The sequence below is a fragment of the Sapajus apella genome, unplaced genomic scaffold, assembly GCF_009761245.1.
Source record: "Sapajus apella isolate SASKATOON/1434 unplaced genomic scaffold, GSC_monkey_1.0 scaffold149, whole genome shotgun sequence".
Classification (NCBI taxonomy): domain Eukaryota; kingdom Metazoa; phylum Chordata; class Mammalia; order Primates; family Cebidae; genus Sapajus; species Sapajus apella.
In genome coordinates this window covers 113,999-174,946 of record NW_022437089.1, presented here as the reverse complement: position 1 = coordinate 174,946, position 60,948 = coordinate 113,999, and the positions used below count along the sequence as shown (strand labels likewise).

Sequence of the window (60,948 nt, the reverse complement as noted above, 5' to 3'; positions counted from 1 at the left end):
GAGAGCCAGCTTGGCCCGCTCGCCCCGCCCGCTTCCCTGTGTCCGCTCCGCCCGCTTCCCAGTGTTCGCCCCGCCTCCTTCCCCGTGGTCCTGCCCCTGGGTGGTGCCGCGGCAGGCGTGGGAGCCCGGGAGCCAGCCTGGCGGAGCCGCGGCCCAATGGGAAGGGTAGGTGGGGGAGGGGGCGGGCCGAAGCTGTGCCCGCCTGCCGGGGGGCCCCGCCCCACTCCGGCGCAGGCAGGTGGGCGGAAGAAAGCTGGAGCATGATTGGCGGCCGCGCCTGCCTGTGAGGCCAGGGCGTGGGCGGGGCGTGGCTCGGAGCGCGAAAGATGGCGGGGTACGACGCTGGCTGTGGCCGCGGCGGCGACGACTACTCAGGGGACGAGGGCGATAGCAGCGTGTTCAGGGCGGCTGTGGAGGTGTTCGGGAAGCTGAAGGTGCTGCGGGCCCAGAAAGCCACTGCGGGCGGGGGACCGGTTAGGGCACTGCCTTAGGCCTGGGCAGGCTTGCTGCGGAAGTCCGCGGCACCACAAGGCCACCGTCGCTGGTTCCGGCTGCGCCCTGTCCCCCGCAGCAGGGGATGCTTGTGGATCATTCATCTTTGCTCTTTGGGGTGCCGCAGGCCTTCGCTCTTGCTGTCTCCATGGCCCGCTCCTGGTAGTTGGGGCCAGCGCCGCGTGTGGAACTGCAGTATCCGGGCTGGGCGCTCGCAAGTGCAGATACGGAGGACGCAGGCCTGGCCTCAGGGATCTTGCGGGTCTCGGGGGAACAGATGGGCAGAGCCCCGGGCCACTCTGTCATATTAGCGAGGCTGGGGCTTGGTGTCACTTGGTGTCAGATTCCAGGTGTCTAGCCTCCAGAAGCCCTCTACAGCGCCGTGGTACAGAGCCCTCACTGCAGCAGTGACAAAAGCTGGCCCACAAGGTCAGGGACCTGTCCCAGGTCCCTTCCACCTGCTCGCTCCTCCCCGCAGCCACTTCCCTCATACTGTCTTCGACTGGCTCAGTGGCCCCTCTCCCTCCCTCCCCTTTCCCTCAGTCCCGAAGCTTGGGGCTCTCTGAAGTCTCAGGTCTCAGTCTCAGGTGTTGCTCCTAGGTCCTGCTGCCACAAAGTGGGAGCACTTGAAGGAGGTGGGGGCCTCATGCTGCGAGAGATGTGGGGTTAAGAATTGGGGGACTTGAACTCTTGGCAAGATGGCAGGACGCGGGTAAAGGAAAAAGGTCCTGGGAGCTTGGCGGCGTACACTGAGGGCTGGCGTGGTGGCTCATGCCTGTAATCCCACCATTTTGGGAGGCTGAGTTGGGCAGATCACCTGAGGTCAGGAGTTTGAGAGCAGATCACCTGAGGTCAGGAGTTTGAGAGCAGCCTGGTCAACATGGTGAAACCCCGTCTGTACTAAAAATACAAAAATTAGCCGGGAGTGGTGGCGCGTGCCTGTAATCCCAGCTACCCGGGAGGCTGAGGCAGGAGAATCTCTGGAACCCGGGAGGTGGAGGCTGCAGTGAGCCGAGATCACACCATTGCACTGCATCCAGTCTGGGCGACAGAGCGAGACTCTGTCTCAAAAACAAAAAACAAACAAAAAACATGTACACTGGAACCTTCAGTGAATGTTGCTTTCCTTTTCCTTGCTTAGGACCTAAACTGCCCCTTCCTCGATGGTCTGTATATCACAGAGCCAAGGACAATTCAGGAACTGCTGTGCAGCCCCTCGAAGTACCGCTTGGAGATCCTGGAGTGGATGTGTACACGGTAATGTGTCGGTTTTTTCCTCTTCCCACCTGGGGTGTGCATGGGTGCCACGCAGCCCCATCTGGGAAGATGGGGTTTGTGGTTACTGTGAGTAGCTGTCCTCCCAGAGGGCTCCACCCGCTAGCCTGCACTCCTGTGAGAATAGCTGTGTAGGTAAGAAGTGCTGGTAACAAAGCATGATTGAACTGGGGATAAAGTGGCCCTGGCAGTGCTGGGCTAGTCCAGCCACCCCTTTGCCGCAGTGCTGAACTTAGCCTCAGTGTTGGCCTTGCTTTAACTACAAGTTCGGAGGTTCAGGACTGGCAGGTGCCTGAGAAATGTCCCACTCCAGTCCTTTCATTCTCAGACCGGGAAGCCAGGGGTCAGGCTGGATGTCTTTGGCCTTGCAGTGGTGGAGTGACAAGCATGGCCAGGGCATAGGCTCCTGCCTGGGTCTCAGCTGGCCAAGTGGCCCTCATACAGTGTCGCCTCTTGTCAGCTTCTGTGCCGTGACCTGTTTCCTGGTCCTCTGGTGCCTTTGGGTCAGGGTGTAGCATGGTGTGTTCCTGGCACCATACGAGGCCCATGGTGACAGGGCACCTTCCTGAGTGATGGCAGAGGAAATGATCCAGAGTGTCCTATGGCCAGGGAAGACATCCTTGCCCTGGTGACGCAGTCCCTGAGCTGAGCATCTGCCTCACAGCTGTGGATGGAGAGCACAGGCTTCTGTGGGATTGAGTGGATGCCCAGGCAGTACTCTGGAAGGGCTGTGGTCTGCTAGTACCGGAGCCTCTTGTGAGGCCAGGCCTGGGCCTCCCCCTCCTCAGCCTGTGGCCTTCCTGCCCATGCTGCTTGAGGAATGGGCCTGGGCGGGGAGGCTGGCAGCAGAGCAGCGAGGTGCTAGCTTGTATCCATCCGGTCTGGCCCGCCAGGACCAGGGACATCAGCAGGACGTCCAGCTGGATACAGGCTCCCAGAGGAAGGAGGAGACGTTTTTACGTTTGAGCCCTTGCCGTTCCAGCAGTGTCTCCTGCCTCTGCCTTCTAGGCCCTTCCTCAGGCCCCTCCCCAAGCCTCAGCACACCAGCTCCTCGCTTCATAACCTTTTGCTCTTGCTCACATTGTTTCCCCTCCTGGAAGTGCCCTTCTGGTTTCTGCATGTCACACATACTCCTATACAGCCCTCAAAGACCCAACTCACAGGTCCCATCTCCTTTTAAAGTGTTTCCTGTTCCCAGGGCAGAATGTATTCCTCTTCCTCTGGATGCCCACAGCTTCTTGAGCACATCCGGCCGCTGCTGGAGCCCTCAGCCTGTGGGTGCTGTCTTGGCCTGCTGTCATTTCTGGCTCTTCAGTGTGGGAGCTGCAGCATGGTGTGGACACGTAGCCAGGGGGTTCTCCAGGCTGCACCTGTGTGCCATACCGGGCGCTGCAGATGTAAGTGGGTATCCTCAGGGAGCCGGGTATTTAGTGGGCATGAGTCCTGGGGTTGGGCAGAAATGATGCACAGCACTTCACTCTGAGCTGGGTGCCGTGGATGTTGGCAGGGAGGAGGTGGCATATGACCAGGAGGGGGATGGATAATGGCGGGTGCTTGTGTGGACAGGAGCAGGAAGCTGAGGCGTGGGAGAGAGCTGGGCAGCCGCAGCCAGATTGGCAGCTCAGGGCAGCTCCCTCAGAGCCTTGCCTGCCGTGCCCAGGTCTTTGAGCTTTATATTCTGGGCAGGGCAGGCATGGGACCTGGGGAGCGACACGTTGAGATTGGTAAGGTGACTCGGGGTGCTCTGGACAGATGGATTTGGAGGGCAGTGGCTGCAGGCAGGGAGACTAATACCCTAGGGAAAGACAGTGGCAGGCGGCTTGTCTGGCAGCCACTGCTGGCCCTGGAGGGACTGGAACCTGGCCCGGGAACCTAGTAGGTGGGGCAGGACTGGAGGTGGCTGGGTAGAGTGTGGCTGTCTTGAGCGAGCTCCCAGGAGGCTCTTGTGGGAGGGGTGCAGATTTGCCCGGCACAGGTGGAAGCTGGGTGCACTCTGGGAACTGGGGTCATCTGCTGGCCAGAGAGAGACAGGTGGGAGGCCAAAGCCACACCCCTCAAATGCTTCTACAGGTTAAGTGTCCCATATCTGAAATGTCGGGGCCAGAAGTGTTTCAGATTTCGATTTCTTTGGATTTTGGAATGTTGCCATTATACTGGTTGGGTGTCCCTAATCTGAAAATCTGAAATCTGAAATGCTCCAATGAGCATTTCCTTTGAGTGTCACATTGGCGATCAAAGAGTTTCGGATTTTGGAGCATTTCCGATTTTCAGATTAGGGATTCTCAAGCTGTAGTGCTTCTGTAAATACCAGAAACAGAATCCTTTTGAAAAGCCACCAGGGAACAGATGACGGCACTGTCTGATTTCAGCTTGGCAAGAGTTCTTAGGCCTTCTGAGGGTCCTCCAGGAGAACTGGGTGGATGGCAGTTTGCCTCCAAATTTCTCATTGCCCTTCTTTGCCCGTGGCCACACCCTGTCAGCCCTGTTCAGGGCCGCCTTTTCATCTCCTCCTGGTAGAGCCTGAAAGCTGCGCCTAGCATTGGCCCTTGGTGTGGGATGGGGCAGAGCTTGGAGCCCCTGGATGGTGGAGGTCAAGGCCCTGTGGGTTTCCTGGGGGCCTCCAGGGCCTCCAGCCCTTTCCGTTCTTGCTCTGCCCCCCTGCGGTGACGGCGCGGTGCCTTAATGACAGCCTTTACTGAGTCAGGCTGCTTGGGCCTCTGCTGCGTGTTCAGGGGATTACTGTGCCCGGCCTTGTGCACTGCTGGGTGAGTGCCCCCTGCTCCACCGAGCCTTGTGCTCAGGGACGTTCCTGGTGACCCCTCTGGCAGAACCAGCCTTCTGGTCACTCTTTTCCTTCCCCAGTCCTGCTTGCGCAGACCCTGCCGTTGTCTTAATAAGCCATGGAGGCGGGTGGTACGGCAGAGGCAGCCAAGCCTGATCTCTGCGGCAGTCCTGGGGTAAGTGTGGCCTCTCCAGGGAACAGCCACCAGCCCTTTTCCCGCCACACGAGTCAACAGGCCCCTAGCGTGACAGCAATGGCAGGGTGTAGCCAGGCTCTGGCAGCCTGGTGGAAAGCACCTCCTTCTTGTTTGTGGAATGCTGCTGTGGTGGCAGGCACCTGGGGCTCCCTGGTCAGAGCCTGTGGCCCCAGTGGCTGGAGTGATGTACCTGGGCCTCAGTGTCATACTGGGCTTGGGGCTTGGGGCTGGTGGTGTAGCGCCTGGGCTGTGCTCCCCTGAAGAAGCAGACCCAGTGGAGGGCTGAGCCTTGTGTCACCTGTGGCGCATGTCTGGGCATTGTGGGACTCCCTCTCTTCCATGCACTGTGCATCTGGACCTGGTTTTGCCCACCAGATGGCTTTTAAGGTGGCATGCTTCTGAGCGGCCCCTGCATGCAGCAGTCCGTGCCCAGGGTGATGAGCCTTCACTGGATTCTGTCACAGTAGGAGCCCCCACATGGCTGAAAGTAGGCCTCACAAGCCTTTTCTGCAAAGGGCTAGGTGGGAGGAAACTGCTGTACCCCGAGGAGCTGATGCCCACCCAGGTGAGGCTAGGGAGGACACCAGGAGCCCGGGGCCAGCCCTCAAAACCCTCCTGTACTGCCGTTTCAACGAGGAGCCTGGGTGCTGGCGGCCTCCCTCTCTGCCTCTGCTGCAGCCATCTTGTTGTTGTTGTTTTGAGAAGAATTTTCATTTCAGTGTTTAGATTCACATTTCTGAGGTAAACTTTCTCGAGTATTCTTTTTCTAATAATTCATGGGAAGGAAATCATGACATGAAAGTAACCATTTGAAAGTGAGCAGGTGCACAAGGAATTCAGTTTTTCGAGCACGTCTAGAGGCCCAGGGGATTCTCCAGCTGTCTGCGGCCTGACCGGCTTTGCTGTTTCCCTGCAGGATCTGCCCCTCGCTGCAGGACAGGCTCAGCTTGCTGAAAGGGGTCCCGACAGAGGTGAAGATCCAAGGTAGGTGCAGTCCTGGTGCATCCTGAGCTTGTCCACAGACTCCTTATTGAGTGGTGCGTGTTCCATCGGACCGGTGTTTTCCTTAAGGCGGTGTGGATGTTGTGAGAGCCTTCTTCAACCCCAGCCTTCCCTAGGCATGACCCGTGGGAGAGCTCCTCTTGCAGAGACCTAGAGCACGTCAGTCCCTGTGGTGCTGGTGGCCAGAGACAGAGATTCTTGCCGATGCCACCATTGGTTTCGTCTCCCTGTGTCAGTGGTGTGTGACCCACTGTCTACAGGTGGCATTTCTGGGGGCATGCCTGTTGCTCTCCAGTGGGGCTTGTCTTGTAACCTCTGTTCCATCACTTCTTGTTAGAAACTGTACTTAACCTGGTAATGAGTGTTAGATAAAGGTGAGCAAAATTGCAGTCCCCAAGTTGGGGGCTGATGTTCCACCTTCATGGTCATCTCTCCAGAAGTTGGTGGAATGTCAAAGGTCAAATTTTTCATGGGCCTGTGTCTGTTCTGGCCACTCCAGGGTAGATAAGCTGGACCCTGGAGTCCTGATCTGGGCCCCAGCTGGTGTAGCCACATGAATTAGCTGGGGCCGATTGTCCTGTGCTGAGGCAGGCCCGGAGAATGCGGTGTTGTCTTGGAGTAGCCAGCGGGCTGGCCTGGACCACACAGGGACATTGCCCTTTTCCCCAGAGCTGCTGTGCCCGGTACATTCCAGATTCTCTGATCCACATCAACACATGTGCCACCCAGCCCAGCCTTAGCCCTGATGCCGCCACTGCCAACCTCAGTTTCCTGTCAAGTGCGGATGAAATCCAGCCTTTACCCATCGTGGGGATATGCTGTCAGACTTGTCAGAGTGCGGGTGGGAAGAGGGTGGGAGAACTCTCCATGCACGTGCTAGCGAGAAGCACCGGGAACAGCTGAGGGCTGAGTGGTCCCGTGGGGGCTGGGGAAGGGTGGTGCTGTCGACATAAGATGGCAGGAGGGGTAGAAACCAGCCCGGCATGTGTGAGAGGAAGAACATGGGCGCAGGGTCCCAGTGGGCTTGTGCCTGGCCGCTTGGAGGCACAGTGAGGAGGCTGGTGTGGCTGAAGTGCAGGGAGAGCAAGGGGTGATGTGGGAAGGGGATGGGCCAGATCAGGCCAGGCCATGTGGGCCATGGAAGGATGTGGGCTTTTACTCCGAGGAAGGCTGCGTTCTGCTGTTGGCTGTAATGAGACCCCCAGCCCGCGGTGCTGGGAACAGGGCACCTGGGGAAGAGGCAGAGAGAACGGGGCTGTTGCAGTGAGTGGCCCAGGTGAAAGTTTGGAGGGCAGTGCTGGCCAGATCTGGATTTCTCGCGCGGGGAGGGTTGGCTGGACTTGCTGCGAGGAAGAGAGGGATCAGGGAGGACTCGATGTAGGGTTAAGGGCAGTGGTGGGGCAGGCTTGCCTGGGTGCGCAGCTGGCATTTGTGGTGGGCCTGGGGTTACTGAGTGCTTCCCCACAGAGTCTCTGCTTACTTCTGGCAACAAACCCTCCAGGACTAGGTGGAGGGACAGGCCTGGCACCAGCCCCAGGCTTTCTGGCTGCAAGTTACTGAGAAAATGCCCTGGGCGCCCTGGCAGATGTGGCTGGATGGTTTGCAGTGTGCAGGGCCCCAGGCTCCCCACACATGAAATGGAACAAGGCCTACCACCCCCAGGGCTGCCAGCAGATGAGAGCAGATGATGGCATGAAGGGCCCTTAGGACATAGCCAGGTGGGAGCGGTGGTTCCATTTGCTTTGGCCTTGGGAGGTCTCAGAGAGGAGGGCACACGGTGCACCCTGGAGGTTTCCTGACCCCTGTCCACTCCTCAGCTGCTGGCTTCTGCTCAAAGCCAGAGTGAGTGACCCCAGACATTGGGAGAGCCTCGGGTACAACCCCTCATTTTCAGGCAAGGAAGCTGATGCCCAGAGATGGGTGGGGCCAGTCAGCAAGAGGCAGCACCAGCATCTGGGTGCCTTCTGTCTGCCTCTTGGTCCATCCTGGTCTCCTGTCCCTGGTCCGGCCTGTGGGTGCTGGGCTTCCTGGGTGTCTGTTGTCCCCTGCCATCTGGGAGGTGCCTGCCGTGATGGGCTCTTTGTGTTTCAACAGAAATGACAAAGCTGGGCTATGAGCTGATGCTGTGTGCACCAGATGACCAGGAGCTCCTCAAGGTAAGAGGGCCCCTGTCTCTCCTGCAGATGACATGCATACTTTCCACCCTGGGCGGGGGACCTTGTGGTGCTGGCTCAGGTGGGAGGCTTTTCCTCCCCTAGTGCCTTTGAGGTTCCTCAGGCCCCAGGGCGGGCTGGGTGCCCAGGCACGCTGCTTCTCCAGGCATCCCTGGGGCCAGGACTGCTGGCATTCCCTTGGGTAAAGCCTGGTTGTTCCTGGGGCACAGTGGGGAGGGCAGCCATGCAGGTAGGGACAGGTCTCTGTCTTCTGATGACCAGTGGGATGGAGAGTGTCTTGTCCTTGGTTGATGACGTCATTCTTGCCTGGTACTGTACGTGCCAGTCATTGTCACAGCCACCCTCGGCAGCAAGGAGGAGGACAGGCAGCTCACCTGAGGTCACACGGTGGCAGAGCCAGGCCTCACATCCCGGCGCCTGGCTCCCATGCCCTTGGGGCCTGTCTGGGAGTTTCTCCTGAGGCCCCTTATCTACCCCAAGATTGGTCAAAGAAACCCCAGCCCCCACCTTAATGTTTCTAAATTTTGAAATAATTGTTTTCACTCCATGATTATGAGTAATGCTGCTGTGAACATTCTTGCATATGGTTTTTGACTGAACATATATATATATATTTTTAATATCTGAAGAGATTTATTCATGTGACTGATGGCCTGTGACACAGTCCCTGGAGTTCCTGCAAACATGTGCCCAAGGTGGTGGGGCTACAGCTGGGTTTTATACAATTTAGGGAGACATAAGACATCAGTCGATACATGTGAGATGTGCATTGGCTGGTTGGACACGTGTTTTCAGTCCTCTAGGAGTGGGATTGCTGGGTCACAGGGTCACTCTGTGCTTAGGCTTTTCCGGTGCAGTGGCACCAGCAGTGCGGGAGAGCTTCAGTTCATCCTTGTCCTCACTGGCACTCGTAGCGTCCATCTTCTTGATTTTGGCCACACTGCTCGGTGTGGGGTGGTATCTCATGGTTTTTATTTGTATTTCCCTATGACCAATGATATGGAGTATCTTTTTGTGAGTTTCTTGGCCATTTCTGTATCCGCTCTGGAAAAATGTCCACACTCATGTCCTTTGCCCACTTTTTAATTGGGTCACTTGTCCAGTGAGTTTTTTTTTTTTTTTTTGTTTTTTGTTTTTTGTTTTTTTTGTTAGTAGACAATATTTTAGGGCAGTTTTAGGTTCACAGCAAAACTGAGCAGAAAACACAGAGGTTTCCCACAGGCCCGCTGCCCCACACATGCACAGCCTGTCCCGCCGTGGACACCCTGCACCCGGTGGCTCCATTGTCACAGTCCCTGAAGTAGCATGGACATATCGTCACCCAAAGTGCATATCCAGGGAGTCTTTTCTCCTGTGGCTGAGAGTCCATGGCTTTTCAAGACCAAGTAGTTCTCTGTATATTTTGGCTATTACCTTGGCTCTGGGTCTTGCTAAATTCTATGGAGAATGTATTCTCCATACAATTTATATTTGTATAAATCTTTGTGCTGTAGCAGGCACTTGACCTGCTTAGGTTTAAGCAGCAAGTCCAGCCGCCTCCTGCCGCCTGCCTCCCGCCTCCTTCCAGCATCGGCTCTGTTTCCACAGCCTTCGCACGGCTCTTTGGATCCCCCCCCCCGTGTGTGCGCCACCCAGTGGTCAGTCTGGGAGTTTTTGCTGGGTTCACCAAGATTAGATCCACCCATGCACAGGTGGGCCTGACCAAGGTGTTATAAACAGATTTCTGGGGTCACTTTCTTAAGCTGTTTACTCTCCACTCTCTCTTCAATACTTTCTAGTTCCCTGGGGCTCCACTTTTTCTGTCCTCCAGACATAAAGCCCCCGCTTCTGTGATTGTGGCGGCACGGTCAGCTCCTAGTGTTCCTCCCTGACCCACCTGCCCTGCCGCGGCGCTCTGCACTTGCTTTGTATTTCCACATTTGCATTGAGGCAAAATGTACTTTACATAAAATCCACCATGTCAGCTATGAAAATCAATTTCCCAGCAGGCCTGCGGGAGCTTGTTTCTTTAAAAAAAGTTTTTTAGAAAAATGATGGTGAAATACGCATCACTTATATTGTACCGCATTCACCATTTTCAAGCGTGTGCTCAGGGGCATGAGCACACTCTGGTGCTGTGCAGCCATCACCGCCATCCAGCCATAGAACCTGTTGATCTTCCCTAACTGAAGCTTCGTCCTCAATTAAGCCGCATTAATGCATGTCATTTAGTGGTCTTTAGTGCATTCACAGTGTTGTACGACCACCACCTCTATCTAGTTCCAAAATATTGTCATCATCACCCCGAAAAGACATCCTGGACCACTGTGTAGCCACCGCTATTCCCCACAGGCCCTGGCAAGCCCTGAATTACCATCTGTCTCATCAAAGGTGAATGCGGGAATATGTGGCCTTTGGTGACTGGCTTCCTCACTGAGCACATGGTTTTCAGGGTTTGCCCATGTTACAGCAGCACGTAGCATTCCTTGTTATGGATAAACAGTCAAAGGAATTGGAGAATTCCATTGGCGTTATTGAGGCCTGGGAGGTGAAGGAGGGAGAAAGGAGCTACAGATTTAAGATCATTAGGTAGGGTCATACCTTGTAGTCCTGAGTTTTAATTGGGAGTATCAGTGTGAGCTCCTGGGCTTCAAGCGATCCTCCCACCTCAGCCTCCTGAGTAGCTGGGGTCACAGGCATGTGCTACCACACTCAGCTAATTTTTAAAATTTTTGTAGAGACGGGTTTTACCATGTTGCCTGAGCTTGTCTGGAACTCCTGGGCTCAGGCGATCCTCCCACTTTAGCCTCCCAAAGTGCTGGGATGACAGGTGTGAGCCACTGTGTCCATCCTCCTAATATATTTTTAACTTAAGAAATATGCATTTCCTTATCCTGTGCCCTGAACATGTCTAGAACAATGGCGCCCAGCTGTAATACAGGCAGGAACACAGAGAGCAGTACTCATCCAAGACTTAGAGTCACGTCTGATGGACTCAGGAGCCAACTAGCAGTGGTTAAGAGAGGGGCCAGTGCAAGCCTCCTAAGCATGGTGGCTGCAGTAGACAGGCACCCTTCACTTACACCCAGATTCAGGTGTTCAGTCATGTTTGATGAAGTCAGAAATTTGACACTAAAAGCATAAGCGACAAAAGAACACACAGATCAATTGTACTTTGTTAAAATGAAACACTTTGGTGCACCAAAGGATACCATCAAGAAACTAAAGAGACAGAAAAACCTACAAAATGGGGGAAAAATGGTTGTAAATCACATGACTGATGAGGGACTTGTATCCTGAATCTATTAGGAACCCTTACAACTCAATATGAAAAACAGAGAACCCAGTTCGAAATGACAAAGTATCTGAATAGACATTTCTCCAAAGAAGATGAAGAAATGGCTGAAGAGCACATGCAGAGATTCCCAGCATCACCGATCATTAGAGCAGCATACACTCACCATTATGAGATACAATTTACACACACTAGGAAGGTTAGACTCAAAAAAGGAAAGGAGGCCAGGCCCAGAGGCTCATGCCTTTAATCCCAGCACTTTGGGAGGCTGAGGCAGGAGGGTCACTTGGCCTCAGGAGTTGAAGACCAGTGTGGACAACATAGCAAGACCCTGTCTCTACAACAAGTAAAAAATTAGCCGGTCGTGATGGCACACCCATGTAGTCCCAGCTACTTGGGAAGCTGAGGCGGCAGGACTGTGTAGAGCCCAGGAGTGCAAGGCTTCAGTAAGCTCTGATGGTGCCACTGCACTCCCGCCTGAGCCACAGAGCAAGACCCTGTTGCTTAAGAAAAGAAAGGAAAATAACAATGTTGGCCAGGATGAGGAAAATTGGAACCTCCTGCGTGGCTGGTAGGAATGTAAAATGGTGCAAGTGCTGTGGAAAAGTCTGGCAGTTCCTCAGAGATGTCAACACACAGTTACCCTGTAACCTAGCAGTTCTACTCGTAGCTGCACACCCAGGAGAAGCGAAAACATACTTGCACACGGAATCCCGTACCTGAGTGTCTGTAGGAGTATTATTCTTAATGGCGCACAAGTGGAAAGAACACAAATGTCCATCAAGTGGTGAATGTATAAACTAACTAGCAATACTAAGGAAATCAACTGCTGATCTGCACTATGACACAGGTGATCCTTGCCAGCCTTGTGCTGTGTAGTAGTCCAGATAGGCCAGGTCAGTGCTGCGGGGATGTGGCGTCCCCAGATCGCCTTGGAGCGCATGATTGTGGACAGCACCGCCATGCAGGCAGTTAGGCCGCCCAGCACCGTCACCCCTGTCCTGGGTGCCCTGAGCTTCTCACACTCGTCCTCCTGAATCTGCCTCAGTTGGATGTCATGATGATGCTCAGTCTCTATGCTATTGACAGTGTTGCCACACACGGTTCTAAGGAGCACACCGGAACGAACTGGCTCAGCCGGCTGTTCCAACCGCTTCGTTCACCAAGCCCCGCAAGGAGCATTTGCATGGCAAGTTGGCGCTGAAGGCACAGGCCACAGCGAAAGGGCTGAGGTGCTTCCAGTGGCATTTCACACCCCGTGGAGTTGGCCCTTTTGACGTGGTTAGGCTGTTCAGAGCTTGAGAGGCGGGCCTGGCTGGGGGCCTTTCTGGAGCAGGCATAGCCTCTCAGGTCCTGGGGCTCATCAGCGAGCCCCTTCCTTTTTCTGGAAGGAGGAAAGAGCTGTGCTTCTTGAAGCCTTGAGCTCCTGGCCAGGTGGCTTCTGTGAGAATCCCACTCACCTTTCTGGCAAGTTGGGGACTAAGTCAGCGCCTCAGGAGCTGCTGCTCCAGGAGCCTGGGCCTTCCGGGCTGGAACGCCAGTCCCCTGGCTGGAAAGCAGACCACCTCCCAGCCCCCTCCTGTTGGCTTCATCTGTTCCCAGCTGGGTGGGTGATCCATGGAGGAGAACAGGCCTTGTCCTGGAGGTGCCTCTGCGGGCTGTGGGCTGTGGGCTGTCACAGCTGGCCCTGCTGTGTGCTGCCCACCCGCCCAGCAAGCCATGCTGTCAGCTACACGACAGACACACGCTCCCATCTGTTTCTGTAGCACTCAGCCCTTTCCGGCATGTGGGGCCAGCGTCATTACAGGCCAAGGCAGGGACCGGACAGGGAGCACTCGCTAGTCCAAGACATTGCCGGCCAGGCACAGGGGCATCGATGGGCCAGGCCCCTCCTTTCCACTGGCTCCTGGCTGGGGTGGCATGTGGGGGCAGGGGCACCAGGGACAGCTGGCATTGACCTGGCTTAGGTGGAGCCAGTGAATGCCTGTGGCCCTCCCTGCCAGGGCTGTGCCTGCGCCCAGAAGCAGCTGCACTTCATGGACCAGTTGCTCAACGTCATCCGGAGCCTGACTGTTGGGTGCTCCAGTTGCTCGAGGTAAAGGCTCAGGTTGGCCTTGGTGGGTTCGTCTTAGTCCTAGTTCTGGAGCAGGTAGGGGCTGGGTTGTCACCCCCTCTCTGGTGCTGGGTCAGGCGGGACACCCTCCTTGGGGATCTGGCCAGCCAGTCAGGTGCCAGGCAGTGTTAGGGCAAGGAGTGGCTGTATCCCAAGGGTTCTGACTGCTGCCCAAGGCCTCGGGGGTGAGTGTAAAGGTGGGGTATGGGACTCAGAGCATATGGGCCAGGCACAGAGGAGAGTGAGCACCAAGGTGCCCCGTGGGTGGGTGGATAGGTGGACTTTTTGGAGGAGCCAGAACAGACAGGTGGGGCAGGATTGTGAGCAGTGCGGCTCTGTGCCTAGCCCCATGTGCCTCTGGGGTCTTCCCTGTGGGGCTGAGGGTCTGCTGGGCCAGTGCTCTGGCCTGTGACAGTGTGGCCCTGGGGCTGCCTTTGCAGCCTGATGGAGCACTTCGAGGACACCAGGGAGAAGAACGAGGCCTTGCTGGGGGAGCTCTTCTCCAGCCCCCACCTGCAGTTGCTCCTGAATCCAGAGTACGACCCGTGGCCCCTGGACATGCAGCCGCTCCTCAACAAGCAGAGTGAGAACTGGCAGTGGTACGTGCTCCTGGAGGCCTCAGCAGCCCTGGCCCCTCGGCTCTGTCACTGCAGACACTGCTGGCAGCGGGAAACTGCGAGTGTCCCCTTTCTCCCTGCAGGACCAGCACCTCTGCCAAGTCCGAGGAGGAGGAGAAGCTGGCGGAGCTGGCCAGACAGCTGCAGGAGAGTGCCACCAAGTTGCAGGCGCTTAGAATGGAGGTGAGGGTGCTGGCTCCTGGGAGAGGGGGCTTGAAGGCAAGGCCTTGCTTTGTCACTTCCTCCAGCATGTGAGGCTTAAGCAAGGTTGCTTGTGCTCTGGGCCTGGCACGTTCTAGAATGCTGTGGTGCTCAGTTCACGTGGAGGTAAGAGGCAGGTGCTGTGGCTCTGGGAAGGGATCGGCCTCGGGTACTCGGCGATGCCCACTCCTGAGCACGTTGCCTTGTGCCTTGCCTCATGTGACCCTCCTGGTCGGGCCTTTGTTTGATCCCAGAGGAGACCAGGACCCACAGGAGAGTGAGTGACGGGGCTGAGGCTGGGAGCCAGAAGGTCTTGTTCTGGCCTGAGTTGCTCCGTACAGCTCCCCTGTCTCCCTGTTTCTGGAAGCTTTCTTCCTTGCCCTGACCGTGCGGTGTCTGGGGTAAGGGCTGGTGGTAGCCTGGCTGGCAGGCAGGGCAGCTTGGAGGGACTCTGCCTCTGACTTTGCAGTACTTTGCACAGCACGAGCAAGGGGCCGCTGCGGGTGTGGCCAGTGTCGGCACCCTAGACCAGAAGCTGCGTCTGGTCACCTCCGACTTTCACCAGCTCATCTTGGCTTTCCTCCAAGTCTACGATGACGAGCTGGGCGAGTGCTGCCAGCGTCCCGGCCCTGACCTCCACCCCTGCGGCCCCATCATCCAGGCCACGCACCAGAATCTGACTTCCTACAGACAAGTAAGGGTCCCCTTCCTTTCCCACCCCCCTCCCCTGTTCACTCAGACTGAGAGCTCATACCCTGCTTGTCCTCAGGGGCCTCAGCAGCCCCTGACAAGGGACCACAGGGCCAGACCAGGGGCTGGGTGGGGCTAGGCTGGGCCCCCTTTGGACCAGTGGCGTGGCAGGGCTCTGGGCCATCAGTGGGCTGGGGCACGTGCTGCTTCTGGTCTTTGGACCCGCCCATCTCAGCGGGCAGTAGCTAGGCCTAGATCTGGCGTGGGATCCGGCGTGTCCTTGCCTTCAGCTGCTGTCCCTGTGTTTTCCTCACTGTTTTCACATCATGCTCCAACATAGCAAGGTCCATTCATTCTTGTGTATGACCAAGAACTGTGCCAGACAGGCAGACAAATGCTCAGACAGGATGGGAAGAAGCGGGCTCGTCAAAATGTTTGCTTGTTTCGTTGTTCTGCATGCGGGATCCCCAGAGGCCAGCCTAAGAAGCCAGCTTTAGTTACGATGACTACAGTTGCCGTAGGTGCGACTGTGCCCTTGCCTCAAGGGTTCTGTGATGTTTATTTTGATTTTTAAACTGAGAGGCTCCAAGCCTTCCAACCTCTGACTGGCTGGTCCTGTGAGACTCCCTGATCAGGGATGGCGAGGCCACAGACCTCTCCTTTCCGTTTTTCTTGGAACATTTATTTTCCCACCCTGCGAATTGCTCAGGCTGGGAGGACACACAGTGCTGGCTGGCATATCACTAGGCACCGAGGGTTACCAGAGTGACATGATAGTGTGGCATCCCCACTGGGCCAGAAAGAGGGGACTCAGTTTGAGAATTCTGGTTGGTGACTTTCCAGCTGGGAGTTATGTCCCTCACCCGTGGCTATCTTTTGGGTAAGTGGTACCTGACTAGTGTAAACATGGGTGGGAAGCAGGAGACGCCATCGCTAGGTCAGACGAGCGGCATTTAGTGCCTGCTCGCTCGCTGGCTTCCTCCCTCCCTCCCTCCCCAGCTGCTGCAAGTGATCGTGGCAGTCGCTGACACGTCTGCGAAAGCTGTGGAGACTGTGAAGAAGCAGCAGGGTGAGCAGATCTGCTGGGGCAGCAGCAGCTCCGTTGTGAGTCTAGGTACGTGGCCACCCACTTGCTCCTCCGCCTGGGGCTGCCTCATGTGCGGGCTCCCTTTTCTGTGCTCCACTAACCCTGGGGGAGCATTTGGGGACTGGCCCCTTCTTTCGTTTTTCATTTTCGAATGCATGTTTTCCTTCCCTTGAAAACATGCTTTCAGTGGATTATCAAAAACACTCATCGTAGAAAATTGAGATAACCCAGTAATAGAAAATGTGAAGCAAACGATAGCAAATGTCGGAATGGAATAGTATTTGGCAATGAGAAACATTACTTGGGCCAGGCATGGTGGCTCATACCTATAATCCCAGCACTTTGGGAAGCCGAGGAGGATGGATCACTTTGAGCCCAGGAGTTTGAGACCATCCTGGGCAACATGGCAAAACCCCATCTCTACTAAAATATAAAAACTAGCCGGGCATGGTGGCATGCACCTGCAGTTTCAGCTACTTGGGAGGCTGAGGTTGGAGGGTTGTTTGAGCCCACAAGAGGGAAGTTGCAGTGAGCTGAGATCATGCCGCTGTGCTCCAGCCTGGGTGACAGAGCCAGACCCGGTCTCAAAAAAAAAAAAGTTCCTTAAGGAAAATGGGAAAATGCTTATAATGAGGGCCATCGTCCCAGAGTTGATTTTTGCATATGGAGTGAGGTAGGGGTCCAGTTTCCTTGTATCATATATGGATACACATTTGTTGCAGCACCATTTAATGGGAATCACTCTTTCCCTCATTGATCTACAATCCCATCTATCTTGTTAATTATTAAGTGTCCATACATTATCTGTGGGTTTCTGGGTTCTCCTCTGTTCTGTGCCCTTTTTTTAAAAAACTATCCCTCCACTAATATCACATTTCAGTGGCTAAAAAATAAACAGCAAAATAAACCCACAGAAAGAAGATAAAGCCACTTTTCTACCTCTTCTAATTTATGTTTTAAATAACAACTCTATTGAATTATAACTCATATAAAATGTACCCTTTTAAAAGTGTACAGTGTCACGGTCTTTAAGATATTCACAAAGTTATGTAAGCATCCCTTCATCACTATCTAAGTCCAGAAGAAACCCCATGTGATTAGCAGCCACTCCCCATCCCTCCCTAGCCTCAACTCCTGGCAACCATGTCATAGAGATGCTGTCTGTCTCTATGGATTTGCCTGTGCTGGGCATTTCCTGGAAATGGAATAACAATATGTAGCCTTTTGTGTCTGGTGTCTTACACTGAGCATAAAGTTTGGTAAGCGTTATCCATGCTGTTCATTCCTTTCCATTGCTGAACAATATTTGATTGTATGGATATTCTACATTTTGTTGTAGTTGGTAGATATGTGGGTTGTTTCTACTTTTTGGCTATGTACATTGTAAGTCTTGTGTGAACATATTTTTCTTTTCTTTTTTTTGAGACAGAGTCTTGCTCTGTTGCCCCTGCTGGAGTGCAGTGGTGCGATCTTGGCTCACTGCAACCTCCACCTCCTGAGTTCAAGCGATTCTCCCGTCTCAGCCTCCCGAGTAGCTGGGATTACAGATACCTACCACCGTACCTGACTAATTTTTTGTACTTTTAAGTAGAGATGGGGTTTCGCCATGTTGGTCAGGCTGGTCTTGAATCCTAACTTCAGGTGATCCATCCCCCTTCACGTCCCAAAGTGCTGGAATTATAGGCGTGAACCACCACACCCAGCCTCTTTAACTCTGTTTTTTAAAGTTATTTTTTGTGGTTGCCCTTAGAATTACAGTTAGTATCCTAACTGAAAACAGCCTAGGACCAGATTAATTTCAGTAGTATACAAAAACTTTCTCCTATTAAAGCAAAATATGTTAGTGTTAGATATTTTTGGGTACACTGTTTTAATTCCCTTGTTTCTTTACCACTTTTTCTTAAAGTTATTTTTAAGTGGTTGCCCTTATAATTGCATTTAGCATCCTAACTGAAGACAGTGTATTACCAAATTAATTTCAATTGTATACAAAAACTGCTCATTAGAATGAAGCTGTATTAAGCTTCATTCCTTTTTACCTCCTTTGTCCTATTCTTTTACACAAAATACAACTTTAGATATTATATGCCCATCAAGACAGATTTATAGTTATTGCTTTATGCAGTAGCCTTATAAATTAGGAGAAAATCACAAACATACATTTGTACACATTTTTGTATTTATCGATGTTGCGTTTATTAGAGTTCTTTATTTCTTCATGTGGATTTATGTTACTGTCTAGTGTTCTTTCATTTCAGTCGGGGGGGCCTACCTTTAGTATCTCCTGTAGGGAAGTCTCACTAGTGACGAACTTCCTCATTTTTTGTTTATCTTGGAATGTCTTCATTTCTCCTTCATCTTTAAAGGCTAGTTTTGCTGGATATAGAATTCTTTTGACTTTGAATGTGTAATTCCAATGTCCCCTGGCTGCCACAGCTTCTGATGTGAAGCCAGCTGATGTATGAGTCTCTTTACTTTTCAAAATTCTGTTGGTTCCTGGCTTTGGACAGTTTGATTCCAGTGTGTCTTTGTGTGAATCACTGTGAATTTATTCCACTGGGAGCTTTTTGAACTTTGTAGATGTGTACATTCTTGTTTTTCATCAACACTCAGCCAGGCGGTTGACAGCTCTTTCTCCTTCACATCTTGCTTGCTCAGAGCCTCAAGGTCAGTCAGAGGTGAGAGCTCAGGGCCTTCTCCGGTCTCTCTCAGGCATTTTCACAGCCCTGTGCATGCACATGGTCTTCCAGGTTCCCAGGACTGTGCCAGAGCTTTCCAGAGCCTCTGTGGACATCTGATTCTCCAGCCCCTCCTCCTGAGCTTGTCTAGTCTCTTGTTGGCCCAGCTGTGACGCACTGCCTCAGCCAGCCACAGCTAAAGCATTTGCTGTCAGTGTTTTCCATGGCTGTGCCTCCAAGCAGTGGCTTCAGGTCCCCAAACTGTCCTTTTGGAGACTGTCTTTGGATGAAACCTCCAGCCAGCTGTCTCCCTGGAGAGCGAGGCTTCTCACTGCTCTTGGCCTCGTCACATATCTGCCCTGTGTATACTGGGCACTGAGAAGTCTCTTCTTGCTGATGGAACTTTAACACAACCCTCCACTTAAAAATGTATCAGCATGGATCCTAATCACCACTGTCACTATGACTCTCTCCCCACTTTTTATAATTGCTGTTAATAAACTGCTTATAATCCATGCCATCATTCCCATAATGCTGGTCAGTGGTACTCTTAACAGTGTGCCATCTCACCTGTGACTGTGGCACCATAGGACTGGTGGCAGGTCTTGCCACCTTAAGCAGAAGGGCCCCTTATTGCTTCCGGGCTAAGATCAGAGTGGTATCTGTCTGTACGTCCAGGCTGTGTGAACTGGGCAGTGCGCCGTGTACAGGGAAGTGTCTGTTCAGCCTTGAGCCCCAGCTGCCTCGGGGGTCTGGAGAGATGTGAGGGGAGCAGGCCCAGGGCGGGCATTGGCCTTTCTTGGGGTTCTTGACTCAGCTTTCATCAATGCAGCATCCTGATGTGGCTTGAGATAAATTATTAGGCTCTAGACACACCAGAGAAAGGGTCAGCATCAAATCCATGCCAAAGGCCACTGGGATGGTTCTTTACTTGTTCCATTTCCTCTGTGGCCCCTTGAGGGCCCTGGTCTCGATGTCCCTCCTCCTGCTGTGGAAGGCCTGTGTTTCTGTGCTGTTTCCCCTCCCTGCAATCTTCATGCCCGCAGCCAGGCTCTGTTGGAGGTGTGGCATCAGCTCTGAAGTGAGGAGCGACCAGTGTGCCTGCTGGGCTCATGCCAGCGTGTGGTCTCGTGTGGGTTGGCAGGGCGTTGGCACTGTGGGTCAGCACCACACACTGGGAGTCACCATCTCGATCTGATGGGCCTGAAGTCCCATTTGGCCCCCGGGGCATGAAAACATTAATGTATTTAGAGACCGAAGCAGTGCTGTCAGCGCAAGAATGGGGCAGGAGAGTTGAGGGCAGCAACATTGGAGAGGTGCCATCAACCCTGGGAGGTAGACAGGGAACGGGCGGGGAAAGCGGCAGCCGAGGGGACTGCGCAAGGGGCAGTGGGGTGCCGAGGACGGGGCAGTGGAGCAGATGGAAGCAGAGGGCTCGGGTGAAGCAGGTCTGGAGAGGGCCACCTGCACGGGGTGGTGACCCCAGTGAGACCCTAGCTTGCTCTTCTTTGAAGAAAATGATGGAAATGAATAAGCAAACCCAGCTCCCAGCCTCATGAAGAGCCAGCCCCCACAGAGCCTGAGCGGCTCCCAGTTTCGCTCTTGATGAGGCTGATGTGGCTGGCAGCAGCCTGGATGAAGCCTACCTTTTCCCTTTTCCTGGCCTCTGAGGGTCCATGGGGCAAGAGCTGATCCATGCCTCGCCTCCATGGAACTCCTCCAAACTGTCCTCTGGAGAGAGGCCCCATGGGCAGTGGGCCACTCCACCGCAGCAGAGCAGGGCAGTGCGGCAGCTACCCAGGTCCTCTCCCCGATGCCGGTGGCTTGAGAAACAGCCTTGTGCAGGAGAGGAGGAAGCCTGGGATGAGCAGGAAATCGGCCCTGACGGACTTTCTGACACCACTGAATTCACTCACTGTGACATGCGGACATGCCTGGACAGCTGTTAGAACCCAGCAATGAGCAGACTAAAAACGAACTGAGGCTGGGGTCTTAAGAAGAGAGAGAAAAGAGACAGAAAAAGCGCAGAGATCAGCGTCGTGCAGGCCCCAGCCAGCCACAGTGTCTCCAGGGCAGGGGGTGGGGGAGATGGAGGGCAGGGCTCTGGAGGAGGTGGCAGGTCCACAGGACAAGCCAGGCGAGTACAGGTGCTGAGCACGGACGGATGGGACCCACCTCCTGCCATCCAGAGTACAGGGGCCAAGGGCTGGGGCCAAAGCTTTGAGAGAGCCTGTGGCCTCAGAGGAGCAGCCGGGGCCCGCTGGTGATTCCTGACAAGCACCAAGAGCGAGGGCAGAGCAGGAGGCTGGGGTGGAGGCCACATGAGGGAAAACAGGCTAAAGTGTGCGCATTGTGGCAGGGAGCCCCTCAACTGGGACGCCGCTGGAAGCTGATGCAAGCGGGCAGGGTCCCAGGATGCCATTCCGGGTGGGCTGAGCACAGTCAGCTCTGTCACCCTGAGGCACACACATGATTCCTGACCTTCAGAGTCATCCTCAGGATGGGCGGAGGATGACAAATGTAGGCTTTACAGCACTTAATGTCAATGCTAATGACCTCAACATGTGAAAGGCAAAGCATAGCTGACAGTGGGGTCACGGACGGGGCAGACAGGCAGGGCAGGTGAGGGGCTGTGTCCTCCTCCTCCTCCGCCTGCTGGAGGGGGATGATGGCCATGCTCTGGGGTTGGCTCCTGAGAGGTGGATGTGGTTTCAGCAGATAAGGTACAGTGCAGCCACCATGGTCGCCACTGGCCTGGGGAGCCCAGCCCTGAGGGCTGTCTGTGTGATGGGGTTTGTTGTTCTGTGTGCAGTGTTATCTATCTGGTTAATACTGAATGTGCAGCTGAAGTCAGGATAGGCTCTGCCTCCTCACTGTGTGCCATGTGATGCCCCTGGGGCTCAGGTGGCAGGGGGCAGGTGGGCGGGGGGCACAGCCACACAGCTGGGTCAGCAGACCCTGGCCTGGGCCTCGGAAACCGTGCTTCGGTTGGTGTGACCCAGCCCAGGGTTCCCAAGCTGCCGATCTGACCCCCACAGAACCCGAGCAGCTGCCAGCTCGGCAGTGCCTGTCCCTTCTCTGTCGTCCTGGTGGTGCCTGGGGCCCAGGGAAGACCAGCTGAGGAGGACATGTAGCCTGGGTGGCGGGCAGGAGGCACCTCACCTCTCTGGCAGGCTCACTTTCCTGTTGGCATCTTTTCTTTCCTCTGCAGCTGCCAAGATGAATGAACTACTGGAGAAATACAAAGTCTTCAGTGATGGCCCACGCAAACGCACAGGATAGTGGGGGCAGGAAGCCCTCTCCTGAGACTGGCTTGGCTGGGGAGTGATGAGCGTGGCAGCAGAAGCCCTTGCAGCCCCACGTTGTGCTCTCGGCAGCGACCTTTGGCCCCGTTGGGGAGGGAGAGACAGATGGGCAGTTTGATTCAGACACAAAGAAAGCCTGTTTCTAAGCAGGGGCCTCCAGCCTGCTTTCTGCTTCTATAGCTCTGCGTCTGTTTCCTAAGCTGCTCAGGTGACCCAGGTCTGGGCAGGGTGGCTGTGGCCCTCACATCACCGTGGTGGGCCTGGGCTGCACCCTTTTCCCATCGCTTCACTCCTCCCTGCTGCTGCCCGCTGCGTGTGAGCAGAGACCCACCGCTGCCTCCCCCGACTGGCCTCAGGGTCCCGCGCAGGACTCACCCCCCTGCCGCCCTCATGACTGCCCTCGCATCCCTCGCGGGGTACCCATTTCCTCCTCCTCCCTCCCCGGCGCTCAGCTCTGGGTGGGGGAATTCAGCCTGACTGGTTGTCCAGGAAGCTGCTGTCTGGGCTTCCCAGGGTGACCCAGTATCTCTCTGAGCAGTGTGCCTGTCACGGCTGCCTCCCTCCCTCCGAGCACTGGAACAGGCACGACTGGTGGGGCCTCTGCCTCCTTGGGCCCATTGTCCCACCTGCTGCTGCCCGCCCCACCCTGCTCCCTCCTGGCACCGACTCTGCTTCCCAAGGTCCCCGTGTGCCAGATCCCCTGCAGCCCTGTGACTTGAGGCACCTCCAGCCACCACTGAGATGGGAGGCCAGGCACGCCTGTGGTCACCATGGTCAGGCACTACCAGCTTTACAGGCCAAGGGACTCCTCTTGGTTACCTCTTGGTGCCCCCAGGAGGGGCTGGTCCTGCAGTGCACCCACCACCAAGGGCTGGAGTGTCTTGCTCTAGAACGAGGTACTCAGGGTGCCTCTGCTCCCTGGACCAGGAAGATCTTGGTGTCCTTTCCCTGGAATGGTGTGGGTAGGGCAGGTCCCCAAGCCTGGGGAATCAGGGGCTGGGCTTCACTCCTCCTGTAGTCCTGGCCCTCCCTGCCCACCCCCTAATGTTGCTCGTCCCTGGCAGGGGAAGCATCAGCTCAGCTCCCAGGCCAGGCCCACCTCCCTTCGCAGCAGCCTCTGCTGGGTACACGGTAGATAGGATGGATCATGAAGTCCTTAAAGCAGATAGCATCTCCCCCTTTCGGTGGGAAGTCAGCCTGCAAGGTGTGTGAGGAGGCTGCCCCAAGGCTGCCACATCCCTAGGTTTTTGGGGAGCACGGCATGTGTGGGCACCTCGTTCACACTGCAGAGCTTGCTTCATCCCCATGAGAGGCACACAGTCTCCAGTGATGGGAGACTGAGGGCTGGCAAAGAGGACCTGTTGCCTTTGTGTGACTGGCCCCAGCATGGGGGAGCCACAGCCTGGCTGGGTGGAGGATACGGCCTTCCACACTGCTCCAGCTTCCTGCCTCTGGAGCCTGCATGCAGCCCAGGGCCTGCTCCTAATCTAAACATGGGGCGTGTGTCCCAGTGACTGTGAGCTATCAAGGGGGCGGCGAGGGGGTGGCGAGCCAGCCGGCTGCGCAGGTCCTGTGGCCCCAGGCCTCATTGTTGGCAAACAGGCAGCTGGGGGCGGGCCGTGGCTGCTTATTAAAGGCTGCCTGGAGTAGCCTGTGCAGCGACAGGTGCCCAGAAGCCCAGGAAGCCGGTCAGTGCCTGCCCCAGGTAAGCTGGTGCGGTGGGGTTTGCATGGACAGTCACCCCGGGAGCCTGGGGGCAGGCATGCAGAGGCCAGCTCGGGGTCAGCACTTGTGCCAGGGACAAGGCCGGGGAGGTGGAGCGTGGGGGAGCTGGGGCACTGCATGGGCACTTTCAGGACGCTGCTTGCCTGCTCCCTGGCGGCTGCTTCCAGAGCTGGAGACCCATCATTGCTATGCCCTAGGTTCCCTGCCAAAGTGTCCCTGGGCTGCAGCTGCCTCTCCCAATCCCTGCTGGGGACTGGCTGGGGGCAGGCAGTAGAGTGCTCTGAGGCCTGCTTTTTTTTTTTTTTTAGAGGTGGCAAGAGTGGGGCTGATGCTTCCAGAGCCAAAGGTCACAGGTGCTGGGGTCGGGGGTGGCAGGAAGTAAACCCCAGAGGGCTCGGAGCTTTGGCTAGGGAGGGTGGTACGCAGCAGGGCCCCACTCACCTCAGGGTTTGTGCCTCTTGCGCTGGCAGTTTGAGACCTTGCTATCCCCATAGGAACATCACCATGTCAGAGGCACCCCGGGCCGAGACTTTTGTTTTCCTGGACCTGGAAGCCACTGGGCTCCCCAGTGTGGAGCCTGAGATTGCCGAGCTGTCTCTCTTTGCTGTCCACCGCTCCTCCCTGGAGAACCCGGAGCGTGATGAGTCTGGTGCCCCAGTACTGCCTCGGGTCCTTGACAAGCTCACGCTGTGCATGTGTCCAGAGCGCCCCTTCACTGCCAAGGCCAGCGAGATCACTGGCCTGAGCAGCGAGGGCCTGGTGCAGTGCCGGAAGGCTGGCTTCGATGGCGCCGTGGTTCGGACACTGCAGGCCTTCCTGAGCCGCCAGGCAGGTCCTATCTGCCTTGTGGCCCACAATGGCTTTGATTACGACTTCCCCCTGCTGTGTGCTGAACTGCGGCGCCTGGGTGCCCACCTCCCCCGGGACACTGTCTGCCTGGACACACTGCCAGCCCTGCGGGGCCTGGACCGCACCCACAGCCATGGCACCCGGGCCCGGGGCCGCCAGGGTTACAGCCTGGGCAGCCTCTTCCACCGCTACTTCCAGGCTGAGCCGAGTGCGGCGCACTCAGCCGAGGGTGACGTGCACACCCTGCTCCTGATCTTCCTGCACCGCGCCACAGAGCTGCTCACCTGGGCAGATGAGCAGGCCCGCCGGTGGACCCACGTTGAGCCTATGTACTCGCTGCCCAATGACCCCAGCCTGGAGGCCTAAGCACCAGGGCCACTCCCTGTGCCTAGGGCAGTGCCAGTGTCCACTGTTCAGCCAGCCCCTACCACCCCCGGCTCCTTCTATCTGGGCAGCCCCAGGTGTGTGCACCTGCGAGGCCTTCCCTGGCTGCCTGACCAGCCACACACCCCCGGAGTCCTCTCCAGGCCCTGCCTCTGGGGCTGTGCTCCCCCAGCCAGCCTTCGTGCCCAGCAGAGTTTGCTGTTTCTCAATAAACATTGCCAACTACTTACCCTCTTGACTCGATGGCCAGATACTCGGGGCTGGACTCTCCCAACCCCCTGCTGAGAGGTGCCAGGCGGGAAGCCATGCCAGGGGCCAGCACAAGACCTCCAGGACCGCCCCACTATGGCCTCTCCGCACAGTGAGGTCCATGGGTAGCTGGGTGGGAGATGTCAGGGCTCTTGGGCTGTCTGAGGGGCTGATGGGTTGTGGCCGTGGGCCCTGAGTGCTGGCTCTCTGCATTGTCGCCCCAGAGGCCCAAAGAAGCCATGAATAGGGCCTTAAGCCCGCAGAGCCAGCCAGCTGCTGGGTGCAAAGCCCAGCTGAAGCATTAGCCCGCTGTGGGACCTCGAGTCTCTCCCTGCTCTGTGAAGTGGTAACGGTGAAATGCTAAGAAACTGGGTGCTGGGGAAAAGGGAGGTGCCCCCACATGTGGGTCTGCACATGTACAGGCTGAAGGCTCTGGCTCTGAGGGGGCATAGAGAAGGGGTGGGTGGCTGGCGCTGTGAGGGTGACACTAGAAGGAGCCTATCCTGCACCATGAGTCTTCTCTAGGGCCAGGAGGCCGCTTGGTGGGAGGGCAGCTTCTGGCCACCACGCTGCACTTCAGGTTCCCTGCTAACCTGTCCCAGGGGCCCCACCCTGAGGCACTCCCAATCTTGTGGGGAGTCCTCATGGGTGGGGAGAGACCTGTCACCAATGCTGGGGCAGGTAAGAAGGGGTGGGGTGGCCACACCTTAGAGTGACTCACATGAGCAAAGCCGGAGCCTCCAGCTAGCCGGGCCATCCAGGACGCCCTAAGTAGGTCAGAATGACTGGAGCCACTGCAGTTTGCACGGTGGTAGGTTGGTGAGGCCAGAGCACAGGTGGCCACCTCGGTCCTTCCACCTGGGCCAGACCTGATCCTGAGGGCAGCGGGGAGCCACAGAGGGTCTGAGCAAGAGAGGGCGAAGTCTGTGTGCGGAGCTCTTCTCCTGTTGCTGTGAAGTACCTGAGGCCAGGTCATTTACAAAGACAGCAGGTTTATTTTGGCTCAAAGGCGCCAGCATCTGATACTGGTGGGGCCTCAGGAAGCTTCCACTTAAGGCAGAAGGCAAAGGGCAAGCCAGAGAGAGGCGGGGCGGTGCCATACTCTTTAATCACCAGATCTTGAGTGAACTCAGAGTGAGAATTCACTCCCTGCGGAGGTGAGGACGGCGCCAAGCCATTCATGAGGGATCCAACCCCATGACCCAAACGCCTCCCACCAAGGCCCCACCTCCAACACTGGGGGGCTCATTTCAACCTGAGATTTGGAGGGGACAGACGTCCAAATCACATCAGGCTGCTGCATGAACGGGCCGGAGAGGAGAGCAATGCAAGACGGGCAGAAGCAGAGCGTGGGGGCCTTTGGCGGACGAGGGGAGAGCCATGGGCCTGGCCAAGGACAGTGGCAGTGGGGGAGGGGAGTGGCACGGTCTGGGGAAGCCCCACAGGGACTAGTTTGGGAAAGTGGTTAGTAACCAGAAGATCTTGTTACAGCCAAGCTTCCAGAGGAGAGCATCACCTGGGAGAGTGTCACAAAGCCTGGGCTGGCCCCACAGGAGCTGGAGTAGGGCACATTAAACCTTCAGATCCCCTGGTGCCCAGATAGGGCCTGCTTCCCTTTATCTGACTGGCCAGGTTCCAGCTGGGCAGCTGGAACCAGCAGGTGGCACCCTTAAAATCCTGGCCTTGGTTGGGCGTGGTGGCTCACGCCTATAATCCCAGCACTTTGGGGGGCCGAGGCAGATGGATCGCTTGAATCCAGGAGTTTGAGACAGACCTGAGCAACATAGCAAGATCCTGTCTCTACAAAAATTAAAAAGAAAAATTAGGAGTGCAAGCACACATCTGTAGTCCCAGCTACTCAGGAAGTTGAGGGCCGGGGGATCATTTGAGCTTGGGAAGTTGAGGCTGCAGTGAGCCCTGATGGCACCACTGTACTCCAGCCTGGGCGACAGAGCGAGACCCTATCTCAACCCCACCCCCGCAAACCAAAAAACAACAAAAAACCCTGGCCTTGTCACTGACTTCCTGGGTAGGTGACAGCAAGTGGGTCTCTTCTCATTGGCTGTGCTAGAAGGGCCTCAACCATAGGATGGGACAGACAGGCAGGTGACAGCCTGATTTTGGCTGTTGCCACCTCTGTGGACGGGTCTCTGGTCTTGGGCTGAGGTGCCTCTCTCATCACTCTGGGCTCCCCTGGCCTCACGGTGGCCTAGCCTTAGGCGCCCTCCCTGAGTCCATGTTGCATACCATGCTGCACAGACAGGCTGTGACCTGCCACTCTGCTGCCTCAAAGCAGAAATGTGCTTATAAATGGTTAACAATCAGCTTTCCAGGAAAGGAAATGTACACGCATATGTGTAGGCATGGATCGTTCTCCCTTCCTCCCCCGTCTCTCTCTCTATATACACACAGGCACATGCATACATATACATGAACACACAATTTACAAATAATAAAACCAACAATATACGTAAAATAAGCCACAAAATATACAATATACTCTTCATTGCAAATTCCACCTGGACAATCGATACTCACAAAATAACTTGATTGACTTTTACTGAGTTCTTGCAATGGATGGACAGGTGTGGTTCCCACATAAATGTTGGCTGATGTTTTCATTTATTTTAATGAATAAGATAAATATGAAGCAGCAGAGATGAGCAACTTCTTTCCTCAATTGGATGATAGTTTTCAAATACCGGAAGTGAGTGTGTGTGTGTGTGTGTGTGTGCGCGTGTGTGTTTGCTATTCATAATGTAATGGCCACAGACCCAACATTCTTCAGTTTAATCTGCAATATTAACATTTTGTTCATCACTTTCTAAAGTCTAGACAATCAACAAAACAGTAATACATCAAGCCCTGGCATGCCGTGGCATGCCGAGCTCTGGGGTATAATACTTTCAGTCTCAAACTACCAACATGGAGTCACTGAAGGTGACCTTGGGAAGAGATTCCAGAATTTCCACCACACACATCTGACAGATGTCAACACACAGTAACAGTAAAGCATGCTTGAATAATTAAGACGTGAGTTTTGAGTATCTCCTTTGTTTTTAATATGATTTTTCAAATAATGATAGGGTTTTTTTAGCTCTAAAAATTCCCGAACGTTCAACATCTATTAGAACGGCTAAAACAAAACCACTGACCACACCAAGTGTTGGTGTAATATGGAGGAGATGTGGAGCACTGGGAATGCCCTCTGTTTCTGGTGGGAAAATGGGGCAGTCATTTGGGAAAACACTTTGGCAGTGTCTGAAAATGTTAAACATGCACCTGCCATATGAGACAACAGTTCCACTCCCAGGCATTTACCAAGACAAAGGATTAAGTAACCATACAAAGACTCATACTCAAATGTTCACGGTGGCTTTGGCATGGTAGCCCCAAACAGGAAACAGCCCCAATGTTCATCATCAGGTGAGTAGTTGGACAAGCCGCAGTGCGCCCACAGCACGGACTACTCAGCAGGAAGAAGTGAGTTCCCAATGTGCGAGCTCGTTTCCATGGGACTCAAGGTGGTGCTGCAGAGCCAACAGAGCTAGACCAGCGAACAACTCCATTGCTCCAGCTTGCCCTGGCCAGCTGCCTGCCCCTCGCCAAGCTGCATCACTGACTGATGAACCACATCAGGCTACCAGGGGTGTCCACCAGTGGGGACACAGTGGTGATCACAGGAGTGTACCTGGGGGACATGTGACATAAATTGAAAACTGGAATTCACCATGGAGAGGGATGAATACTAAAATCAAAGGCCATAGCATTTAAGCTTGTCTTTGTGCAGAAGACAATGTGGGGAGCGCAGAGAGTCTGAAAGCCACAGCAGAAGGCTGGGGAGGGCCACGGGAGCACAGTGGGACATGTGCACTTCTTGTAAATGATGCCTGCACCCTGCCTGACGGTCAGCTGCAGAGGTTTCACATAGGGGAACCCCAGAAACAGTATTAACATTGTGGGGATGCTGGTTTTTTGCAGCTCAGCTTGTGAAAGTGTACCTCCCACTCACAGACGTGCACACTCTTGCACGTGTGAAGACACACACACACACCCAGCACACACCACAAACACGTGCACACACACCACACACACGTGCACGCACACGTGCACACACCCACACTTGTCCACATCTGTACATTTGCACACATGTGCACACATTACCACATGCGTGCACACTTGCACACACACTTGCACACCTCCATACACATGCTTACAATTGCACACACCCACATACTTGTCCACATATATTCACACACAAAACCACACACTCAAGTATTCATTTGCACACCTGAGCAGACACAGCTGCACATGCACACAACCACACACTTGTGCACACACCTGCACACACCAGTATACCTGCACACACTTGTACACACTTTCACACACCCACACACACATGCACACTTGTGCACACACATATGTATACTCACACAAGCACACTCACACACAACCACAAATGCAGAAACACTTGCACATACATTCATTCTTGCACACACACTTGTACACACTGTTTCCATCCATTCTAGAGTTGTATTTGCCATTTAATGTCTGTTGAGCATCAACTTCCTCTAAGGGATTCACCTGGGACAAGGACCTGGGAAGTGTTACTTGCATTTGGACTTAGTCCCTATGGGTTCCTATAACGATAATACTGTAGACTGGGTGGCTTATAAACAGCAAACAGTTATTGCTCACAGTTCTGGACTCTAGAAAGGCCATGATCAAGGCAGCAGTAGGTTCAGAGTCTGGCAAGGGCTGGTTCCTCGCATTGTGGAAAGGACTAGCTGGCTCACAGGGTCTCCTGTGAGGGCACTAATGTCATTCACGTGGTGTGGCCCTCGTGACCTATTCACCTTCTAAATGCCCCACCTCCTACTGCTGTCACCTTGGCGATTCAGTTTTAACATTCATTTTGGGGGGAGACATGCAAGTCCCCACTCCCCCACCACACACACATGCAACCCCCCACATCACATACCCCACCCTCAACCTATACATGCACACACACAATTACACGTGTGCCACACACACTCCCGTGACACATACATGTAACACTCCCACACACACACTTGTGATTTGGCATAAGTGGGATCTCACTAGGTGATGCTTTCAAAAAATCATAAACACCTTGGTCGTTTAGGAGTCTTTTCATAGTTGGTTCTGTCTAGGGTTTTAAGTGGATTGACATAATACTTTCCATTTGTTCAGTCTCTGTAGTGATGTCTCGTCTCTCATTCCTCGTCATGCATAGTTTTCTTGGTCCTCAACAAGGATTGCAAGAGATTTATACATTTCATTGGTCTTTTCAAAGAAAAAAAATGGATTGTGACTTATCTTTTCCTCCCTTTAAAATTTTCTGCTTCATTAATATTAGTTTTTTCTTTATTAATTCCATTTGTCTATTTTCTTTTGGTTTAGTTTTTGTTTTTTTAAAAATTTCCTAAGATAAAAACCAAACTTTGCCATCTTCCATCTTGAACAACTAAGGCAGTCAAAGACTGCAATTTCCCTCTAAATGTAGACTTTTTTGGAATCAAAATCATGTTCTTTAATTGTCTTTTATACTTGACATCATGCTGAACATAAATTATTTTAAGTTGCAGCTCTGTAGAAATTTACAGCTGAATAGCAACATAGACACGAATCCATTTATAGCACGGCATTTCAATCAAAATACTGAGGAAGGCAGCATATGTGTGTCTGTGTATATATTTTGTACATGGACATTTTTCTAATCTTTAAGATTTATCCAATATATCTTTTGAGTTTTTGGAGTAAAATTGTTGTGTTATTATTGGTATCAGCAATATTTTCCAAGATAGAAAAGTTAAGATTTCACGAGGTTTTGAAAACGTTTGAAAAATAAATTTAATGGTTTCCGATAATTTCTTTAAGATTTCAGGAAGCCAAGAGTCTATAGATGTTGATTCTCAGGAATGTTCACTTACCTGAGCCATTGCTGGAGAAGAGGAAATGGAAGACCAGGCTGAGGGAGACTGGAAAGAGCGGTATCTGGAGGGTGAAGAGGGAAGACGATGAAGAAGATGCTGAAGAAGAACGAGAACCTGAGGTGGCGGGAGCTGGCAGTGAGTGTGGGCTTCTTACTTTACAGACATACCCTGTGGCATTCTTTTTGATGGGGGAACTGACTTGCAAGAGAAACGCCAAGTTTCTCTATAGTTTTTCTAAAAGGATCGGATGTTCTACCAGTGATCTCAACCTGCATGGGCTGCCACTTGAGGGAGCTCTTACAAAAGGGTTAGATCCGCTTTTATGCTTTTGGAGTGCACACTCCGGGCTGAAAAGCTCTGGAAGCAGGCATGTCACTTCCTGCTCCACGGAGCTTCAAGCATTAAATGACACCCACGGGTCACTGGATAAGGTCATTCAAAATATATCCTCTGGGGGTATCCAGTTGTCCATTAGCCTGGCAGACTTCCATGTGGTGAGAAAGAGAGCCACTTTCTATGCCTGTTAGAAGGGCCAAATTGTTTTCTATGTGTAGAACTTTAAAAATTACAGATATCACACCGTAGCTACATTCCTATTTCAGTAGGGAGCAGCAGTATATGTGGGCATACCATTGGCTGACTGAATAGGACTTTATATATTTTCATATTCCAAAGCTACAGATAGATAGTTTTTAAAGGTAATTATATGTTTAAAGAGAAGTGTCCAATCTTTCATTTTTTTTTTTTTTTTTTTTAGATAGAGTTTTGCTCTCTTCACCCAGGCTGGAGTGCAGTTGTGTGATCTTGGCTCACTGCAACCTCCGCCTCCCAGATTCAAATGATTCTCTTGCCTCAGCCTCTCGAGTAGCTGGGATTACAAGTGCATGCCACCAAGCCCAACTAATTTTTGTAGTTTTAGTAGAGATGGCGTTTTGCCATGTTAGCCAGGCTGGTCTTGAACTCCTGACCTCAGGTGATCCACCAGCCTTGGCCTCCCAAAGTCCTGGGATTACAGGCATGAGCCACCATGCCTGGCTGAATCTTTTATAACTTCGATTTTGAGTGATTTGGGTATTTCAAGTTGAAGTGTGTATTCAATCTGTAGGCTAAGGCATTATGGCCAGTGATGCATTTGGTGTTAACATTGCATCTATCAATAAGCTGGACACTTTGTTCTAGCTACATGTAGATTTTACCATGTCCTATAGATTTGCCATGAAACATTCTTCTTTGCTTTGCTTTCGAGATTGCTTGTAATTTTGCTTTCCATTCCCTTCTTGATTTCATGCTTACATAGTACAGTTTATTTTTATTTCTGAGTAATTAAGATTTCAGGATCATCTTTTCTTTCTTTCTTTTTTTGAAATAGCATCTCACTGTCACCGAGGCTGGAGTGCACTGTTGCGATCTTGACTCACTGCAACCTCCACCTCCCAGGCTCAAAGGATCCTTCCACCTCAGCCTCCCAAGTAGCTCGGACTACAGGTGTGCACCACCACAGTCGACTAACACTTGTATTTATTGTAGACATGGGGTTTTTCCATATTACCATGGCTGGTCAAGCGACCAACCCTCCTCGGCCTCCCAAAGGGCTGGGATTACAGGCATGAACTACTGTACCCAGTCAATCTTTTATTGTGTATTTTAGTTGTATTGCATAATAATTTGAGGATGTGCTGCTTAAAATATCACCTTTTCGATTTAGGGTAGTTTGGGGGCTCCCTGAGTTCTCCAGGGAGGCCATGACAAAATACTATAAGCTAGAGGGCTTCAACAGCAGAGACGGGCTGTTTTCTGTTCTGAAAGCCAGCAGTTGGAGATCGAGGTGTGGGCAGGGCAGGGTTCCTCCTGGGGGCTGTGAGGGAGAATCTGTTCCAGGCCTCCCCAGCTTCCGGGACTTTGCTGGCATCTTTGGTGTTCTTTGATTTGTGGCAGCATCTCCGTATCTCTGCCTTCATCTTCACGCAGCCCTCTTTCTCCCGGTGCACAAGGTTCTGTGTTCACATTTCTTTTTTTTTTATAATGACACAGTCATATTGGATCACAGCCCACCCTATGACCTCATTTTAGTTTGATTACCTCTGTGAAGATCCCCAAATAAGGTTCCATTCTGAGGTACTGGGGGTCAGGGCTGTAATATATCTTCTTTTAGGGGGAGGAGGGAGGCAGACACAATTCAATGGATCACAGAAGCTGAATACATAAACAACTGTAAAAAATGCTACAGACTCTGAAGAATGCATTTCCTTCAGAGATGCGGGCTTTTCTACATATCTCTAAAATCCAGCTGACAATTGTACTATTCCATTTCCTTTATATTTCCATTTGTGTTTTTGTTGACTTTATCTGTCTGATTCAGTGGCAATATATTAGAACATTCCATTGTAATTGCATTTTCTTGGAGTCTTCCTTCATGTCTAGTTGCTTTTCTTTATGCATTTAGTTGCTGTGTGTTTGTGACTAATACATATGTACACACGACACATACATACTAACGCGTAATACATATTATAGCCAGACACTGTGGCTCACATCTGTAATCCCAGCACTCTGAGAGGCTGAGGCAGGCAGATCACTTGAGGCTAGGAGTTCGAGACCAGCCTGGTCAACATGGTGAAACCCCATCTCTACTAGAAACAACAAAATGAGCCGGGTGTGGTGGTGTGCACCTGTAATCCCAGCTATTTGGGAAGCTGAGGCAGGAGAATTGCTTGAACCCAGGAGGCAGAGGTTGCAGTGAGCAGACATCACTACTGCACTCCAGCCTGGGTGACAGAGCAAGACTCAGTCTCAAAAAAAAAAAAAAAAATCCAAAAGAAACCACACCAAAAATACATATTATATCAACACTATGTATACAATATATATCATACCGTGTGTGTGTGTGTGTGTGTGTGTGTGTGTGTATAGAGATTTTAAGGAATTAGGTCACATGCCATGGAGGTTGGCAAGTCCCTGGAGACTCAGGGAAGAGTTGCAGTTTGGGTCCAAAGGCTGGAATTGCAGGCAGACTTCCTTCCTCTTTGGGTGACCTCAGTCATTTTCTCTGAAGGCCTTCAACTGATTGGATGAGGCCTGCCGACAGCACGGTGCGCAATGTGCTGTACGCACGCTTCTCATTTAAATACTAATTTCATCTCAAAACATCCTCACAGCCACGTCTAGACTGGTGTTTGACCAAACCTGGGTACTGTAAACTGGCCAAGTTGACGCATAAACTTTACCTTCCCTGTGACTATTGCACAGTCTGGTCTTTGTTCTCTGGAATTTTCTTTGTGCATAACACCCACGAGTCTGTACTTGATCCTTACAGAGAGCCCAGCCAGCCCCTCTCTCGTCGCCCATTTCCATTGAAGTGCACACTTTGCATCTTCCTCTCCAGGGTCTCTGTTCTGTTGCAGCTTTGCGGCCAGCAGATGTTTGCAGAATATGACCGGCTCAAGCCTGGCTGCTTGCTGCTCGGAGGCCAGAAAGGAAAGCAGCTTTTGTTTTCTTTTGTTTTGTTTTGATTGTTTGTTTGTTTTTTGAGACAGAGCCTGTCACCCAGGCTGGAGTGCAGTGGCATTATCTCGGCTCACTGCAACCTCCGCCTCCTGGGTTCAGGCGATTCTCCTGCCTCGGCCTCCTGAGTAGCTGGGATTACAGGTACGTGCTATCACGCCTGGCTAATTTTTGTATTTTTTGTACAGACGGGGTTTGCCATGTTGGACAGGCTGGCCTTGGACTCTTGACCTCAAGTGACCCATCCACCTTGGCGTTCCAAAGTGCTGCAATTACAGGCGTGAGCCACCGTTCCTGGCGGAAAGCAGCTTTTACTCAAGGCTGGCTGGGCTCAAGCCTCAAAGGAACCATCTCGAGCTTTAGGCGGAGGAGAGGGGGAAAGAGGAGCTTGGAATGGGAGGCAGGCAGGTGGGGTGCCTTGTTCCCTTGGCTATCTCGAGTCATGGTCCACCGGGAGTGCAGGCTGGTGTCACCTCTACAATGGCCAGGTTGTAGACTGACCGCCTGGAATTTTGCAGCTGGATCTTCGTGCTTGGTTTGTCTCAAGAGTAACCCCCTAGAACTTCTAAGTAAGCACAAAATTAGGTAAGTGAGGAGTGCAAGGGAGTGCGTGGTGAGAAGAGAGGGAAACAGGGAGTTTCCAGGTATGTTAAGGCTGAAAGCAAGAAAGCAGAGACAAAATTTCAAAACGCATTTTGAAGCTAAGCTGCTCCGTCACAAGGATCCTTGCTTTCCTTTCCTGCTGGGGGAGTGGTGCTTGGCTGGGATGAGGACTCACGGGCTGCCACAGCTGCAGGGAAGCTGGCCCACTGATTCGTTTCTGCTATTGCTGGTTCTTTCTATTTGGAAGCTTCTGAGATGCTCCTGTTGTCCTGGGAGTTTGGGAATGTTTGTGAGGCAAAGCCCAGGTCCATGACAATCTGGTTTGCCTGCTCCGGGAGGCCCTCCTCAGTCAGGGGCTGGCCCGTCTGTCCTCTGCCCCTCTCCTCACTTCTTGTCTGCTGGCCAGCATCCTCCCAATTTCCATCTTTTTGATTCTACCTGGGTTTATTGAAGTGGCAGCAACTCCTTAGGTGGCGTGAGGTGTGACAGTCGCCACAGTGCCAGCTGAAGCTCCAGCTTCCTGGGCTGCCAGTCACCCAGGTACCTCCACGAGCCCACTCATCCCAGGTAGCTGGATGCTGATCCTCGCCCTGAGCCCCAGATCCATGACCTCTGCTCGGCCCCTCCTGCCTCTAGGCCCCGCTCCCATCTCTGGGCGCTCCACCCCTGCAGGTACTGGGAAGACTAGAGGTCCTGTCAGCCCAGGAAGCCTGCTGCACCATGTGGGAAAGAAGGCAAATGGTGAGCTGAGCTGTGAAGGAAACCTCATTCCTGGTGCAGTGCATGCCAGCTACCCTTCGTTCTACTCAGGCAAATGCCAGCTCAAGATGACCTGCTGCATGTCCTCGTCCATCGTGAGTGCAGCTGGTCAGCCACGTGGCCGTTCTGCGCTAGTGAGCTGCCTGTATCCAAAGGAAAATGAAAGCTTTCTCTTGGTGGTTAGGGCTTGGAGCCAGGACCTAGGCTAAGCTCGCAGGAAGGGAGGGAGCTAGGGGTGCTAGCTTCCTTATGTTTGCATTTCAAAGAGATGTCCGGGCCCTGTAGGCAAACCTCCCTGGACCCCAAGCCTGGCGAGAGCTGTATTGAAAAGGTTTACAAAGTCTCCTTCCAACCTAGAAATCCCACACATGCAGCATTCCCCCTCCCGCCAGGGAAGCCAGAAGCCCTGCAGAAGAACCCTTGGCCTTTCCCAGATCCCGGGGGGTGGAGAGGAGGACGTAGCAATTGTGGTCCCCTCCCTTGAGGTCCAGGGCTGAAAGGGACCCAAGCCATTGGGAGGGGACCTCAGCTAGTGGTGACAGCCTGGGTGTCAGGCCTCACCCCCCAACTGCCCAACTCTGTGGCTGGCAGAAATGACCTCACAGCCTGGCCTCAGTTTCCTCATCTGTAAAATGGAAACAATCCAGTGTTCCTGGGAGGACGGGTCATGTGTAGTGCATGCAGCTGCGGTGACAGCTCCTGTATGTCTGAGCTCTTGCATCGGATGCGAGGGGTATGCTCTTCTTGTTGTGCCCGCCGAGTCCTGTATGGCTGTCCATCGCCCTGCCACCCTTATCCCTCCCCACTGCCCCTGGGAGGCCCACTGGGCTCCAGACTCACATGTCTCAAACACACCAAGCCTGTTCCTGCCTGTGCTGGGTTGAAGACAGCCCCCAAAAGGTGTGTTCATGTCCTAATCCCTGCCCTCTGTGAGTGTGACCTTTTTTGGAGAAAGGGTCCTTGCAGATGTCATTACATTAAAGATCTGCAGCCAGGCTCACCCTGAATATTCACAAGTGCCTTTAAATCCATTGACAAATATTGTTAGGAGAGACGCAGAGTAGAGGCACACAGCGGGAGGACGAGGCCACTCAAAGACGGGGGCCAGGATTGCAGCGACGCAGCCACAACCAGGGAAGTCCAGGGCCAGCAGCAACAAGAAGAGAGGACATTGTTTTAAGCCACCTAGTTTCGGTACTTTTTTTTTTTTTTTGAGATGGAGTCTTGCTCTGCTGCCTAGGCTGGAGTACAGTGATGCAATCTCAGCTCACTGAAGCCTCTGTCTCCTGAGTTCAAGCAGTTCTCCTGCCTCAGTCTCCCATGTAGCTGGGACTACAGGCGTGTGCCACCACACCTGGCTAATTTTTGCATTTTTAGTAGAGACGGGGTTTCACCATGTTGGCCAGGCTGGTCTTGAACTCCTGACCTCAGGTGATCCGCCCACCTTGGTCTCCCAAAGTGCTGGGATTACAGATGTGAGTCACTGCGCCCGGCCCCCTTGGTCTTACAGAAAGGAAGCAAAGGTGCATGGCATCCCGAGTGACCAGTTGTCAGTAAGGGATGGAAGAAAGCATGGTGGCAGGGCTCCAAGGCCCGCAACCTCCAAGCTCCTGAAAGTCTCACCTGGTGAGAACCTACATGATGCGGGGTGGGAAGGGGGTGACCAAACGCTTTCCCAATTCCAAGGATTTAACCTCTGGCTTCTTTTCCTTTTGTAGAATTTTCTTTTTTTTTTGAGACGGAGTTTCGCTCTTGTTACCCAGGCTGGAGTGCAATGGCGCGATCTCGGCTCACCGCAACCTTCGCCTCCTGGGTTCAGGCAATTCTCCTGCCTCAGCCTCCTGAGTAGCTGGGACTACAGGCGCACGCCACCATGCCCAGCTAATGTTTTCTATTTTTAGCAGAGACGGGGTTTCACCATGTTGACCAGGATGGTCTCGATCTCTTGACCTCGTGATCCACCCGCCTCGGCCTCCCAAAGTGCTGGGATTACAGGCGGGAGCCACCGTGCCCTGCCTCCTTTTGTAGAATCTTTTCCAGAAAAGCAAATGATTTTATCTTTGGTTATGGTCAACTTATGGAATCATCCCCCTACATGGGCAAAGTTAGGAAAATGGTAAAGGCAACTGGATTCCCTCTAGTTTGAGGGCAGAGTTCACACAGCTGCTTTCCCTGGTTGGCTGGAGTGAGCAGCAATGCTGGAATCCCAGAACTTGGTCATGAATCCATCACCGCCTGGTGGTGAGTCCCCAGACAACTCCTTCCCATCTCTAAGCCTCAGTTTCCACGTCTGTAAAAGGCAGTAAGGATGCTGGCCGGTGGGAGGGGCTTGAGCAAGGCTGGCCTCCTTCCCCTCGCCTCCAGCCTCTCAGCGTTCAGGCATAAAGAGCTGAGGGCCCTCAGGTTGATATCTAGGTGTGGGCAGGGCTCCGGTCCCTCCAGAGGCTCTAGGGGAGGGTCCTTCTGCCTCTTCCAGCTTCTGGTGGCCCCAGGCGTTCCTTGGCTCATGGCCTCATCACTTCTATCCCTGTCTTCACATGGCCTTCTCCCTGTGTGTCTGTTCCTTTCATGGCATTCTCCTCTCTTTGTAAGGGCAGAAGCCATATTGGATTAAGGGCACGCCCTACACTGGTATGACCTCATCTTAAATCTTTACATTGCAAATGACCCTATTTCCAAATATGGTCACATTCTGAGGTACTGGGGGTTAGGACTTCAACCCTAACACCACCCAATCTGCATCCCAACCTTTTTCTCTGGGGATAACCCAACTTTGTTCAAGGCATCAGTGGGCTCAGCCCCAGGTGATAGGCCATGACAATCCATCCCATCTCCAACTTTCTCAGCCTCTCTTGAGGCTATGGATGGCCACATGATCCAGTTCTGGCTCATGAGACCTAAGTGGAAGTCTGCCAGGCAAGTTTCTGGGAAAATTGTTGCTTCCTTGATATAAGGAGACAGAGTGTCTGTCTCTGCCCTTTCCTCCTTCTGCCCAATCCATAGGTAATGGCTGGAGCTTCAGCAGCCATTTTGTGATCATGCAGCAAAGCCAAGCAAATCAGAAAGGTGCTAGATAATACCAAAAGTTCTGCTGCTAAACCAATGCCAGAAAGCTACCCCAGAGTCCCTAGGTGAGAAAATAAAGGTTATAATTCTTTAGTTCACCATAGTCAGGTTTTCTACTACTTGTGGCCACTTTCCTAACTGATACTGTGTTGGTTTCTTCCCCCATCCCATTCCCATAACCAACGGAGACCCTGTGGTCTGAGTGCTCCGTCACTACAAGGCTGCTCTCCTTCTCCTCACCTGTGCTCTTCTCCTCACCCGTGCTCTCCTTCTCACCCGTGCTCTCCTTCTCCTCACCTGTGCTCTCCTTCTCCTCACCCGTGCTCTCCTTCTCCTCACCCGTGCTCTCCTTCTCCTCACCCGTGCTCTCCTTCTCCTCACCCGTGCTCTCCTTCTCCTCACCCGTGCTCTCCTTCTCCTCACCCGTGCTCTCCTTCTCCTCACCCGTGCTCTCCTTCTCCTCACCCGTGCTCTCCTTCTCCTCACCCGTGCTCTCCTTCTCCTCACCTGTGCTCTCCTTCTCCTCACCTGGGCTCTCCTTCTCACCCGTGCTCTCCTTCTCCTCACCTGTGCTCTCCTTCTCGTCACCTGTGCTCTCCTTCTCCTCACCTGTGCTCTCCTTCTCACCTGTGCTTTCCTCCTTCCTGTTTTGTCTTTCTCTACCTCCTCTCACCTCATGTAGCTAGTTGGAATATGGAAGGAAAATACATTATATAGTAGGTGAGGAATATTTTCATTGAAATTAACAAAAAAATCAATTTGATTCTAACTTTCTTATTTTGATTTGATTTGCATTCTCACAGTTCTGGAGGCTAAAAGTTTAAGGCCAAGGTGCCAGCAGATCTGATTCTTGATGAGGTTCTGTTAGAAGCCTTTTCCAGAAAATAGTATTTAAAAAATCTTGGAGTCTGGACAACATAGTGAGACCCCATGTCTACAAAAAATAATTTAAAAATTAGCCAGGTGGCCAGGTAAGGTGTCTCAAGTCTATAATTAGAGCTTTGGGAGGCTGAGGCAGGCAGATCACCTGAGGTCAGGAGTTTGAGACCAGCCTGATCAATATGGTGAAACCCTGTTTCTACTTAAAACACAAAATTAGCCGGCTGTGGCTACTTGGGAGGCCGAGGCAGGAGAAGTGCTTGAACTCAGGAGGCAGAGGTTGCAGTGAGCCAAGATTGTGCCACTGTACTCCAGCCTGGGCAACAGAGTGAGACTCGTCTCAACAACAAAACAAAACAAAACAAAACAAAAAACGGCTCTGTTTTATATTGTGATCAAGGCTGCTGTCAAATATGGGCTGGGTTAAACAAAAACATCATAGAAACAAACAAGAAACAAACAGAAACAAACAAGCTCACCTGATTCTGTCATCCTCATCCTCACATCACAGCACACAGTTAAATGTTCAGTATATATCTGTTAGATAAATGAATACTAAATGCACATGCAGGGTTACTAGGAAGGGTTGAAAAAAAAAACCCTTAAAATCAATAACCATATGTAGGGATCTACTAATTATTTAATCCACTACAGTAAGCTCTCTAGCAACCCATATCCAAGGTCTAGACATTGAAACTACAACCCATTGTTGAGAGAAATTAAAGAAGGCTCCCAACATGGAGAGATATACCATGCTTATAGATTGAAAGGGTCAGTATTGTTAAATATATTAATCCTCCCTCAAATGATTTATAGACTCAATGCAATCCAATAAAAACCCCAGTAGGGTTTCTTTCCCCCATAGAAATTGGCAAGGTATTCTAAAACTCGTGTGAAAGTGTGACAAACTTTGAATAGACAAAACAATTTTGAAAATGAAAAACACATGGCCTGATTTCAAGACGTGTTGTAAAGCTGCAGTAGGCAAGAGAGTGTGGCATTGGCATCAAGATAGTCATTGTCTCGGTTTGCTTGGGCTGCCATAACAAAATACCACAGCCTGGGTGGCTTAAACAACAGGCATTTATTTCTCACTGTTCTGCAGGCTAAAAGTCTAATGTCCAGGTGCCAACAGATTTGGTTCTTGGTGATGGTTCTCTTTGGCTTGGATACAGCTGCCTTCTTGCTGTATCCTCACACACAGTGGAGAAAGGAAGCTCTGATGTCTCTTCCTCTTGTTGTTACAGAACTAATCCCATCATGAGGATCCCACCCTCATGACCTCATCTAAACCTAATCAGCTCCAAAAGGCCCCACCTCCTAATGCCATGTGATTTGGTTTGGCTGTGTCCCCACCCAAAGCTCATCTTGAATTGTAGCTCCCCCAATTCTCATATGTCGTAGGAGGGACCTAGTGGGAGGTTATTGAATCATGGGGGTGGGTCTTTCCTGTGCTGTTCTCTAGATCGTGAATAAGTCTCATAAGATCTGATGGTTTTACAATGGGCAGTTCCCCTGCACAAGTTCTCTCTTCCCTGACACTATGTAAGGTGTGACTTTGCTCCTCCTTGCCTCCCACCATGATTGTGAGACCTCCCTAGCCATATGGAACTGTGAGTCAATTAAACTTCTTTTTCTTTATAAATTACCCAGTCTCAGTATGTCTTTATTAGTGGCATGAAAATGGACTAATCCACCATTGGGGATCAGGGCTTCCACAGATGAATTTTCGGGAGGCATAAACATTTGGTCCATAGTGCTGACTGATGGGGCACCATGAAGAGTCCAGAAGTAGACTCGCACACGTGTGACAAGGGGCCAAGGCAACTCAACTGTCACTAGAAAAACTGGGTATCCATATAGGAAAAAATGAATTGTGAATTCGCCTTACACCATATGCCAAATGGATTATAGACCTAAACATTAGAGCTAAGATTACACAACTTCAATAAGGAAACATATCTATGTTTTTATAAGAAGACACTGGATGTAGTCTTAGTGACTTGAGTTTTGCAAAGCTTTCTTAACTATGACACAAAAAGCACAAACTATAAAATTTAAAATTCCATACCTTAGACTCCATCAAGATAACACAACTTCTCTTCTTTAAAATGCACTGTTATGAAAATAGAAAGGCAAGCCAGAGTCTGGAAGAAAAATATGGCAAAACACATATCTGACAAAGAACTTGTGTCTAGAGCTCTTACAACCTAATAAGACAAACAACCTCATTTAAAAATGGGGAAAAGACTTGGACAGACACTTCCTCAAAGAAGACATATGCATGGCCAATGGACACATGAAAAGATGCTCAACATCATTTGTTATCAGGGAAATGCAAATCAAAACCACAATGAATACCACCTCATACCTACTGGAATGGCTATAATGAAAAGACAGACAATAACAAGTGTTGATGTATTAGTCAGTTCTTGCATTGCTATGAAGAAGTACCTGAGACTGGGTAATTTATAAAGAAAAGAGGTTCAATTCACTCACAGTTTTGTAGGCTGTTCAGGAAGCATGGCAACATCTGCTTCTGGGGAAGCCTCAGGGGGCTTTTACTCATAGTGGAAGTCAAAGCAGAAGCAGGCAAGTCACACTGCCAGAGCAGGAGCAAGAGAGAGAAGGGAGAGGTGCCATACATTTTTAAAGGCCCAGATCTAGCGAGAACTCAATCACTATCACGAGGACACCACCAAGAGGATGGTACTAAACCATTCGTAAGAGCCCTGCCCCCATGATCCAGTAACCTCCCACCAGGCTCCACCTCCAACATGAGATCTGGGCAGGGGCCCGGATCCAAACTGTATCAGTCGGTGCGATGTGGAGAAATGGGAACGCTTGTACACTGCTGTTGGGAACATAAAATGGTGCAGCTGCTGTGGAATAGCTTGGCAGTTCGTCACACAGTTCGAATTACCACATGATCCAGCAATTCCACTCCTAGCAGTATATCCAGGAGAAATGAAAACATATGTCCATGCAGAAACTGGTACACAAATGTTCACAGTAGCTTTATTTGTCATGGCCAAAACCTGGTAACAACCCAAATGTCCATCAACAGGCATTCAACAGGTATTGTGGTCCACCCATAAAATGGGATCCTACCAAGAATAAAAAAAATGAAGTATTGATATGCACAAAAACACCTGATGAAAAAATAATTGTGCTGAATGAAAGAGGCCAGACATACACTATGAGTCCATTTCTATGGAACTCTAGAAAATGAAAATTAGTCTACAGAGACAGCAAGCCAAGCAGTGGCGGTGGGGAAGGGGGACAGTGAGGGGCAGGAAAGAGGGGTTGCTGGGGGCACGAGGCCACTTTTGGGAGTGGTGGATAAATTCACTGTGTCGATTGTGGGGGAGGTTTCATGGGTGTACACACATGCCAAAAACCCTCCAAATGTACACTTTAAAGATGTGCGGTTTCTCGTATGCCTATTATACCTTCATAAAGCTGTCAAAGGAAGATTAAACAATCACCGACCTTCATGTCTGCGGCAGGCCTCCATTTCCCACATGAATACGGCCCGGTGGTGGAGAAGGACCTAGTTTGGCCTTCCTGAACACAAAAGGAGGGCACTGTGCTCCTTTCAAAAGTTCAAGGCCTTGAATTGAAGGTACTTCCAATGCAATATAAGAATCTGCAGAGCAGCTGTCCAGAACTCCTGGAGAACCCCCGTTTTCTGAAGACAGTGACAGATGCACTGGCGCTGGCATTAGATGGAACCAGCTGCAAGTCCCATGGCAAGTACGAGCCCCTGAGATGCATGGCTGGCGGCCTTGTGTCAAAGCTGTCCCCTCTCATGCTGCCTCATTCTCATCATGCCCCCTGCCCAACACCTCATGGGCATCACAACCATAGAGATGAGTATAGTCACAAAATTTGCGGTGGTCAGTGTGTAAATTCAAACCCTGTGGTAGTTATAATTTACATTAACTTCCCTTTGTCAATCTTACAATAATTCTTTCATGTTTTTGGAAAGTTGCTCCTCATCAGGAACCCGTTAGAGCCCAAACTTTTGCATATGGCATCCCAGAGTCTCCACACTCTGGTTCTAACTGACCCTTTAGCACATACCTGTCCTACCACAATCTCTCTGCCCTTCTAGGCTTCCCCGAACACACCTCATCCTTTCCGTTCTTCCCCTACCTGTCCTAACCCAAGCACTTCCTTTCCCTTGTAGGAAGTCCCTCTGCCTCCACTTCCTGTCTGGCAAGTGTGGGAGCTGCCGTGTTGCCTGAAGTCTGGGAACAGGAAGGACTGGAAAAAAACACGTCTGTGTTCTCAGGAGACTGATATGGCACTTTGCTGGGGAACACATGGGACCAGGTGCAGCCTCCCTTCCCTCTGGTCTCAGAGTCACGGTGTCTGAGCGGCCTCCGGTGGCTGCCTGTGATCCCACAAGGCCTTTCTGTCTCACTTTCACAAGGACCCCCTGAAGAACACCCAAGCACCAGCTCTGGCCATTTCCCACAATCCCAGCCTTACAGCCTTTCCTGTAACCTTGAACCTAATCCATATAGTTTAAACCCTCAGAATAGCCACTCTGCACTAGAGGGCTCATTTCCAGGCCAATGCTCATAGACCTTCCTTATTTGCAACCAGAATAAATGGGAACAATTCCATTTCACAATGAATCCATCCAAGACAAGTTACTAGTTATAGGGAGACACTGCCAGAGCATTTACGTGGCTCTTGAAGTGTTCACAGTTTCAAAGGGCAGAAGCCCAAAGGCAAAGGGGTCCCAGGTTGTTATCCAAGAAAATTCTTGGGTGGTGGGGTGGAGGCTTTCCCCACTTTCCCCATAGCTTAAGCTTTTACATTTTAGCTGTGTCCATCACAAAGTAGGCGTAGACTACCCTCCGAGTTCCCCACACAGCAAGAGGGAGGGAGCCCAACTTAAAGGCACCTTTGAAGGAAAAACACAAATGTCCTTTTCGGACATTCTGACTTTGATTCCATGGGATACCTGTTCAGTTCACGAGGCATACCTAATTGCCACACCCAAAGAAAATGATAGCAATGATGACTTTGCAGTGAGAATGCCATTAAGAGGAGCTAAATTAGACCAAGCAGTGACAAAAGGCTACACTATTTTAAATGCCATTTATCTAAGAAAGCACTGGGGACCCTGGAGCTTTTCCGGGCAGTCTGCCCAGCCTCTCTCTTGGCAACTCCACTTTGTGCCGACAACTCATGTACCTTGTCCTGCCTGTGTCTAGTCAGTCTTGGGCGTAGGTCTCAAGGCAAGAAAAAGGAACTTCCTTTAAAAATAGAGTTCGCTTATGCATCAGAACCAATGGCATGACATGTTACTAAGGAGTCAACTCTCCTTTAGTGAAAGTAGCTACTGTCTGGCTTGTAGGAATGGAATCATTTACTTCCTAGAGTGACGGAAATGGGCATCAGACTGCATGGATATGTTTCTTTTCTGGTTCAGTTGAATGAACAATGGGCACCTGCTCCACATGAGGACTGCGTTTCTGGACCCATGCCAGCCCTTGCAAAGACTGCATGTCAGAAAAACCCAGACTTCCCAATGGCGTCACCAGGGACTTCAAATACACCATTCCTAATACTTCTTTTTCCGGAAAACCCAAAGTTGTAGATGCTTCGGATTGCCTCAAGGCAAGGCTGGAGCCGATGATGGTCCCAGGCCTGAGTCTGAGGTGCTAGGACTACAAGACCCATTTCATTCACGCTTACTGATTAACAGCACTGGGCTTGGCATGGAGGGCATGGCGACAGGCGTGACACACACTTGCAGGCTTATGAGGCAGGCTCGTAGACAAGAACACAATCATAGGACGGAGATAGGGACCCACTGAGGGAGGCAACGGAACAAGAGCAGCTTATAAGAACTCTAGAAGTTTGCACCAAAGAATTCATATATTTATATATATATAAAACATATGTGCTTGTGCGCTGACGTGTGTGTGTGTGTGTGTGTGTGTGTAATATTTCTGGAGTTGCACTCCAAGCAGCATTCTCTGAGGGAATCCTGTGTTTTCAGGTCTTCCCGCACTCTCCTGATTGGAGGCAGCTGTCTCTGAACAGCACCCTCCACCGCACCTACCAACCGCCTGCCCTTGGTCCTTGTAGATGACAAATCCCCTCTTCCCTGGGAGGGGACAGGGCTGGAAGGGGGTGGCCGATGACCAGGACACTGGGCTGAGAGCACCAAGGGGCAGAGTTCCTGGGCCCAGATTTGGGGACAGGGCTGGGGGGCTAGGACAAGGTCTGCCAGCAGCTACGTCTGCCAGCCCTGAGTCTTTTCCTTGAGAATTCCCCTTGGCTTTCAGTAAAGTGACATTTGAAGGGTCTGCCCTGTCTCTGCAGGGCTAAGGGGAAGAAGGGCGGACTGCATTGTTGTAGGGAGAAGAGGGGCCAGGCTTGCCACCATACTCATCGGGGCCCCCTTTCTCCTGCCTGAGGTCTTCCTTCTCAGAGGGTTGGGGGGACTCTTATTTAGGGAGTGATTCCCTGACACTCTGATATGGCAAAATCTCTATTTTCAATGTACATTACCCCTGAATACAAAAAACATTCAAAGCAACAGAACGTCCAATATTCTACAAAATGTCACCCAAAAGACATTCAATCAAAGATCCGTTCCTGGGCTTGCTCTGTTGCCTAAGTGCAAATTCCTAACCCATCTGGCTTTTCTCCTAATCATCACCAGCCAAAAGAGAGGCTGCCTGATGGGGAGGAACAGGTAAGTGTGAAGATTTAGGCACTGGTGGTGGGGCACGGCAGGGAACAAGGGACAGAGAGGCCAGGGTGGCCTTTGCTGGTGGGGTCTGGGGGGCAGAAGGCAGTGGGTGGGCAGGGGGGGAAACCGAAGCCAGCAGGGTGGCTAGCTGCAAATGTCCAAATGTGAGTGACCAGAAGGGAAGGGCTCCTCTCCCAGAGAGGGGATGCTGAGAGTCCCCGGGTCTTATCCTTTCTGCGGGTCCTGGGCCAGCCATTCCTAGAGTCACGGTGCTCAGGGATGACGGGGCCTAGGCACTGCTCCTACTCCCAGAAGCAGCTGGGGGCACCCAGACAAGGTATGAGTTTTCCGGCACAGTCCTCCATCTGTGCCCACATTCAGGGAGCCTCTTGCTTCTGTGCCAACTTTAGAGTCTCCCCCACCCACAATATAAGCTCTTAAAGGATTAAAGTGCTTTCAGTATCTTCTACCTGGGAACACTAACAACTTTTAGGGCGAGGGGAACGACCCCCAGGAAGGAAATGGACCACTCCCCTTAACCCAAAGCCAGTGTGCCCCGGCTGGCTGGCTTCACTGGCCTCACGCGGCCTTGTCCTTACCCGCAGCAGGCGATGCTGATGCAAATCCGAGAGACGGCTTGAGCATCCCCTCCACGCACGCCTGTGCACACACCATAGTGCCTGTGGCTCGGGGACGAGTGCCCCAGGTGCCGCCTCTGTGCCTGAGTTGCAAGGCTCAGGAGTCTGGAGGGAGTAGAGGGCCTCTGTCGGCGGTCCGCACTGTCCTCGGCGGAGGAGCCAGTGCAGGCGGCCCCGGGGGAAGGGTGCGTTCCTCTGTTCTGAGTTCCTCCCGCGTTTCTCAGCCTCAGGGTGAGGCTCTGCCTGGGGTTTTCTGATGGCCAAAGAGGTCAGGGCTGTGGCTGCTGTCGCGGCCCTGGGAGAGCGCTCTTCCCGCCTGAAGGGGGCTGAGTCTCTACGTCCCCTGGAAGGCCCCCCACGGCGGCCTGCCGCGCCCTGGGTGCGCTGGCGGGGAGTCAGCGGCGGCTGGGCCTGGAAGGCTTGGAAGCCGCGCTCACCCTGGGGGGGCTACTGGCCGCTACTGCTCTCCCAGGACTGGCGCTCCTGGAGCCCGCTCGCCGCCGCGCCGCCTCTGCTTTTGCCTTCGCTGGGCGCCTGGCGCCGTGCACTGCCTGGTGCTTGAAGAGGTTGGCGCGCCGGCCGAAGGCCTTGCCGCAGTCACTGCACTCATAGGGCTTCTCCCCGCTGTGCACGCGCCGGTGCTGGCTGAGGCCCGAGCGGCCGCGGAAGGCCTTGCCGCACTCGCCGCACTCGAAGGGCCGCTCGCCGCTGTGGCTGCGCTGGTGGTGGATGAGCTGCGAGACGCCCTTGAAGGCCTTGGCGCACTGGCCGCAGGAGTAGGGCTTCTCGCCGCGGTGGGTGCGCTGGTGCTCGATGAGGTTGGAGCTGCGGCTGAAGGCCTTGCCGCACTCGGGGCACGCGTAGGGCCGCTCGCCGCTGTGCACGCGCTCGTGCTCCAGGAGTGCGAAGCTGCGGCGGAACAGTTTGCCGCAATCGCCGCAGGAGAAGGGCCACTCGCCGCTGTGGATGACCTGGTGCTTGATGAGGTTGGAGCTGCGCGTGAAGGTCTTGCTGCACTCGGGGCAGGCGTAGGGCTTCTCGCCGCTGTGGATGCGCTGGTGCTCCAGGAGCGCGAAGCTGCGGCGGAAGAGCTTGCCGCACTCGGGGCACGCGTAGGGCTTCTCGCCACTGTGGATGATGAGGTGCTTGATGAGGTTGGAGCTGCGGCTGAAGGCCTTCCCGCACTGCTGGCACAGGTACCGCTTCTCTGCACCTTTGTGGCCTTGCGACCCTGTGGCTGAGCTCGGTCTCAACCCTTGGGCACCTCTCTGCAGAGAAGACGACCTTGCTGCCTGCCCCTCCTTGCCACCTTGTGGATCGGCCCCAGGGAGCTGTCGTCCAGAATGCTTCTGCGTTGAAGTTGATGTCGTGCTGTGTGTCCTGTCACCTGGAAAGGCAGAGCACCAGGCAGTGTCACCCTCATGCCAAGGCGGAGAGATGAACGAGCAGGAGGTGAGGACGCAGTGGGACGGAACAAGGTGACCACAGAGCAGAAAGTGATCACACAGGCAGACGGGAGAGATGAAGGGGTGGGAGAATGGGCTGCAGACAGCCGGGCTGCTGTGACACCTGGAGACTGATGTCTGCCTCCAAAGAGAAGTTTCCATCCAAAATGGCAGCGCCCCCCACCTCTTTGCCACTGCTATTTCTTTTCCCCAGATGGGGAGCCGGTTGAGCACCTCTCACTCACCTATGAGCAATCCTTTGGTGGCCCAGGTTCTGGGGATGTCTGCTACCCAGGGTCCTTCCCCTCGCTCCAATTGGGAGATCAGGTGAGGCTTGGAGAAGGAAAACCCTGGGCAGGGAATACAAAGCGGGTCAGGACCACTATGGCTAAGGACATGGCCGCTCCTGAACTCAGGTCATTCTCAATATCTTCATGTAACAGAGAATAAAGAACTCTCTAAAAAGCACCACCGGGAAGGTCCAGAGAAAGGGCAGAGTCCCTCTATGAAGGCAAGGGCTCCTGTGAGTCCAGGGCCAGGTGGGCGTGGAGAGCTTGTGTCTGGCAATTTGGGCCATGAGGACAACTGTGTTTGTCACCTGGCCTGCAGGGAGGCTGAGAAACTCATGAGAACTTGGACATGTGTGTGGGGACCCTGAGGGACAGAAGCAGGGAGTGTTGGGAGGCCGACAGCCATGTGGCCCAAAAGCTGAAGTGCCCTGTTTCATCATCAAACTCCACTGAGGATCCCAGACACCTCCCTGGAACCCCAGGTCTGCCTGGTGAGGGTCAGAAGGAAGCAGGGGATGAAGCTGCTTCCCCTGTATGGGGTAGATTACAAAGGCAAAATCTGTGGAGTCAGACCCCCACAACCCCGAAGGCAGTAGGGTACAATATTGAAGCCCCTCTGGATTTCCCCTCTGGCAGCGAGGGGAAATGGAGTGTTTCCATCTCCACTGGAAAGTGGAGTGTCCAAGCTAAGCTGCAGCAGCCAACCTTGCTGGGTGCACTGGGGGAAATGCCAGAGGCTGGGTCCCGCTCTGTCTCACACATGCATTTTTCATCAGCTGTGTGAGGCGGGGCAAGTCACTGGCACCCTCAGAGGTTCTGCGCCTCACCTGAAAGCTCCTGAGTGCTCTGGCCCTCATCTATCTAGCCTGTGAATCCTGCGTTTGTCCTTTAATTGGCAAAGTTGTTGCCCCTTCTGGCAGTGGGGGTGCACGGTCAGGGAAGGGGGAGAGCAGCCTGCTCCAAGCTGCCCCAGCTCCTTCCAAGACTTCTCAAGGCTTGAAATCCAAGTGTACAATTTGTCCTTACGTGGGACCTCCCTGGTTGATGGAAGCAAAAGATGTTGCTAAATTTTATAAAGTGGAACAGATGCAAAATGCAGCCATCATAGAAATGAATTAAGTCTAAAATAGTTCACATAAATATTCCAGTATAATTTGCATCTCTTTTTAATAGAAAGACATTTAGTCGATTCATGATTTTATACACAAGATAAGTCTGACACTGAAACTCACAGGCCAATGCATTTACCTAAAACATTTATGGGTCCAGGCCACTTAGCTAAAAACTATCCTACTGAGATGGCAGAGCTGGCCTGCAATGGATTAGTGGTATTCTTGGGCTCGTTGCAACCAACGAACAGGACAGTCAGAAACAAATTTAGCCCAGAGACAGAGTAGGTGGACTGAGTGCGTGTATGTCATGGGGGGTCACTTACCCAGTGACACCAAATGGCTATAGTTTTCCAGCATCACCCGCTTGTAGAGGACCCTTTGTCTGAGGTCCAGAAGCTTCCATTCTGTCTTTGTGAAGTACACAGACACGTCCTCAAAAGATACTGGCACCTAAAACAAGCCATTCTTGTGGCCACAGGGGACTTCAACCCCCTGGGCCCCTGGAAGAGCTACAGAAATAAAATGTGAGGTGGGGGGAGCCCTGGAGGGTGGAAAGGCTTGGAGCTGCATGAGTTGTAAGACAGAAAAACAGGAGGCACAGCCAACAGAGGCAGGAAGCCCAGATTGTGGACCTCAGGAAAGGAGAACAATGGTAAGGGCAGCCTAAGCTCAGCCCAGCTGGAGAGGTCTGGGCCTGAGGAGGTAGCACATGGGGGCTGGCGGGGGGAGAGGCCAGGGAGAGGTCCCCCACTCACCTTGGGTCTCGTGGTCAGGAGAATGGCTGCCATCTCCAGGGCATGGAGGAGCTGAGGGAAATGCAAAGAGCCCCTGTGAGCTCAGGTCAGCCTGGAGCAGCCAACCTGCGACCCGCTTCAACACCCTGCTTAGTTTTTCTTGTGAAATAAGCAGCGCAGTGCCCACCTGTGGTGTTCTCACTCCTGCAGCTTCACCAAGGGCCCCTGACCATCAGACCGTCTGTATGGCTTCCATAGCAAGTACTACAAATTGGGGCCTTCAAGCAACATGCATTTTTCTCCCCCAGTTCTGGAGGCCAGAAATCTGAGATCCAGGTGCCGGCGGGCCCCCACTCTGTCAAACCCCTTCCTTGCCTCTTCCGACTTCTGATGGCTGCCAGCAATCCTTCTCTGCCTCTGTCTTTGTGCGGCCACCCTCTCTGTGTCTGTGTCTGCGTTCACATGTCCCTGGTCTGCTGAGGATGCCAGTCACTAGTCCCTGGTCTGACACCAGTCACTGGATTAGGGCCCACCTGCTCCTACAGCGATGACTCCATCTTACCTTGATCACAGCTGCAAAGCTCTCTTTCCAAATGAGGTCACAGTCACAGATACCAGGAGTTGAGACTTCAATATGTCTTTTTGGGGGACACAATTCAAACCCAGGACACTTTCTGCAACTGAGCTGCCATGCTTCCTCCCCTGTGCAGTGGGCCATGAGCTAGGGCTGTCAAGGGAGCCCATTTCTTCTTTCCTTTCTTTTCTTCTTTTGCTGTTTTCTTAGCTCTCTCCCCATGTGGCCAGCACCCCCTGACCCCAGCTTTCCAGCCGTTCCTGGAAGCTCCACTGCAAATCCCCTTCCCTCAGGTCAGGATTCTTAAGGAAACTCCAAATACACATGTACAACCTCCCCTTGCGACATGAGGACTTGCTCTCAAGGAAGAGAAGAGAGGTGAGGGTAGTTCAGAATCAAGGAGACCTACAGTAGCAGGGGTGCTCTCTGAAGGGGTGACATTCAGGCAGAGAGCTAGAGGCTGCAAGCGGCAAAGAGAGCAGCCAATGGCACACCTTGGCCCTCGAATGGTCATGAGCTTGGCATTTGTGGTGCTGAAAATTAGGGAACAGGTGCAGAGGATGACACCATGTGGGACCCTGGGGGGACAGCAGGAAGCTAGTTTCAGGCTAAGAGTGGGGAACATGAAATTGACCAAGTGGACAAAATGCACCTTGGCCTCAGGACTTCTTCTCCACATCAGTTCTCAGTGCTAGAAGACAGCCAGCGCTGTGGTTTGGGTATCTGAGCCTCCAAACGTGGCGTTGCAATTTGGTCCCCAATGTTGGAGGTGGGGCCTCATGGGAGGTGTTTGGGTCACGGGGGTGAGTCCCTCACGAACAGATTAATGCTCTCCCTGAGGAGTGAGTGAGTCCTTGCTCTGTGAGAGCTGGTTGTTAAAAGGCCTTTCCCCCCATCTTGTGTCCCCTCTGGCCACCAGCTCCCCTTGGACTCCCACCCTGAGTGGAAGCAGCTTGAGGCTCTCATTAGATGCAGGTCCCCAGTCTTGAACTTTCTAGCCAGCAAAATCCTGAACTAAAGAAACATTTTCTCTTTATGAATTTCCCAGCAACACAGGCTGTCTAGCACAGGCAGGTCAAAGGCTGCTCCTTTCTCAGCACACCGGCCACTGCCTGCTTTCTCTGCTTCTCTGCCTGGGACTTCCATTTTGTTGGTCTCCAAGCTTTTATTGATGTTCCAATAGGTGACTACGGTTTGTCTGTGGCAACAACAAGGCCGCAGGAGAGAGGGAGAGGGAGCATAGAGAAAGACAGCCATAGTATTTGCCTAGCATTTAACTTGCCCCAAAGTCCCTTATCATCTATGATGACCTGCCAGCCAACATTGGTCCACAATACATAAGCTCATGTTCTGAATCCCTGAGGGTGGAATGGGTGCTAGAACCATTAGGTTAAAGACTGAGGGAGAAAGGGATATCACATATGTGATTATTTGCTGGCTGCATGAGAGTAATCTAACCTAGCAGTGGGACACAGGGGAGGGGACAGTCCTGCTGCCAGGATGCAGTAGGAAGGTATCCTACCAAAGCCATATGACTGGATTTGAATGCAGCCTTGGCACTCAATGTCCAGTGTCCTGAGGCCCTCAGGAACAGATGACACCACAAGAAAGCAACCTGCCCGACCCAGGAAGTGGGCCGTTCCATAGAGCCGGTCCAGTGTCCTCTGCAAATCCGTGTCATGAGGGGAAAAGGAGACTGGGCGTAGAGACTGTTCTAGATGAAAAGAGATTTAAGGGGCCCAACACCCAAGTGCAAGAGGGGTCGTTGATGAGATGCTGGCATAAATGAGAGTTGTCAAAGGGATTGGGGATTATGTGAGGGGGTGACTATGGGGTGGCCCTCAGAAGACAGGAGGGGATCATTACTGCTCAGGTGTTGGATGGATAGTGGCACTGGGTCATGAAAGAAAATGTCCCCATTTAAATAAATGCACATTGCAGCCTTTGGGGGAGGAAATGGCATGCAAGTTAGTTTAAAACCTTTCAGAACGAGAAAGAGAGAAAAGCTGATGCAAATAAGGCAAGATGGTGATCACTGCCAAACCTGCACAGTGGGTGACCTGTGTGTCCTCAGACCAGTCCCTCTTTTTTGTCTGTGCACAAAATTAAAAAGAAAAGAAAATAGAACTATGGAAAACAGACTGGTGGCTTGTCAATAAGTTAAACATAGGTACCGTATGATTTGGCAATTCCACTTCTGGAATTATACCCCCAAAGAATTGCAGACAAGTGGTTCACACAAACCCTTGCACACCTGCGTTCACAACAGCGTTAATCATACAGCCAAAGGTGGAAGCAGCCCAAATGTCCATCGATAGATGGGTGGACCAACGCCGTAAATCTATGTATACAACGGAATAGTATTTGGCCATAGAAAGAAAGGAAATTCTGCCACGTGCTACCATGTGGATGAACCCCGAGGACACTGTTCAGTGAGAGAAGCCAGACACAGACTTGAAAGGCCACATATTGTCTGATTCCATTTTGTGATGTAACATCACATTTCCCAAGAGCTGTCTTGACCTCGTTTTGAAACAGCGGCTAAAATCTCTCATCTCTCTGCCCTTCGAGGGCAGTTTGATAGGTCCCCACTCCCACCACTTTTCTTACAAGGTCCCTTTCTCTGGGGTCACCAAACACACACCCCAACTGCCCCTGCCTCATTGAGCCCCCACACTCTGGGGCCAGGCACCAGACAACTGGGGACAGCCCCTATGCTCTGGAGCCTGAAACCTTATGCAACTCAATCAATCCACAGGAAGCCCGAGAAACCAAGCCACCCGCCTCTACTGGCCCCTCACCCCAGGTGCTGTTTCCCTGTCCCTGCCGGGTCTAACCCCCGTGTGGCCCTGCCGGGCAGTCTTCTCTTGTTCAGAGCGATACAGAACAAAAAGCTGTGCCTTTCATCTATCCCAGGGTCCTGCCATCCAAAGAACCTTTAACTCTCATAAAACATGTCTGTCCAGAACAGGCCAATCCATTGTGTCAGAAGGCAGATTGGTGGGTGCCAGGGGCTGAGGGGATGGGGAGGGACTGCTAATGGGTCTGGAGGTTTCCTTATGGAGTGATGAGAATGTTCTGTAACTAAACAGAGGTGGTGACTGCACAACATGGTGACTATACTAAATGACCTGTGAATTGTTCTCTTTAAAATAGTTAATTTCGCTGGCTGTGGTGGCTCACACCTGTAATCCCGGCACTTCGGGAGGCCAAGGTGGGTGGACTACTTGAGGTCAGGAGTTCGAGACCAGCCTGGCCAACATAGTGAGACCCCATCTCTACAAAAATACAAAAAATTAGCTGGGCATGGGGGCATGTGTCTGTAGTCCCAGATACTTGGGAGGCTGAGGCAGGACGATGGCTTGAGCTGGGAAGGTCGAAGCGGCAGCAAGCCGTCATTGCGCCACTGCACTGCAGCCTGGGTGACAGAGCGAGATTCTGTCTCAAAAAAATTAAGTTTTATGTTGTGTGAGTCTCACTTCAATCAAAAAGGAGGGGAAAAGAAGTGATCCTGTAAGGTAATCACCTGATGTCCGCAGGCCTCACCTGACTTCATTAGCACACACTGTCAGTGACTGGGAGCCCTGCAAAACTAAAGGTGAGTGAGGAGGTGTTACTGATAATTTGCCAGGGCTTTCAGACTAGTATGAAATGATTGTTTTGGAAAGCAGCATAAGCTCATTTTTTCCCCTACCATAACAGTACTGAAATTTCATTCACTACCCATTTTGGGCAAGTTGAAAGGGGGAGGAGTTATCTCTAGTCCTTCCACCCCAAGATGTGCTGATGCAGGTCTGAGCCCCAAGGGAGCAGAGCACTGTTGAGTGGTGACCCCCGAGTGAACACCCCATCAGCTGGAGTCCACCCAGAGACGGAGACCCACACTCAAGTGCAGCATCGGAAGACTCAGCGGAGGTGCTGGCCACACCGAGCTGTCACCCAGAGCAGTGCCTATCCTTGAGGGCCAGGTTCTCGAAAATCATCTCCAATTTCAACTCCTGGAAAGAAAGACACAACAAACTTTGTGCCCATAGAACTCAAGTAATCTCCAGTTGAGCACCGCTCCGTGCATCTGAGGACAGGAGAACCTGGAAGGTGCCTGGCAGAACTAGAGAGCAGCTTCTTCCAGCTGGACCGGCAAGAGCTTTGGGGACCAGCAGAGCAGAGGCCAAGTGGAAGGATAAAGTTGTGCTCTGAAGCCAGGCTTCCCTGAGGCACGGCATTGGGCTCGCAGGCAAGGGTTCCACTAGACCTTGGCGCCTCAGGTAAGAAGCCAGGGAGCCCATCAACCTGGGTGACTGGTGCCACTAGCAGCCCCTCCAGGGCTGCTCCGCTTCTGCGAGGGGCCTTGCGGATCTTAGCCTATGGGTGGAACTAAGTATGCAGGGTGGTCCACACGGGGAGGGCCAGGAAAGGGGTGACAGCAGGGCCACTGCCTACAAGGAAGCCTGGCCAACCAAGGGGAGAGCCGGCAGCAGCAGGATGCCTTAAGGCGACCACTAGATGGGGAGATATTCCCAGAAAAAGAAAAAAGAACCCACACAAACAACATTGAGAGACGCATCCAGCAGTCCCATTCGTGGGGAGCAGCAATTTGGGCTTTTTCGTTCACAGCAAGGGACAGGCATCGCCACTGTGGTTGGGTTTCTTCTGTCCTGGGGGATCTTGCTTCTCTCAGCCCCACCAGCTTTCCCTGGCCTGAGGCCCTAGTCACCTGCTGCCCACCTGGCAGAACGGCCGGGGAGGGAAACTGTAGAAACTAGAGCCAAGGCTCAGCCTGGGTGCTGCGTGGGCTGACCGGGGCCCTGCATGCAGCCTAGCCTGGTAAGCTCCTCTGAGGAACTTCCTTGCAGCTGGCAGGCCTTTCCCTCTGGGGGCAGAGTCTAACCCACCCAAAAGGCGGCCACCCAGGCTGCTTGCTGAGGGATCCTTCGAAGAGGTGGGTCGGGTCCTGTCCTTTTCTGCTCACAGTTATCCCTGGGATGCCTGTGTCACTCAGAGTAAACCCACCCAGCCCTTCCTGACCTTGCCCAGCCCTCCTGCCACCTCTGCGCTTCCCTCCACTGCTGCCACACTCTTGCTCCGGAGAGCAAGGCCACTCTCACCCCAGGGCCTTTGCACGGGGGATTCCCTCTGCCTAGAATGCTCTTCCAAAACACGACCACAAGCCTCGCTCTCTCACCGCCTTTGAGTTTTCATAGAAATGTTGCTTTGAAATGAGACTTACTGTAACCACACCACCTAAACTTGCAACCAGACCTCTCTTCCTGGCTTTTACTGCCTTTTAACAGACTCGGTAATTACTAATGGAAAACAGTTTCTGTTTATCCTCTGCGCTCAGCCACTAGAACGAGAACCCCAGGGCAGGGCTTTCTGCCGCTGTCACTGGCAGATCTTGAACGCTTGCAGCAGCGTGGCCCCTGGAGAGTTCTCAGGAGATACTTGTGGGATTGAACCAGTCACAACTAGGCTGGCAGGGAAGTGCTGGGTGCTGCTTTCTGCCCAGCTCGCTGGGTTCCTCTCTCACCCTTGCCCACCACCTTCCATTGGCTGTTTCCTTCCTCCTAAGCTTGCTTAAGCTTCTGCTTTTCCGTGGCATGCCAGTCACCCAGTCAACACCCTGCGCCACCACGAGGCACCAGCACACACCTGATACCCTCTGGAGCACAATTTTGGGCATCCTGACCCCATCTGGGGACCCTCAGGGCCGGTGGCTGGGCAGCAGTGCCACAACCTCACAATGCCAATCTGCCTGGCACTCTCAAACCCAGAGGTGCAAAATCCAAACTCACCAGGCGATGAGCTACGGGATGCTCTTTAGCCAGCCCCGGGACCGGTGGCTGGAAACCAATCAGGACAGAAATTGACAAACACTGGCGGAGGCTCCCAGCGCCCAGCCCTGGAAGGCTGCTCTCCCCTAACGCCCCTGGTAGGGGGCGGCTCCGAGGGCTGATCCCGCCACTCAGCGCTAGCCCGCCTCCCAGGGCGTCCCTGTCCCTGTCTTTCGCCGTAGCCGCTGCTCGTTCGTCCCCCTCCCCACCTGCACCCTGCCCAGACGGGCCCCTTACCTCTTTACCCCCTTACCCGCGGCTCAGCTAGGCCCTTCTATCTGGGCTCAGCGGCGGCTCAGCCTAGCCCTTCTACCTGGGCTCAGCGGGTAGCCGAGGGAGTCGACCTCCCTTCCCGCCCTCTGCAGCACCGAGGCCGAGGCCGAGGCCGCCGCCACCTCCGAGAAGCCCTCCGAGGCGGTGTCCCCAGGAGACTGGCCCGGGGGGATCGGGGGACTCCCGGCCGGGTGTCGACCTCGCCTCTGGGTACCGTTCGCGAGGCACGTCCTGAGGGCAGTCTGTCCGTCCGGTGCGCCGACGAGCGGGACGGGAGCGGGCGGGGCCGGGGCGGCGGCGGCGGCGTGGGAACGGGGCGCGGAGGGGGGGCACGGAGCATGCGCGGCGCGCCGGGAGGCGGCCCGCCTCGCGCCCGCCCCACAGGGGCGTTTGGCCTCGCTCCCTACGCGCCCCAGGGCACTTCCGCTTTTTGTCTGGGCTGCTCCGAAGGCTGGGGTCGAAATAGTCAGCACACCGATGTCCCCGAAGGGGACAGGGGAGGGATCCACGTTGGCAGAACACCTCCCATGGGCTAGACCCCTGGGTATTACGTCCATTCATTCAGCTACTCATCACGCTGGGGTCCACAGGACCTCTGCGGGGCAGCTCTCACCAAGTGGCCCAGCCATGGTCACCCGTAAGGGAGCATCTCCGGTGACTCAGGATTGCAAGGATCAGAAAGTGGGGGAGAGGTGAAAGGTGACTTGGGAAGGGTGGTGTGGAGACCGGAGGAGGAGAAAGAGGAGGTCACGGAAGTGCAAGAAGGCAAGGCCTGCTGGGTGCATCTGGCTTTCCCTCAGGTTCCCGGAGGGGATCCGCCTGTAGTTTGTCATTTTCCAATGGGTCATGCTCCACGTGGCAGAGCTGGGATTGAAATCCAAGGCTGCTTGGATATTTCTCTGTTGACAATTGTGAGATCCTTGACAAGTAGTGAAGCATATGAAAAAGACCGTAAAAGAAAAGCAACGGAAAAATCAGTCACACCGGGTGTCCCAGGCCTGGCCGCTGGGAGCTGGGCACGAGGCAGGCGCCCCCTTGGCCGCTGAGAAACCAGAGCTCAGGGGTTTCTTTTCTTCCGAGACCCAGGGCCCTGGCCAGGAGCACTTGGCTCGCAGCAAGGAGCCCTCGGCAGGCCTGTGCTCCCAGGAGGAAAGCCGTCCATCCTGGACCTAGAGGAAGGGCGGGGCGCTGCTCAGGGAAGCTCCCGCTGCAGGAAGCAGGGCCCCCAGGGGGCCCAGTGCAGACACAGCTTCGGTGCCCCTTTCCCGGAGCAGAGGCAGGGAGGCGCCTGGTGGCCCTCGGCTGTGGGTCCTGGTGCCCAAGCTTGTCCCTTCACCGGGGCTCTGGCTGGGCAGGCTGGGGCCTGGGCTGTTGAGACGCTGTGGGGTGACTGGTTGGTGACCCCTGAAAGATACATCCGCTTCTTAACGCCCGGGCCCTGTGAGCACGGCCTTATATGCGAAAAAAGGGTATCTGCAGATGTCGTTACATTGAGGATGTGGAGATAAGGGCAACCTAGATCATCCAGGGGGTCCCACGGACGGCTCCCTTAGAAGAGACAGGAGAGAGAGACACGGAGAAGGCCATGTGGAGGCGGAGGCGGGGAACGTACGAGGTCCCCAGAAGCTGGAAGAGGCGGAAGGATCCTGCCCCAGAGCCCCCGGAGGAAGCGCTCGGTGTGGGACCCCGGCCTCCACAACTGGGAGAATCAACTCCCGTTGGTTGAAGCCACGCCGTTTGTGGTCACGCCGAGACAGCCCAGGCCACTCCGACGCGCGAGGGAATGGGCCTAGCCCCGAGTCCTCCTGGGCCGTGGAGGCGAGGGGCGGGGGGACCTTTGCACCTACCTCATCCAGTAACCTGGTGGGGGCTGCGGCGACCGTGGGAAGGCAGCCCCCATTGTCCTTGGGTCGTTTCCAGCGTGAGCGGAAAGGCATCTGCCCACATGCCCACGAGCCATCCCTGCAGGCATCTGCCCACATGGAAAGCGTGAGCAGCCAACCTGCACGGAGGCTGGAGAGTGCGTGCCTCGGGCCGGGGACCCCTGGGAGTGTGCCCCACTTCCACTGCAGGAGGAGGGGCTGTGTGCCCTGGGCTGCGGGTTCCACACCAGCCTAGAAATGGGGGCGCAGGGGCTGCCGTGTGCGCCATTGTCTGCAGCGTGTGGGATGACACGTTGGTGGTGGCGGGGCACCGCGGTCAGAGCCTCACACCTAGAGCAGGTGAAGGGGACCTTGACAAGCCCCCGATTCCGTCGGGAGATCAATCTCCCTTCTAGCATGTTTTCGGTTTTTTACTGTAAAGAATTTCAAACACACACCCAAACTAGAGAGGATGACAGGGCACACACCCGCCTGCCGCCCCGCCAGAGGTCCTCTCACGGCCCTGTCTCCTCCCTCTGCCTCCTCTTACTGTGATTGGGAGGCCTGGGGCCTCCTGAGAGAGGCATCCCCCTCTGACTTCAGCAGGGATGGAGCCTCTCAGGCAGCAAACCTGGATTCCCAACCTGGGAGGAAGGTGTGGGTTTGGGAGTTGGGAGGTCCCCTCTCCTCCATGGTTCCCCGCCACCCCTAGCCCTTTCCCAGTCTGGCTGCTCCCCAGCTCCGGTCTTCCATTCCCCCCTTGGCCCAGGCTGGCCCAGGATAGGCAGGCAAGGTAGCCGGGCGGGGCACAGGGGAGTGGGCACTGTCCCACAGCTGTGGTGCTGCACTCTGTACTGTGAGCACCTACCAAGCCACAGGCAGCCCCCTCCTGGGGGCAGGTTGGCAGCAGTTCCCCCAAGCTTTGACAGGTGCCCAGGGGCCCAACAGGGAGGTCCAGGGTGAAGCCAAGCTGTCTGTGGGAAGTGAGCACACAAGTGGGGGAAAGCCACCTTCACAGCGGGGCAGGGGTCAGGGCGGCACTCTCCCAGGGGTCAGTCAGGCTGTGGCTGACTGTTCTGCGGGCATGCCCTTGGAGGGAGGTGGTCTGGGGCTGCGTGCAGAGCCTTGAGAATGTGCTGCCAGCCTCAGATACCCGTTGGGGATGATAGCGACTGTGGGCTCCTGTGGGGACAGGCTGCGTGTCTGGACCGGGTGAGCTGTTTCTGTGCAACTCCTGACCCTGCGCCCTGCCAGAAAGGTGCTGAAGATGGGGTGCAGCCAGCGAGTGGAGGAGGGGGATGTCCATGCTACCGTCCTAGGAGACGGTGGCTCTGGGGAAGTCGGGGATGAAATGCATTCGGCAACACCTCAGGTCCGGCATGCTGCTCCTTGAGCCTGCAGAAGGGTCAGAGTACTGCATGGCTCATGGCATGGAGAATGTCTTGTGTCACATGGGGCAGTTCGTCCACCCTTGGGACCCCTAGGCTTGATGGGACCCTCATGGTGAGGCTGGTAGGCGCAATAGCGTCAGGCCTGGGTGCCAGGAGGGAGCAGTGGCCAGGCCTCAGAGCAGGATGCCTTGGCCTTCAGAAGCCAGAGGGCCTGCAGCTCAC

At 53.4% G+C, this 60,948-nt stretch overlaps 3 protein-coding genes across 8 annotated transcripts; 2 read left to right on the top strand and 1 right to left on the bottom strand.

The window, feature by feature from the left end:
* Nucleotides 1–257: 257 nt before the first annotated feature.
* On the top strand, nucleotides 258–22,035 carry HAUS7 (HAUS augmin like complex subunit 7). Of its 4 annotated transcripts, none has more exons than XM_032265191.1 (10): nucleotides 258–434; nucleotides 1,634–1,749; nucleotides 5,662–5,729; nucleotides 7,842–7,903; nucleotides 13,199–13,290; nucleotides 13,749–13,907; nucleotides 14,009–14,108; nucleotides 14,596–14,820; nucleotides 15,816–15,930; nucleotides 21,793–22,035. In XM_032265191.1, the coding sequence occupies exons 1-10, from the start codon at nucleotides 327–329 to the stop codon at nucleotides 21,861–21,863; spliced, it is 1,116 nt and encodes a 371-aa protein (XP_032121082.1). In that variant the 5' UTR covers nucleotides 258–326; the 3' UTR covers nucleotides 21,864–22,035. The 4 variants fall into 4 exon arrangements, with proteins under 4 accessions (XP_032121082.1, XP_032121081.1, XP_032121079.1 ...); XM_032265190.1 differs by having other exon boundaries at nucleotides 281–434; nucleotides 13,163–13,290; nucleotides 14,608–14,820; XM_032265188.1 differs by having other exon boundaries at nucleotides 281–434; nucleotides 13,163–13,290.
* A 35-nt stretch (nucleotides 22,036–22,070) lies between these two features.
* Nucleotides 22,071–25,079, top strand: TREX2 (three prime repair exonuclease 2). Of its 2 annotated transcripts, none has more exons than XM_032265194.1 (2): nucleotides 22,071–23,591; nucleotides 24,106–25,079. In XM_032265194.1, the coding sequence occupies exon 2, from the start codon at nucleotides 24,116–24,118 to the stop codon at nucleotides 24,824–24,826; it is 711 nt and encodes a 236-aa protein (XP_032121085.1). In that variant the 5' UTR covers nucleotides 22,071–23,591; nucleotides 24,106–24,115; the 3' UTR covers nucleotides 24,827–25,079. The 2 variants fall into 2 exon arrangements, with proteins under 2 accessions (XP_032121085.1, XP_032121084.1); XM_032265193.1 differs by having other exon boundaries at nucleotides 24,082–25,079.
* Nucleotides 25,080–47,266: 22,187 nt separating this feature from the next.
* Nucleotides 47,267–57,770, bottom strand: ZFP92 (ZFP92 zinc finger protein). Of its 2 annotated transcripts, XM_032265163.1 has the most exons (6): nucleotides 57,162–57,770; nucleotides 55,127–55,367; nucleotides 50,817–50,867; nucleotides 50,385–50,511; nucleotides 48,905–49,009; nucleotides 47,267–48,601 (listed from the first exon to the last, which is right to left on the bottom strand). In XM_032265163.1, the coding sequence occupies exons 3-6, from the start codon at nucleotides 50,847–50,849 to the stop codon at nucleotides 47,610–47,612; spliced, it is 1,257 nt and encodes a 418-aa protein (XP_032121054.1). In that variant the 5' UTR covers nucleotides 50,850–50,867; nucleotides 55,127–55,367; nucleotides 57,162–57,770; the 3' UTR covers nucleotides 47,267–47,609. The 2 variants fall into 2 exon arrangements, with proteins under 2 accessions (XP_032121054.1, XP_032121055.1); XM_032265164.1 differs by lacking the exon at nucleotides 57,162–57,770 and having other exon boundaries at nucleotides 55,127–56,355.
* Between the last annotated feature and the right edge of the window lie 3,178 nt (nucleotides 57,771–60,948).

Excerpts from the sequence above, each read along its gene's own strand:
- HAUS7 (XM_032265188.1), top strand. The coding sequence starts at position 327 with ATGGCGGGGTACGACGCTGGCTGTGGCCGCGGCGGCGACGACTACTCA. Across the intron at positions 13,291-13,748 it reads GGGTGCTCCAGTTGCTCGAG|CCTGATGGAGCACTTCGAGG; the intron begins GTAAAGGCTCAG and ends CTGCCTTTGCAG. Across the intron at positions 14,109-14,595 it reads TGCAGGCGCTTAGAATGGAG|TACTTTGCACAGCACGAGCA; the intron begins GTGAGGGTGCTG and ends CTGACTTTGCAG.
- TREX2 (XM_032265194.1), top strand. The coding sequence starts at position 24,116 with ATGTCAGAGGCACCCCGGGCCGAGACTTTTGTTTTCCTGGACCTGGAA.
- ZFP92 (XM_032265163.1), bottom strand. The coding sequence starts at position 50,849 with ATGGCAGCCATTCTCCTGACCACGAGACCCAAG. Across the intron at positions 50,512-50,816 it reads TCCTGACCACGAGACCCAAG|GTGCCAGTATCTTTTGAGGA; the intron begins GTGAGTGGGGGA and ends GGCTTGTTTTAG. Across the intron at positions 48,602-48,904 it reads CACCAAAGGATTGCTCATAG|GTGACAGGACACACAGCACG; the intron begins GTGAGTGAGAGG and ends CTGCCTTTCCAG.